At 41.2% G+C, this 72089-nt stretch overlaps 2 protein-coding genes across 3 annotated transcripts; one reads left to right on the top strand and one right to left on the bottom strand.

The window, feature by feature from the left end:
• Positions 1–18425: 18425 nt before the first annotated feature.
• LOC143282184 (UPF0235 protein C15orf40 homolog) lies at positions 18426–43103 on the bottom strand. 2 transcript variants are annotated; one of them, XM_076587761.1, is made up of 4 exons: positions 42967–43103; positions 41732–41858; positions 38116–38243; positions 18426–18563 (listed from the first exon to the last, which is right to left on the bottom strand). In XM_076587761.1, exons 1-4 carry the CDS (start codon positions 42988–42990, stop codon positions 18444–18446), a joined length of 399 nt encoding a protein of 132 aa, XP_076443876.1. In that variant the 5' UTR covers positions 42991–43103; the 3' UTR covers positions 18426–18443. The 2 variants fall into 2 exon arrangements, with proteins under 2 accessions (XP_076443876.1, XP_076443875.1); XM_076587760.1 differs by lacking the exons at positions 18426–18563; positions 42967–43103 and adding exons at positions 33684–34849; positions 42496–42781.
• Positions 43104–43203: 100 nt separating this feature from the next.
• On the top strand, positions 43204–63431 carry LOC143282534 (nuclear receptor 2C2-associated protein-like). Its single transcript, XM_076588211.1, has 4 exons — positions 43204–43340; positions 49484–49574; positions 60510–60699; positions 61400–63431. Exons 1-4 carry the CDS (start codon positions 43297–43299, stop codon positions 61516–61518), a joined length of 444 nt encoding a protein of 147 aa, XP_076444326.1. The 5' UTR covers positions 43204–43296; the 3' UTR covers positions 61519–63431.
• The last annotated feature ends 8658 nt before the right edge of the window (positions 63432–72089 follow it).

Raw genomic sequence — 72089 nt, 5'->3', positions numbered from 1 at the left:
TAAAACTTTCTTCTTTTTTTTTCTTCTACGCTGTGGTCGCCCAGAGGCATCGAGCTCAAAGTTGCAGCAGACGAGAGTGCCAGAAGGGAGGCAATCCCCAGAGTCTCTGCGCCCGCGCGCAGACGTCATGCGCAACGCAAGGCAAGTTCTTTCCGAGAGGTCGTTGACGGTTTCCTTCCAGCCCCGACGAAGACGCAGTCTACCACGACGACTGGGGACAACTTAGGTCAGTCAGGTGTGACTAACATTCCTCACTTCCTTCCGCTTATCTTTCGGCCGTTTGGGTACTGTTTGTGACTTCTGTTTCAGTTTCAGTGTCAAGGTGTCAGAACGTGCAGACAGATCCATATACGCTAGACCACACCTGCTGGGGAAATAGACAATTTGTGTTATCATTATAAAACGTGTGTGCGTGTGTGTGTGTGTGTGTTTGTGTGTGCGCGTTGTCATTGTGAAAATATGTATACGGTTCTTTTCTCACGATTTGTGTGTATGCGTGCATGGTGTATGTGTGTGTTTGTGGGTATAAGTGGGGGGGGGGGGGGGGGGGCAGGGGAGGGGGGGGTAGTGCGTGTATGTGTGAATCGTGTTCTTTTTTTGTTCTTTTTTATTATAAATTTTACCTTGCAGAACTCAAGTGTTGTTGTTTAAAGATTCCGCTATCTCAGCTGCTACTGCAACCACTACTACTCATACAACTAGTACTATTTCTACTACCATTGTTTCAACTACCACTGGTGCAACTACTGTGCAGCTACAAGTGTAACAGCTGCTGCTGATGCCGATACTTCACTGTGATCAAGTGCTGATGCTGCTAAATTACAACCGCTATTGCTACGCTACTACAGTTACTACTACAGCTGCTACTAATACTATTGTTTCTGCCTTTACTATTATTTTGAATGGTTCTGCTGCCACTGTTAATGCTAATGCTTCTGGGTACCTCTAGTAGGGTCACAGTTTATACTTCTATAGCTTTAGTAACTTTTGGTGATGATTTTGAGAACGGTTGCACACAAACACACGCACATGCACAAACAAACACACTCACTCACTCACTCACTCACTCACTCACTCACTCACTCACACACACACACACACACACACACACACACACACACACACACACACACACACACACACTCAGGTGGTGAGCACAAATGTGGAAACATTGCAGTTATAGACTACCTACCTACCTGCCTACCAACATATGTAAACGAATGACCTCATCATCTCCTCTCATCTGCAGGCATACCAAAGCACGGCACAGCCACAAAACAAGATGTCGCACCACAAAGCGATGAGCGGCAGCTATCTTTCAGAAACGACTACCCCGAATCACCACCTACCAGCCCTACCACGGAACGCACTTCCACAGCCAAAGCCACAACCAACAAACTTCGACATACAGCCTACCAGCTTTTGACTCCAGAAAACATAGGGGGAAAGAACACAGGAGAGAACCTGCACAGGTCTGAGCACAGCCAAACAGAAGCGAAAGTTCCACCACTCCAAAACAAAGACAGTGAAACAGAAACGAAAGCTGGACAGCAACTCATAAGCCGATACAGCGAAACACAAACGAAGGCTGGACAACAGCTCGTAAACCGAGGCAGCGAAACAAAAACGAAAGTTGAACAACAGCTCGTAAACCGAGACAGCGAAACGGAAACGAAGGCTGGACAACAACTCGTAAACCAAGACAGCGAAACAAAAACGAAAGTTGGACAACAACTTGTAAACCGAGACAGCGAAACAGAAACGAAGGCTGGACAACAACTCGTAAACCAAGGCAGCGAAACAAAAACGAAAGTTGGACAACAACTTGTAAACCGAGACAGCGAAACAGAAACGAAGGCTGGACAACAACTCGTAAACCGATACAGCGAAATAGAAACGAAGGCTGGACAACAGCTCATAAACCGAGACAGTGAAATAAAAACGAAAGTTGGACAACAACTCGTAAACCGATACAGCGAAACAGAAACGAAGGCTGGACAACAACTCATAAACCGAGACGACGAAAAAGAAACGAAAGTTGGACAACAACTCGTAAACCGATACAGCGAAACAGAAACGAAAGCTGGACAGCTCGTAAACAAAGATAGTGAAACAGAAACGAAGGCTGCTGGACAACTCGTAAACAAAGATAACGAATTAGAAACGAAGGCTGGGCAACAAATCAAAGACAAAGCCAACCGAACAGAAGCGAAGGCAGCACAACTCCTAAACAAAGGCAGCGGAACAGAGGAGAAGGAAGAACAACTAAACAGAGACAACCAAACAGGAGCGAAGAATGGACAACTCCCAAACAAAGACAGCAAAACAGAAGTGAGGGCTGGACAACTCCTAAACAAAGACAGCAAAACAGAAACGAAGGCTGGGCAACAAATCAAAGACAAAGACAACCGAACAAAAGCGAAGGCAGCACAACTAAACAAAGACAGCGGAACAGAGGAGAAGGGTGAACAGCTACACAGAGACAACCAAACAGGAGCGAAGAATGGACAACTCCCAAACAAAGGCAACCAAACAGAAGCGAGGGCTGGACAACTCCTACACAAAGACAGCGGAACAGAAGCCCAACGCCCCGGACACCCAAGAAGAAGAAGAAGCAGAACCAAGCGCAGCAACCCTGTGGTGGAAATCATTGAGGAAACTGGAGGAGACATAAATGATATGGATGAGTTCGACGACGACGACGACGATGACGACGACGACGACAATGGTGAAAATGAGGAGGACAACGATATGATGATGGACCAAAGGCTGGAGGAGTACGTCATCGACGAGGGCATTCGGGTCGGGCAAATGCAGCCCCACAAACGCGTGCAGTACGTGCCCGTGCCCGTGCCCATGGCCTCCATGATGAACAGTGGGCCGAGGAAGAAGAAGAAGAGGAAGAAAAAGAAGAAGCAGCACAAGACCCTGCATGTGGTGGAGGTGGAGAAGGAGGCCGGCCCCCCTGCCGCTGCCGCTGCCCCTCCACCCGCTGCCGCCCCCGCAGCCGCCCCCGCAGCCGCCCCCGCTGCTGCTGGCCCTGCTCCCCCTGCCCCTGGCGGTGCTCCGCCTGGCCCTCCTGGGGCTCCCCCACCTCCACCTCCTCCCCCACCAGGGTAGTAAACAAGCAAAACAACAACAACAACAAAAAAGAAACAGAAACGCAAAAAATGATAGTAGCACTAGTAGTGAAACAAGTCACCGAACTGCCCCTGTAAATGTATTAAGCGCAAATGGATGTCATAACAACAGGTCATATGCATTCTCTCGGACGAACGCGCCCTCTGTTTTTTTGTTTGTTTACTTTTTTAAGGGGGACTGGGGGGTGGCTGAAAAGGTTATGACAATCCTTCAGGCGCATTAAAAATTTATATTTTTTAAATATATATATATATATATATATATTTAACTTTTTCCTCTCTAAATGTCGCTGATGAATAGGCGATGACAGTATTTCATCTGAATGATAGATTAATTGTAACACACAGACGCACACGAAAAAAACCCATTAACCTAAATACCCTTCGCATTTATTTATTGAATAAACTGTGACAGTCGTTCAGGTGCATAACACATTATGATAATAATTATATATATATATTTATATATATGATTAACATAACGGTTTTCTAAATTTCATTGTTGATTAGTTGTCTGGAAAGAAAAAAGTTTTGAGATACATTGGCTGTGTGCAATCTCTTCGAACTTGTGACGAGAGAAACTTTATAGGGAGTTTTGTTTGCCTCAGTCGTTCAGATAACCAGCGTGTGCGTATTTTGATTTTGTGATCATTATTACTTTTCACCTACAAAATTCTTTAGATAACAACTTATTTTATCAACAGTGAATATTTATTGTCAAAATGGTATAGTTTACGTGTTTGATTTTTAGAGTGGTTGGCGAACATCTCTCTCTCTCTCTCTCTCTCTCTCTCTCTCTCTCTCTCTCTCTCTCTCTTTCTCTCTGTGCGCGCGCGCGCGCGATTGTGTGTATGTGTGTGTGTCTATATTTGCATGTTGATACATCCGACCATTACAAGCACTGTATCGGTAAAATTTGGGTTTGCTGCGAGTTTCAGTTTTGAGGAAGCGTCAAAGCGTGTTGACTTATCCATATAAGCTACATCACATCTGCTTAGAAAAAAAAGGGAATGAGAAGGAGAGAAAAATTTTCTGACCAATGCATAGACCCAACGCGATGGTCAGGCTTTGACAGCCTGTCACAGGTGTATATAAAACGGTAAAAGATGACGGCAACTATCTCGCACAGGAAAAAGACATCGTCAAAAGATGGACTAAGTACTACTCTGACCTATGCAGCAGATCAAATGAGGCCAAATTTTACTAACAGTGCAAGATTCATCAAATGGGGATGACGTCCCAATACTGCGAGAGTAGGTTGTAAAAGCGGTTAAGTCGCTAAACTGCGGCAGGGCTGCAGGCATCGACAGCATCCTTGAAAAGTTTTTAAACATGGTGGAGAAGCAGTAACTGACACCCTAACTGCCGTCTGCAACAAAATCTGGCACCCAGCCAAATGGCCCACGCCATGGACCCAATCACTCATCATCACTCTCTCCATAAAAGGAAACCTTCATTACTGCCGGAACTACCGTACTAACAGTAGGGTCAGCCATGCTAGCAAAGTAATTCTCGCCAACATTCTGGACACATTACTGAAGAACAGGCTGGTTTCAGCAAAGGCAGAAGTACCATCGAGGAGATCTTTAACCTGCGTTCCCTTTGCAAAAAACACCTCCAACGCCAAAGGAAATTCTACCACGTCAACACAGACTTCAGGAAGGCATTTGGCAAAGTCTGGTAGGGGGATTCGGTGAGCGACAGCCGCGCCGCGAGTGCGTGTTTTGTATGCGCTCTCTGACACGAAATGTGAGCGGAGTTCGCGTCAGCGCTGTATTTCCTTCTGCCTTCACAGCGTAACACAGCTGTTCAATGCGCCTCTGCAGAGAAGCGAGACAGATCGTTTTCGTTTCTATTTTGCTTCGTCATTTCGGAAATTTCATTTCGTTTCTACTACCGCCTTCCTTTTTGGCATTCGCTCGTTTTGCTTTGCTTTGTTTTCTTTTCTTTTCTTTTGTTTCTCCTCGTGTTTCATTGTAAAGCGAACGTTAAGTGGAGATGGCAGCAAGTGCCAAATCGGTCTTTATAAAAGCAAAAGACCTTCCCGCAACAGACAACCGTTCCGCTACAGTTCTAGAAGTGTGCCTGGCTGCAGAGCGGATCGCCGGACAGGGGTCAGTGGTCGGCGCCCAGCAGATTGGAGGACTGTGGTGGATCTACCCTGTCACCAGAGAGGCCAGGTCTCAACTGCTCATGCAGGGGCTACGTTTGAGAGGTACTGCGCTACAACTGGCAAATACAAACCCTTTTATTTTGCGAAGCGAGCCATGAGAAGAAAAGCTCTCGACAAAGGTGTTCATAGACAATATACCCATCTCTGTCACAGACAGTGAAATAGAACACACACTTCTAAAATCTGGATGTGAGCTCCGTTCCTCCGTCAAATGCGAGACAGCCAGGGATGTAGACCACAAACTGACACGTTTATTAACGGGACGACGATTCCTCTTCATAACAGTCTCGTCAGTCCCCCTGGAAAAGACCCTCAATGTAAACATTTTCACGGCAAAAGTATGCCACAGAGAACAAAAGATGCTTTTAAAAAACTGTCATATGCTCAAAATGCTTGGAGCAAAACCATCATGCATCTGAGTGTGTGAAAGACATTGTGTACAAGTTCTGCAGGAAGCCTGGTCATAAGCAGGGAGACTCGGTCTGTCAGCTTTCCCGTTCTGACCAGGCAAGGAGAGAAAGCAGGAGTGAGGCTGATGAGAAAGATGAGTCTGCAAGAAATGACTTTACAAAAAGACTTGAACTGCCAGACACATGGCGAATGTTCCACACTAATGAATGTGATTAATCTTGGAACAGGAATAATCCGTTTATAGCCCGTGGTCTTGATTTTTGTCTTTTGTCAGACAGCATGTTACGTCATAGTGTTTCTTGTGAACATTTAACTGTTCCCAACTCTGATCACAAAGCAGTGATGATCGAGCTTAGTGAAAGGGAATTTATGCGTGGTCCAGGTTACTGGAAATTTAATAAGTTATTTAAAGAATACGGATTTTGTAAATAGAATGAATGATTTGCTTGACAGACTTTTCAACAATTCTAATGATAACTTGACAGACATAGAAAAAAGGGGAAATATGCAAAGTTGAAATCAGATCTTTCTGTAGTGATTTTGGTAAGGAGTTGTCTTGTCGAAGAACAAAATACTCTCACAAAGTATACTTACAAATTTTAGAAACAGAAAAATAATCAGTGATCCAACAAACAAACACAAACCACTCTCCTGCATCTAAAGCAGAAATTAGAATTAGAACAGTTGAATGAAGCAAAAGGGGCACACGTAAAGTCCAGAATAAAATGGGTAGAAGATGGTGAACGTAATACTAAATATTTGTGTAATCTCGAAAAAGTTAGGGGGAAGAAAAGATCTATAACAAGGTTAAGGAAAGAAACGGGTGAACTTATAACGAATCAGGACGACATTTTACAAGAACTGACGTCTTTCTATAAGACTCTTTACAGTCAAACAACAATAGCAGACAATGCACATGAGGAAGCTAACACGTTTGTAGAGAATGAAACTTTTCCACGATTAAATGAAGAAGATGTAGCGTCATGTGAAGGGATGATTTAGATTGATGAAACAACATAAGCACTGAAAAAAAGAGAAATGGCACAGCTCCAGGCTACGATGGAATAACCATAGAATTTTTTTAAAATTCTTCTGGGGTAAAGTAGGTAACGTAGTCACGAATTCTTTTGTAGAGTCATTTCACAGAGGTGATCTATCTTATACACAGACGCAGGGAATAGTTACCTTATTACACAAAGGAAAAGATTTAGAAAGAGAAAGACTGACAAACTGGAGACCTATAACGTTAACCAATTCTGATTACAAGATATAAGCGAATGTTCTAGCCGAAAGACTTAGTAATGTAGTACACAAAGTAGTTAATGAAGACCAGGTTAAGTACATTAAAGGCAGAAACATATCCACAACTATAAGAACAATAGACGATATAATTAACTATTTAAATAAAAGCAATAAAGCTGGTTATGTACTCGCTACTGACTATTCTAAAACCTTTGATTCTATATCAAAACCTTTTTTGTTTCACGTATTTAAAGTTTTTGGTTTGGGGACGAACTTTAAAAGATGGGTGTGGGTATTAAACAATTGGATTTCAAGTAGTATTAACAATGAGGGTTGGCTTTCAGAACCATTTTAGGTATTATGTGGGATTCGACAGGGATGTCCCTTCTTTCCGCTTGCTTTCATATTAGCAGTAGAAGTCATCGCTATCAAAATCAGAAATGGTTATATGGAAGGTAATAAGTTACCCATAGCTGACTGTGCAGACTCAATCCATTTAAAAACAAAGCAGTTAGCTGACGACACGACACTATTTCTAAGAAATAATGAAGATATGCTTAAATCGAAATACTCGAAATGTTTGAACGATTTTCTGGTCTTAAGATGAATGCACATAAAACAAAAGCTCTTAGAATAGTTCAACATAACAATGCTGAACAGATTCAGTTCACTTTAGTAAGCAAAGTAAAAATCTTAGGCATATATTTTGAATCTAATAGAATGGCAAAAGAAACTGAAGACAATTGGATTCATAGAAAATAACAAATGAACTCTTTGATCAAGGAATGGAGTAAATATGACCTTAGCATCTTTGGAAAAGTTGTAGCAGTAAAAACGTTTCTTATCAGTCAGTTGACATATGTTATGCAAATTTGGTCTTCCACAGAATGTGCTTTGCAAAATAAACACACACACACACACACACACACACACACACACACACACACACACACATATATATATATATATATATATCTTTTCTTTTTTTTTCTTTTTTTTCTTTTTTTTTTTTTTTTTTGTGGCAGAAAAAGCAGGATAATAAGAAAGCATTCGAAAAGGTTAAAAGAAAAATAATGGAAGCTGATTTTGAAGCAGATGGGGTTACAATGATAGATATGGTAAATTTACAAAAATATATATACTTATAATGGGCTGGAAAATTTTTTGAGGCCTCTGAACAACAGAACTGGACATATATACCAAAATGGCATCTAGGAAAATTAGCTAACACGGTAATATCTTATAATAACTGTAAAGTAAGAGATATAAAAGGACTAGATAGAATAGATAGTTTTGGAAAGAAATGTGTCGTAATTATGTACAAAGCAAACATTTACTAACCCTTGAAGAAATTAACAGTAGCAACATGCAGAGTCAGCTGATTTTTAATAATGCATTGATCACATATAAAGGTAAAACGCTGTTCTTTCAAGCATGGCACGAGAAAGGGATTGAACAGATCAGACAAATAATACATCACAATGGAAATCGATTATTAACATTAGAGGAAATACAGAATTTACTAGGTACTAACAAAGCAAACACAGTGATTGAGTACAATATTTTAGTTGACTCGATCCCCAAATTGTGAGTCCAATGGATCTAAACAGGAGTAAAAGAAGAAGGTACCTGGGGATGCGATGCAAGTCGGTGCAATGCAAAACCGAAATGCATCAAGAAAAGATTACCCAAGCACACAATACCAGTGTGCCTCCCAATTTTGGCCCTGAAAATTTGGTGTGAATATTGACAGGTCAATGTGGTCCAGAGCGAAAGATGTTACAAAGAGACCTGATTATTAGTCCTTCACTGGAAGATTTCACACAATATTCACCCCACGAATATCATTCTAAATAATGGAAATTAAAGAAAACAAATGTTCTTACTGTAGGGACACAACAGATTTTATTGAACACTTTTTCTTTGAAACTTCATTTGTACAAAGCTTCTGTAGATTCATTGAAGGAAAGATTTACACAAAACAGACATGAAATTAAAACTAACAGCCACTGATATCTTGTTTGGAGTTCCAAAGTTGGAGCTACTGCAAGAACATTACAGATATATAAACTTTCTGATAATCACTGGTAAATTGTGTATAAGTATTTACAAAAAGACAGAATCTGCCGTCTCCTTACAGCGTATATTTGAAAAAGAACTTCACCTCAGGACTTTGACTGAATAAACCGAAGTACCAAACTACACTTCTGTTTTAGAATGCCTTAGTTTTTCAGTATCCAGGCATGCAATACAGCAGGCATACACGCAGATATATGGAATCATATACAACGGTGGAAAGGGTGTGAGTGAGTTGCACATGGACATTCACCAATATAGTACATACACTAGAGCACGAAAAATCCAGACAGTGTAAAAATTGTAAAACATTAAAGAGAGAAAAAAAAACGTGTACATCGGTATGAAAACACTCAGAGAATTGTGGGAGAATGGTTATGAACGTGAGAAAGTCGCCAGGAGACAAAAACCTCCATCCCCCAAAAATGGAAGAATAATGCACACTCTCTCCCATCCCTCTTCAGTGTCACATGAACATGCAAAACACTCAGACTGGTCTTCTGTCTGTTGTGTCTCTTTATTTTGAGTGCCACTGTTAATAGAAATGACCATTGAAAAAAGTCTGGCAGGGAGCTCTATGGGCCACATTGGAATAAGCAAAAAACCAGGCAACAATTTACCAACACCATCCCGCAGCTATACTCCAAGGCGAAGAGTGCAGTACTCACACAAGGTTCTATTATATAGTGGTTTCTTACTTCAGTTGGGGTCCCATTAGGCTGCTTCTGTCTCCCACACTGTTCAACATATCCCTGGAACGCATCATGACTGACGCGCCTGAAGATCATGTCAGCACAGTCCGCACTGGAGGAAGAACCATCACGAACCTCCGCTTCGCAGACGACAACAAAGGCTTGGCAGGTATTTGTATTTGTATTTCTTTTCATCACAACAGATTTCTCTGTGTGAAATTCGGGCTTCTCTCCCCAGGGAGAGCGCGTCGCTATACTACAGCGCCACCCCTTTTTTGTGTGTGTGTGTGTGTGTGTATTTTTTTTTCCTGCGTGCAGTTTTTTTGTTGTTGTTTTTTCCTTCGGAAATGGATTTTTCTACAGAATTTTGCCAGGAACAACCCTTTTGTTGCCGTGGGTTCTTTTAGTGCGCTAAGTAGATGCCGCACACGGGACCTCGGTTTATCGTCTCATCCGAATGACTAGCATCCAGACCACCACTCAAGGTCTAGTGGAGGGGGAGAAAATATCGGCGGCTGAGCCGTGATTCGAACCAGCGCGCTCAGATTCTCTCGCTTCCTAGGCGGACGCGTTACCTCTAAGCCATCACTCCACTTGTAATGAACAAGAACTTGCCCAGCTTATCAAAAAAACTGGACAAAACAAGATTTGCCATAGAAATCGGCCCTGAAAAGACCATCTTGATGACCAGCCACAGAACAGAAGCTAGGAACTGTTCAGCAATTAGCCTACCAGAATCCATCACTAGCAATGAAGGATCTATACCAGAAATCATCTCATGGGTACCAAATACATCATCAGCACTGTCCGGGCTGAAACCTACATGGAAGGACAGTAACAACTCCATGAAGCACAAGATCCTAAGTGTACTGGTATATGCCATCTTCTGAATGCGTGCGAGACATGGACCCTCGCGGCGAATCTGAATAGGAGATTTCAAGCCATGGAAATGAGGTGTTATCGCAAGATGTTTAAGATCAGATACACTGATCATAGCACAAATGATCCAATGCGCCAAACCACCAAGCAGAACATTCGACCTTATGAAGATCTGCTGATATCATTTAAGAACAATAATCTAAGCTGGTATGGCAACCAGTGACTTAGCTAAAACGATCCTCTAAGGAACTGTTGAGGGAGGGAGACGTAAGGGAAGACAGAAAAAACAATGGACTCACAACATTGCAAGACAGACCGGAAACCCATTTGCAGAGACCCAGGCTTTAACACACAACAGTCAAACCTGAAGGAATGTGGTAAACAGGTCTTCTCTCCTGTGTCCCAATGAGGAGTCTTCCAAGAAGAGTCGAGGGAGAAGAAGACGAAAAAAAGAAATGTATAAAACAAACAGATATGTAGATCGAATAAACAGACATGAAAGATACATAGAATACAAATAATTAGAGTGCAATGAATTCTCAACTGTTTCTGTTTTCTGCAGAGCAAGTGAAATATGATAGTGGAGAACATATTAAGCAATATCTCGCTGCTTTTTATTTTTAAGGGAAAGATCGTGTATCTGCATATCGACACATTTTAATAATACTGAGATTTTAGCGACATAGACATCCTCCGAGTGATCTGTGAGACACGCAAAGATCTATTACAAAATTAGTCACTCGTTTTTGTGTGTGTGTGTGTGTGTGTGTGTGTGTGTGTGTGTGTGTGTGTTGTTGTTGTTGTTGTTGTTTTGTGTCTTTGTTTGTTTGGTTTATTTTGTTTTCTTGGTTTATTTTGTTTTCTGTTTTTTTCTTCGGTGCTACAATTTTCTGTTCCCATAAACAGAAAGAAATAAACAAGAATGGATAAAGTCAATTCTGTTTGTTTTTAGATATTAAAAAAAAAAAAGTGGCATGGACTGTCACCAGAACTAGACAAAGTCCAACTGGAAATAAACTATTCAACTTGTCGAGACGGAATTTTCAGTAACTCTGAGATGCCAGCTTGAAGTTTTGGTTTTTCAGTCAAGCTGAAACATTATCCAAATTGTTTATTTGGCGTCATAGAGTGCGCATTATGTACTTTGTGATTCTTATTACCACACATCCGATGACCTGCAAGTGCGATTTTCATCTCGAGAAAGCGTTCTCCAACCCTTCTTCCAAACTCCCTTCATCCCTCCTTTTCCATTGCCTTTTTGATGTCTTTGAGAGTGATGAATAAACCAACCCTCAACTGCCCAACCCTAACCCTAAATTAGAACCGCAAGTCCCTTCTACAACCCTTCTTCGCAGTTCCTTTAAAGTGAGTCAAGCAGGTAGCTACCTGTTTGGTACTGTGATCTGAACAGATGTGGACTGGTCACTTTTGTTGGAACAATGTGCCAGCCAGTCATATGTCTGATCATGCAAGTATGTTGTTGGGTCAGTCGTTTTAACTCCAAATCAGTTAGTAGAGCACTGTTTGGAAGAAAGAAAAGGATCTTGGCTGATGAGTGAAAGCTGATTTACATGTTGCGAAAGTGTTGAGGTCTGTGAGTTAAACATTCTTTTTCATGTTTCTTAGTATCATAGCAAATACAGTTTGACATGAGGATAATTTTTGAATTATCTTATTGTATTTCATAAAATGTGAAATATACATGTTTCAGTAATTATAAAAAATATGTGTATACCCAGTTACCATGACCTAATTAAACACATTTCGTTCAGACATTAGAGATATCTTTCAGGCCTAATTATGGATTTGCTGGTTGTCATCGCATCATGCTGTGACCTTACTGTAGATTTAATTAATCTCCTGGCAAGCGGTTGATAGGCTTTAAACAACATGAATTCAGTTCGTTACCAGGTAATCTGAGTGTTTATGAATATAGATAACACATATCTAGTGCAGCACATTATTTGTGTGAATGGTCATTAACAGTGCGATAAACAAATGCAATGTTTCGAACTGCAGTCACTGTACTGTAGTCAATACGTGTACATTGACCTAATTACATGACTAAATTTAGCCAGTTGAGGAAAGTAATGATAGGTCTATGTGTCAAAAAAGTGATGATAGATCTATGTCATTAAAGATGTTCAGTACATGTATCTCTGGCCATATATTCTACATTTGTCTTCAAAACCTTTCAAGTTACGAGTTTACTGGTCAATGTCATCTGGTTTTATTAAGACCTAATTACAGATTTAATGTTTATTCCATTCATCAAATTATCTAAAACAAATTATATACATCATATAACAACATCATGATTGTTTGATCATCAAAGGTGATGCTCAAAAGAAAAGACAATGTTTAGATCTGTAGTTTCAGTGACGCGACCAGTGCATGAACGATGACTTAATTATCTAGCTATTTATAGCCGAACTACAAAAGTGTCAAGTTGTTTGCGTGCCTAAATATGTTCAGTTAATATTATTATTATTAGCATTTACGCCTAATCTTGAAACTTAGACCTAGGCGTTTGCAAATTGAACACATATGTAAATATCAAAAAGGAAAAATTGAACACAAGATACCAAACATCTATGAAAACTGTTCATCCACCACCCACACAATACACACAAGCACACGCGCACGCACACACACGTCATAGCACACAATCGTAAATACCACCAACAAATCCTGAAGCTATCAAAACACTCACTCACAAATAGTCATTTTAGTTCATACTGGAAACGGATGAGCTGTTGAGAATTAATCTGGAGGGGGAAAGGTGGGGTCGTCAGACTGGATTTGAAAGATTGCATCGAAGATGAGTGACGGAGAGGCTGAGGAAGTTAATTCCAAAGAAAGGGGGCTTGGTATGAAAAACTGCGTTAGCCATACGTTTTGGTTCGAGCAGGGGGGATCCTGAGCATACGGGTGTCAGAAGAAGAGCGGAGTTGGCATGAGGGTATGTAAGGATAAATGAGATCAGAAAGATACTGTGGACCAGAAGCCTCAATGGACTTGAAACAAAGAGAGACGACTTTGTAGAAAATTCATTATTGTACTGGGAGCCAGTGTAAAGTATGAAGGAGAGGAGAGACGTGATCAAATTTACAGGAACGAAAGACAAGACGAGCAGCACAGTTCTGGACTTTCCTAAGCCTAGCAGTGAGGTGAATCAGTCATTTGTATTAATTTTGTATTTCTTTTTATCACAACAGATTTCTCTGTGTGAAATTCGGGCTGCTCTCCCCAGGGAGAGCGCGTCGCTACACTACAGCGCCACCCCTTTTTTTGTATTTTTTCCTGCGTGCAGTTTTATTTGTTTTTCCTACCAAAGTGGATTTTTCTATAGAATTTTGCCAGGAACAACCCTTTTGTTGCCGTGGGTTCTTTTACGAGTGCTAAGTGCATGCTGCACACGGGACCTCGGTTTATCGTCTCATCCGAATGACTAGTACATGTCATGGTACATATATGTGGAACAGGTCATGCTTTCACTCCATGTTGCATTAATCGCCTGATGTTTGGGCTTTTGGCGCACCGCTATGAACGGTCAAACGTTTAATCAGGCCCTTCTAGGCCCTAGGCCTACACGTCTGTGTGTATGTGTGCGCGCCTGACAGTGATAGTCAAATAACGTCATTTAGTGATGACGTCATTTAACAGCACCAATCGTCTTTTCATTTCTGAAATGGAAATAAAAAGATGCCATTGCCCTTGCATCGTTTTCTACTGTCAACGGCGATAATATTGGCCTTGATAAAAGGGTTCGAATCAAGGTGAGTTTTACAGAAACGACATCACCGTTATTTTTCTGATGCTAGTGTTATGCTATGCATAAGTAGTAGGAGTAGAAGTATAAGGACTGGCAGTCATCTGCCTAGACCTATCGGCCTTTTTATGTCCCCACCGAATCTTCACTTCTTCCATTTTATTTTATCTATTTATTTTCATCTTTTGTTTGTTGTTGTCGGGCGGTATACGTAAGTACACTTCTGCAAGAAACTGTGTTTTATTCATCATAGTCAAAAAAAAATTCTTTTAAGATGGTGTTGGTGTCAAGGAGATTTTTGTAACATTTATGAATGGTCAGTTTGTATTCATTATCTGGCAGTTAAACTAAGTCAATAAACCGCAATCATTCATTATCTGGCAGTTAAACTAAGTCAATAAGCCACAATCTCTTAGCATCAGACGACATGATAGTTGTAGTAGGGACTTTATTTTTTTCTTTTTCTTTTTACCTCGGTCCTTTTATGCCCCTTCTTGTTACATAATTACAGGGTTGTCTCCCTCTCGAACAGTTTGCTCAACAACGTCGTAACTGCACCTTCCATCAACTATTTTAAGAATCGACTCGATTGCCACTGGAAAAATTCGCCCACCTTGTACTCACCAAATTGTTATTAGGTGGATTCAAACTTTAACTATTGCTCCATTCGGCAGTCACGCATACTGCAAAGTATATAGTTAATATCCACAGAACGACAAACAGGCCTTTTAACGGGGCCTCAGACTTAGTACAAGTCATGTCATAATTTCTTATTGGTTTGCTTTGCATACCTGCTCTGATTTCCTTTTATCGTTTTCCTGAGGGGCATCGAGCTGGGCGAAAACACATAAATGATCAGACACAGCGGCTTGAGATACCTCTGCAGACTAAGTACATTGTCACTGGGTCTACACACAAGCCAATCCAGTATATGGCAACGAACATGAGTGGGAGAGCACACAAACCACTGCATTTCAAACATGTCACATGCTTGGTGGTGAGATCGTCAGGACGATAATTAAGCTCCAAATCAAAGTTCCCGAGGTATTAAAGACTGGCCAGAGAGGATGTTGCACAGATCTGACAAGTCAGGAAACTGATCCAAGAAGAGATTGCCTGAAAGCTTTTCTTACGGTTGGACGGGAGGGGGTGAGGTGGGGGTATAGGCACATGAAGTGTAAGGTTTTCTGTGGCAGAGTGAGTTGTGTAGCATGAAGCAGTTCGAATGTTGTGTGGATGAAACCGAAACAGGTAGTCCGCGACATGTAGCGGGAGAGAGACTGTCTGAAAACCATAGCCAGTCCTCCGCCCCTGCTGGAGCGTGGAAACGATCGGAAACAGTACTAGTGGGGCTGACAGTTCAGCACACTTGGTTTCACCACCTGCTTGTTTAAAACCACGTTTCTGTAAGGAATGAAATGTCAACGAAGAACCAATGATAAAATTTGCAGTTTAAGTTTTCTTTTCTAGTGTGGAACACACGAACTGAGCATTGAACAGTGCAACATGCATTCTGCTTTGTTATTTACCTACATGGTCTTTTGGTGTATTTTTTTGTGGCTTTGACGTACTTTTGATCCTTTTTTTTATATATAGATTTGTGCGGTGTGTGTGTGTGTGTGTGTGTGTGTGTGTGTGTAATGTGGGAATAATACATCAACGCTTTTCTCTCTTTTTTGTATTTATTTGGGCAGTCCTGATATGACCCTATGCGGTCGACTGGACTAATGAGCAACGATGTCAGATATCAAACTAATTAATGTCCAGTAGACAGTTGCCAAGAGTTTCAAGAGACGGTCGGGGTCGTCTCGCAAGCCAAGCAACGCCCTCGGGGGCTAGGGGGGGTGGCAGGTCAGCACTGGCCACACCCATCCAAGGGCCACGTGGGGTGGTGACGACGAGCAACAACGGAGAGGACGACAGACAGAGACCGGACCTGCCACCAGCCCTTCCTCGCCCTGACGGTAACAACAACAATAACAACAGCAGCACCAGCACCACGCGGCATCGCCTGAAATGGCTGGCACGGGGTCACAGTGAGTCACCTGCTGCTGTTGCTGCTGCTGACTATTATTCCAGAGGTGATGATGATGGATGAGGTTGAGGGCTGAGGATTGTTTTGCCAGTAGAAATGATTGTAGAAAATACATGAGGCACACACAAAAAGAGAGAGAGAGGAGGTGGGAGGGTGTGTGTGGGGGGATTATTGGTGTTGAATAGTTTCTGGTGTCATAACAGCACAAAGACAGAAATAAGGTGAGTTTATGTCAGACATTATCGTGGCATCTTATCAACATCGTGTGCGTGCGTGTGTGTACATAATTTTTATGTCTGTGTGCGTGCATGCATGTTTAAATACACACACACACACACACACACATATATATATATATATATATATATATATATATATATGTGTGTGTGTGTGTGTGTGTGTGTACAGACATATACATGTATATTTACACATATATGTGTGTGTGTGTGTGTGTGCGCGCAATTAGCCATACAGGCATTCACTCACACACACACACACACACACACACACACACATATATATATATATATATATATATATATATATGTGTGTGTGTGTGTGTGTTTACAGACATATACATGTATATTTACACATATATGTGTGTGTGTGTGTGTGTGTGAGTGAATGCCTGTATGGCTAATTGCGCATATGTGTGGCCGCGTGTTGCATTCGTGAATACGCGTGAATGTACCAACACATTTTGTTTTCCCCCAACAAACAGAGACAAACAAGCACGCAGGCGGCAAACCAAACAAGGTCAAGATCCAGCCAATGATAGCAGACGACGCCCAAGCAACCCCGGTCTCAGAAGCGGACTCTTCACAGAACGAACAGAAAAAGACGACACCAAAACATGACAGCAAAATGCAGCATATCCCCAGTCCCTTCCCTCACATCCCTCGGCGAAACAGACCTCCCGACAAAACTCCATCAACTCTGAAAACAGAAATGTTTGATGACTCAGAAGATTCTCGAAAATCCAACGTCTTAAACGCCCAGAGACAACATGGAGACTTCAAAACAACGACAATATTTGTCAAGGGCGACACAGAAACTGACAAGTCTCCTGACACCGAAGTAGAAGAAGAGGAGGGGAGCTCTCGAAATGCTAACATGTACGCAGCACACATCAGTGATCCTGATGAGATACCAGCACGCGACGTTGGTCTCCACCGGTCTGCAGTGGAAAAGAAGCTGTCGAACGATCATAAACCAAAGGGTGGTCGTGCAACAGCATTCAACGTTACAGTTCCAGCCACATCTCTCAAAGAAGACTCCATCAACACGTCCAGTCAAGAACTGAAGAAAAAGTCCAACAAGCAACTCAGATGGAGAAAGAGGGGAAACTTGCACACAGAAATAAGGCCCAGTTGGTCCGTCTTCCAAACACTGCTGAGCGCGAGACCGAGGCGACAGTCTGACAACGATGACGACGACGATGATGAAGACGACAGCGGTGAGGAGAAGGAAGACAATGACGCTGATGACGTTAAGGGCAATGAAGACGACGATGGCGATTTTGATGATATATTTGTCAAACAGAAGTGACAAACGAGAACCTCTCTCTCTCTCTCTCTCTCTCTCTCTCTCTCTCTGTCCATGAATGTCTATCCGAGAGACGTCCATGAATGTCTATCCGAGAGACGTCCATGAATGTCTATCCGAGAGACCTCTGGACACACCATCCTTTTTTTTTCTTTTTTCTTTTTCTTTTTTTAATATCAAGGTTAAAGGTCCCATAACCTGTTGCAACTATCGGAGCAGCGAATTCATATTCACTGTGGATAGGGCTCGACATAGGAAAGCGGGGCCTAGTTCTCTCCTTCCACTGTTTAAACATTACCCAACCGAAGTCAAATACTCATTCATACCTGGCTGGAATAAGCAAAATCTGAATTTGAGTGCCTTTTCCAAGAACACAGCACCATGCCGAAACGGTGCCCTTGACCCTGATCACTAGTAACTGCCAGATGAGAAGTCCTACGCCTAACCAGTTCTGCTTAGTCGCCTCATTTTGATTAGCTTATTTCCATTGTGAAACAGGCAATCCACATTGAACTTGCGCACAACCGAGAAGACTGTGGAACTGCATGCCAGATAGGATCTTCTTGCTCGGATGTGGACTGTGGGGATTTGCGTCCCTCTGGATGACAGACAGACAAAAGCAATCCTATATCCGCCGTCGTATCAGGAACGCGTGAACACATGCACAAACATGCGAGCACACACACACACACACACACACACACACACACACACAAACGTGCGCTCGCTTATGCACACACGTACGCATGCACACACATACACACGCACGCATGCACACACACACAACACTCACATCATAAATACGCCAATCATCTGAAGATATTTACAAACGGCTCTGTTGTGAATAATAGAACTGGTGCTGCTTTCATTATTCCAGACCTTAAGTTTCAAAACTAGTTTTATCTGGAAGAGAATAAGTCCATCTTCATAGCTGAACTCAAAGAACACTTATAGCGTTAAATTTCATTACTCCCGAAAACTATATATCCGATTCTATTTTGTGTTGATTCTAAATCTTTTCTTTTTCTCGCTATTAGATTTTTAAAAGAAACGGTCAGGTCTGAACTCATTGAAATTAGAATAATAATTCACGAATTCTTACTAAGTGGCTCACACTTAAAACCTTTTGTTGGATTCCTTCTCATTGCTGTTTTTACTATAATGAAATGGTTGACATTCTGGCTGTTTAAAAAAAAAAAGGGGGGGGGGGAGCTAAAGGTTCCATGAAGGAGTTAGATCTAAATATTCCGCATCCACAGCAGAATGTTACACGATGGTAGAAAACGTTCAATGGTCAAAATTTAAGCTTGAAAAAAAGGAAGACAAAACAAAAGGACTCAGAGTTACATAAAGAAATAAAGAAAATGTCAGTTTCATTGGAAACCATTGCCAAAATAACGTCCATAAATGGCAAATTATTTCTTTGATCTGAAGATGATTTGCTTTCAGACAGAAGACCCAAATTTCTCTACTTAAGGCTATTCTACGTTCACTAGTTTCAGTAACAAACAAAGAATATAAATTGACTGGGTACGGTAGGAATTATCAGGAAAAAACAACAACTTAGTTTCATATATCAACCTTATTTTTTGCATTCTTACCTAAAATAGCAAAAGCATGCCATAAACAACCCCGATCATTTTGTTTTATTTCCCCCAAAACAGCCAATGCACGCCACCAGAAGACGACCAGGCGGAAGGTACCGGCCGTGCCCACGTTGAAGGAAGTCGCGGACCTGAATTCCCAAGGGCAGGGGCTCAGGGAGACAGAGTCAGTGGCCAAGCTTCTGGCCCAGCTGCTCATGGACGACAATCGCGACGAGCTCCAGCAAGGGTGGGGGCTGGCCATAGTCCCCAGCAGACCCGATCCCGAGAAGCAGGAGGAAAAAGAACTAGACCGCGACCCCAGCAAGCTTCAAGCACAAAGCACAAACGATAGTGAAACTCAACTGCCTATGTCTGATGAGGGGGATCCTACAGATGTAGAAGTCAAAACCTTGGATATAACGAAAGATGTCAGAAGAAGAAGAAACGCGGTGTTCTATCAGGGCATTTCCTCTAAAAGGGGAAAACCGACCCAGAATATCTTGCACCTGAACTCAGAGCACATAACTCACAGAGACAGAACACAACCATTCCAATATGTAGTGGACGATGATACTGTTGGTCACGGTCGACGTGACGGCAAACATCAAACAAAAGAACATTCATTCCAAGCAGACGAAGACAGATCGAACGGGGGTCGGCCAGAAAACTTTATGACTGAGGGCCCTGGTGACGTCAAGAGAAAGTCAGAGAATCATGGCCCAAACACGAAGGAACTGCAAGCAACAACCACAAAGGCTGACCCGGGAAGGGAAACAAAACACGGCGACTCTCTGCTCAGTCTGTGGACGTTTCAGCTCATCCCTATCACTATCTCTGTTCACAAGAAACAGAGTAACACAACGCTTGATCGAGATAAAAATGCTGATAAAGGAACGACTGTAGAGCGCGAAATAATGGAAGTGTTGAGAAAATGGAAAACGAGTGGCATGGTGCGCGTGGTACCAACGAAAACTGTACGCACCAAACAACTTCAAGGAAAAGACTCGGGTGAGTCCGAGTCAATTAATCCAGCACGTATCATTCCCATGGTACCACATAATAGTAGAAATAATGTTGTGTCGAACAAAGGAAACGAAACCGTTGAAAACCAAGACGCTAACATAAGCGATCACGAAAACGATGACATTAATCGATTCCATACGCAGCTCCTCACTGGCCAAATACCAGGAACCTCTGAACACGATAAGCACGTGGAAACGATCGAATCCATCAGTGATTTCAAATTCACGGAAGCGCTTGACACTGACGACAACACTGGCAAGTGGAGGGGTAATGACAAAGAAACTAGCCAGGCCAAGAAAACAGCCCCCAGAGACGGAGTACAATACAAACAGCGAAAGACCAAAGCTAGAGACGGGAAACGCAACATGAACAGCGAAACAGTCACAAAGCTTGCTCATCAGCATGAACCCAAAGCTCTCACTCCAGTGATTACGAGAGATCGACATGATTATGGGGTTATGGATAATGACGACACAAATCTTCAAAGTCTTCTCCCAGGCAAAGAAGAAATTGCTGCAGTCCCCAGCAATTATCGAAACACAAATACTGTGAAAGAAAACAGCATCATCAATGGACTTAAAGACAATTTAATAAACGGCGATGCAGCAGGTCAAGACAAAGAAGACGTTGCAAGAAAATACATCAACACCATTGGACCGAACAATGAAAAGGGTCGTCTCATAAAGTATGGGGTGGATGACGATGATCACTCTAACAAAGAAGCAGCCAGTTACGGTCAAAATACACCAAATAACACAAATATCGATACTGACGAAATCATCTTGGAAACACAGGAACCTCAGCATTATCAGACGATACCGAAATTGCGAACTAAACGTATGTCTGCCAAAAACCTGTGGGACATCATACCTGACCAACATAAGGACATTGAGAAACTGGAGATAGAATCACCTAACGCAGCAAACAATACCAGGACAGGCCAGCAAAACATAAACACTGCAAGTGAGAAAGATGAAAGCAATAAAAGAAATGAATTCGAAATAAAAACATCAACTTTCAGACAAAACCCGGGTCCAGCATCACCAGGTTCTGGCCTCACAAACAATGATGACAGCGAATCCAGACCTAACTCAAAACAAAAAACAACCTCCAAATCAACACCAAATGGTAAACAAGGAAAACCTTATGCTGATCAAAAAACGAGTGAGATACCGAAAAGCGATGACTTTTTCCAACGCATGCCCGAGCAAAGCACAAACACCATCCCCGCTTCACAAGAAAGCAGAAACTCCGAGGTGGAGATTTGGAACATCAGCGTGAACAACACAACACATGAAAAACAGAACCACCACAAGCTGAAACGCTCCGCTAAACTCAGATTTTATATGCCAAATCAAGAAACCGAGGAAGTCAAAAATGAAAGTCAAGCAGACAAAAAACCGGATCAAAAGCCTGACGAAACACAAGGAGAACGAAAAGACAAACGCCAACGTGTCGGAAAAAGCGAAAAACGACGGGCACAAAAGGGGAAACGGAAGGAAAGCAAAGATAACGACACACGACTGCTTCTCGCTTTGGACGATAACGACAAACGTTTGCTCCTCACTTTGAACGACATTCGAGAACAGCTGACAGCTTTCGAAAAATCCCTATTATTTCGGAATAGAATTGCAGCCAAGCTGCAAGCCAAAGCTGACACCGGCAACATCAACAACGACCAATCAGAAGAAGGAAAACAAGCTGTCGAAGCCAAAGCTGACACCGACAACATCGACGGAGATGAAGAGGATGTCATGGAATCAGAGCTGAAACAAAACACCAATGGTTCTAACAAATCCAGACGAAGACCACGTAAAGGTCGCACTGCCGAAAAAACAACAGTAAAAAAAAAGAAAACGAACAAGAAAAAGAGCATTTCCAAACATTCCACAATCAAAAAAAAGAAAAGGCTGAACTTAAGGAACGAGTTACGACAGATAGAAGAAAGTGCTAACAGACCAAAGAAAGGCAGCACAGAAAAAGATGACTGGGGAGATGTTTCTATCAAGTCAAAGAAAGCAAACACAGATGACATAGAAAATGACAGCAACTGGGAAGAAGATGTTAACACGTCAAAGAAAGCAAAGAAAAAGGGCATAGAAAAAGATGATGGCATGGAAGACTATTCTAACAAGTCAAAGAAAGCAAAGAAAGAGGGCAAAAGCAATAAAAGCAAACTTCGCCAAACTCAGGACAAAGCAAAACACCAGAAAGGGAAAGACACCAACGTCAGCACAAGTATATCCAAACATAAGGGAACAGTGAAAAAAACTGTGATGACCGAGAAACAGAATCCGCATGGTATGACAGTGGAGAAACACAGCGTCAGCAAAGACCCCAGCAGCGGAAAATTTGTCAAAAAGGACGAAAAAATCGAAACTGTCGAGGAAGATGACGAAGCAGATGCTGGTGGAAGTAAACAACAAAGTGAGAACGAGGACGACAAGATGGGTTACAAGGAGAGCGAAAGAGGAACTGTTTCTGGCTTTCCAAGTGACGATGACAGTGTTGAAGAAGTCAAGATGGAGGAGAACAAAATAGAAGAAGAAGAAGTCAGAGAAGGTCGATAATAAGATGGAGATTATCACGAAATACGGAAACTATCCGCAAAATAAGAAAGAAAAGATATTGGGATCGGACAGGAGGGCTAGGAAAGGAGACTGGAAGGGCAATAAAAAAATTTTTAAATTTAAGCACACACACACACACACACACAGAGAGAGAGAGGGGGGGGGGAGGAGTTAGCCTATTTTGCAAGGGAGATCTTGAAAGCGTGCCAGTCTAGGTAATCAGCAAACAAAAATGACATCTGTTTTAGAAACAAAAACCAACTTTTTACAGTATTACATCGAAACAACACCAAGTTTTAAAACGACGTTTTATCCTAGACAGTTAACTACATAAAAACGACACCTGAATTTTAAATAAAACGCAGTTCTAGATAGCCACTACATCCTAACAGCATTTGTGTTTTAAGTAAAACGCAGTTTTTGACATTTTCCACATCTAAACAACATTAATGTTTTAAGCAAAATGTAATTCTTGACAGTCGCCCCATCCAAACAATATTAATGTTTCAAGCAAAATGCAATCATTGACATTAACCACATCCAAACATTCCTGTTACAAGCAAACGGCAATTCTTGACAGTCACCACATCCAAACAACATTAGTGTTTCAAGCAAAACGCTATTACTGACATTCAGCATATTCAAACAGCAACCGTGTTTCAAGCAAAACGCAAATCTTGATATTCACCACATCCAAACAACAGTGTTTTAAGCAAAACAAAATTCTTGACATCACCACTTCCAAACAACAGTACTGTTCTAAGCAAAAGGCAATTCTTGACAGTCACCACATCCAAACACAACAGTGTTTCAAGCAAAAGGCAGTTCTTAACATTCACCACATCCAAACAACATCAGTGTTTTTAAACAAAACGCATTTCTTGGCATCACCACATCCAAAACAACGTTAGTTTGGGGGGTTGTTTTTTCTTTGTTTTTGGTGTGTGTGTGTTGTTTTTTTTCACCACATCCAAACAACAGTAGTATTAAAAAAGCGCAATTCTTGACATTCGCCACATCCAAACAGCAACAGTGTTTAAAGCAAAACGCAATTCTTGACATTCACCACATCTAAACAACATCCGGGCGGTGCATTACCGACGAATCCAATCTAAAGGACCTCCTGTGTTTGAAAAAGGCGCAGTTCTTTACATCGTTTGGAAGTGCAAGACAAGGACGAGGAGTGGAACTACAGGGTCCTCAAACAGTTAAGGGCCACTTGGCATCTTGCGCAGCTTTCTTTGTGAGGGCATGGTGAAATGATGCTGAATTTTCGGCAAACGGTGGTGTATATCCCCAAAGAGCATTCTTGCAGTTATTCTTCAAGGAAATTGCACAGCTGTCGGTTTATAAACCTTTGGATAACTTTATATACATTGGTTTTTCAAACGCATTTCTCAGGCTGGTGCTTGTGTGCCTTATACATCCGTTTATGTATTCGATGAGAATCCAATTGGTAGACAATAAACGGCCTTCATTTTTTAAATCATTTTTTGATTTTTTTCAAAAAATTTTATGAAAAGAAAGCTAGTGTTTCCTGGTTTTTTAATCTTTATTTTCGTTTTATAAAGTGGTCATTTACTTTTTGGAAATTCTGTAAATCATACTGCGCCCGCCTTCTGCAACTGGGGAGAGGAATGGGGGATCTGATTTTCTTTTACAGGCTCCTAAAAATAATTAATCAAGCGAACATATCAAACGTGTTAAATGTGCACGTTTCGTTTCAAAACTTTTCTGATCAATGCAATTAAAAGAAGTATTTTATGGGTTATATGTACATGGGGCGAAAACAAATGAAAATAAAAGACGCTTTAGTTGTTGGGTTGTTGCTAATATTTTGCGCTTCGTTGTCTCTGTGTGTCTGTCTGCCTCTCTCTCTCTCTCTCTCCTTTTTCTTCTCCTCCTTCTTCTTCTTCGCAATAATGTGGTCAGCCCATCACATAACTGTGCAGTAATCCCACATCATGGACTTGAGTGGTGACTTAGTAAAAACTGAATAAATATGTTGTTGTTGTTGTTTTAGTCTCTTTTTTTTGTATGTTTGTTGTTTTTTCTGAGGTGCGGGAGGGGGGGAGTCAAAGAATAAGGAATGAGGGGTGTATATAAAGGGTATATGTACACAGCTCAAGCTAAACCAATATAGCTTTCGTTGTGGTCCACAGAAACACATCCGACCAACACAATCCCAATTGACGATTATAGACCGACAGTCGCCAATGAGATGGGAAGATAACATATAAAGTGGAGATGATCCGTAAAGAAAGAAGGAAAAGACTTGGGGATGGGACAGGGAGCCTCTTTATACTGCCTGAAATTGTCTACTGGGTTTGGAGTTTGCCAACTGACCCGTATGCTAACGTTGTATATTTACATATCAGTGGGTTTTGACCAGCCCCCCACCCCTTCCTCCCCTCCTCCCCTCTCTCTCTCTTATTTGTATTTGTATTTTCTTTTTATCACAACAGATTTTTCTGTGTGAAATTCGGGCTGCTCTTCCCAGGGAGAGCGCGTCGCTAAACTACAGCGCCACCCATTTTTTTGTATTTTTTTTCCTGCGTGCAGTTTTTTTGTGTCTCATCCGAGTGACTAGCGTCCAGACCACCACTCAAGGTCTAGTGGAGGGGAAGAAAATATCGGCGGCTGAGCCGTGATTCGAACCAGCGCGCTCAGATTCTCTCGCTTCCTATGCGGACGCGTTACCTCTGGGCCATCATTCCATCACTGTTTGTACCTGCTACAAAGAGTAACGGTATCAGTATGTTGGATCAAACACAATTAATGACAAGCTGTTCAGTGATTTAATGCAGTGCTCTGATGTAATACCAATGCATAATGTATCCTAATTCGTATTTTACGCTCAGAAAAAGCGTGAAATATTGATTGAGTTAATTAGCTGATTGTTCTCCCTGTCCTGGTTTATCCATACACGCAGAGCAGGTGTGAGTTGCCTGCCACAAGTCAGTTCAAATTACGGATGCGTCCGCGCGCGCGCGCGCTCGTTTGTGTGTGTGTGTGTGTGTGTGTGTGAGGGAATCTTTCTGCAAGAATGTCAGCATTGCCTTGAGAGACAGTTTTCAAAATCTATGGAGACATGCTCTAGAGGCGAGTAGTAAATGTTTGTTTTATCGAAATTTCAAAAGTGGATTTGATAGAGAAAAATATATGTCAAATGCCTGATAATTACGTTATCAGCTTCTTCAGATTTCGAAGTAGTAATCATAAGCTGGAAATAGAAACAGGGAGACACAAAGGCATACCACGGGAGTTACGGCTTTGTAAAGTCTGTAACATGTCTGTGATTGGGGATGAGTTTTGTTTTATAATGGAATGTCCCAGTTATTAAATAGATACGTTCCTAAAAAATTTTAAAAAATTGTCTCCAAAATCGGTTTTGATTTTTTGTAATATGCTCAAAGGCGACAAAAAAGTCATTTTAGCTGTAAGTAAGATGATCAGATTTGCAAATGTTGCCTAGCTACACTTTTGGAGTTAAAAGACACTTGTGTTTTCTCAACTTTTTTGTGACATTGTTCTATTTGGAAATGTTTGTTCTGGGCATGAAAACATTATTCTGCAGTAATCCTCCATACCCCAATAGGAGTGAAAGGATAACTAAAACTTGAAACTTGTGTGCGTGCGTGCGTGCGTGTGTGTGTGTGTGTGTGTGTGTGTGTGTGTGCGTGCGTGTGTGTGTGTGTGTGACTTAACTATATGTCAGCTTAAAAAAATGTTGGGTTATGTAATTCAGAGTCCAAGCAAAACGGTAATGTACTGTTATAGTTGACATTGTTTGGGGTCTGATGACTAATGAACATTAAACCATCTGGAATCTCGCTCTCTCTCTCTCTCTCCCTTCTTCCTCCTCCTCCACTCTTCTCCTCCTCTTTCCGTTGCTGCTTCATCCCTGTGCTCCTCCTTCCCGAGCACACGCACACTTTCGTTTCAAAGGAACGGACTATTGGAATACCCCCTTCACCCGGCACGCAATCACACCTTTCCGTCACCCTTCTCCCCCACTCTTCAGTTCAACCTCTATACCCACCACCACCACTTCCCACCTCCATTCTTCCACTCTGGTTTCGGAATCGAGTCAGTCAAACTTGTGACGTATCGTATTCATGACGCAAATTGCTTAGGCTATATGACGCGCTGGGCTGGCTGTCTTTTACTCTTTACAATGGCAATAACAATGGACACTTCGTGCGTTTGAAAAAGGGATCATGTCTTTTAATGATCGTCTTCTTGTTCTTTGCGCAGTCGTTGTGTCCATAACTCATGCTGAACGGTAAGTGACATGCCGAAGAATAATTCGGGTCTTCAAGATCACTAACAAAAATTGATGACATTGACCTTAACACTTTTTCTCAGCTAACAAGTGTGATATAACCAGAAACTCAAATAGTAACCTTTTTACCCAGTTCTGCAAGACTAGCCTAATATACGCAAATCATCATTCAGCATCAGAGTTGTTAAAGGTTGGAATGCACTGTTAAATGTAACGAGCGAAATCAGATAAAATATTAAACAATTCAAAAATCTTGATCCTAGATCACTAGTGCAGAAATATGACTTTGATGAATAACTATTAGACAAACTAGCATGCAAATGCAAACCCCCAAAACCAAACCACTGTACCAAGAAGAAAGTGGAAAGACCGCAAGGCTTAATTTTTGCCCCAATGCTGTACCTGTACTACTTGTGACAACTCAGCCTGCTACTATTGTAGAGGGAAACTGGACTTGGAAATCAGTTCCTCATAAAACGCAATTCATTGGCCTGAAAATCGATGCACAAAATTTTGAACGAATGAAGGCGTTTTGTCCAAAATTGAAAACGGAGATTTGATCAGCAATGGATCCGGAGGTGGGTGATGGGGGCTGGACAAACAAATAAATAAAATAATAACATCCTGCTCTCGTAGACAAACTGGTAAGAAATATGTAACCAGGTTAAATTGTAATCTTTGGGGAGAGAGACATGGCGTGCATAGGTTAGTGTATTTGAATGTGAACAGCTGTTGCGTCTGTGCTTTGCGTCTTGCTGTACGTCTGTCTGGAATGATACGTTGCATGAACCTTTGCAGATTATCGTCGCAACGGGTAATGGGAGCGGATGGCTCGATCAGTCTATGAATTTATTTTTGTTTTAAGCTCAAATTATCCCCATCTATATTTACTTAAGTATATGTAAGTTCACCAAACTATAATTTAATTTAATTTAACTAAGTTGAAGAAATCTTTATATTCTGCTCCAACAGACTCGGTTCTTTTCGAGTTGTTCTCCAAGATGTCCTGGTTCAGCACTGTGTCTCCCTAGCAGGGTGGGCTGGGGGTGGGGGTGGGGGTCTACTGCTCCAATGGACACCCCGAATTGAGCTCAAAGATGCCCTGTTGCAGCGCTACATCTCCCAGCTAAGGCCGTTCTGCCCAATGCTGCAGAAAATGCGGCGACGGAGTGTGCTTGTACAACCTCCTCATCCAGTTTGTTCCAGTCTGCTACTGTCCTGACAAAGAATGAGCATTTATACTGCTCTGAACTTGTCTGGGGGACTTTGTAGCCACGGCTGTTGTTTTGCACATACTTGGCGATGATGTTGGTTGCCATGTGGTCTCTGTAAGTCTTCATTTTGATCTTCTTGGTTTTGTCTGCAGGGGTCAGGAATTCCCCAGGTGATAGAGCTGGAACCTGGCCTTCTATCACTTAAAAGAGCGACAAGCCTTTGTTGCTTCTTTCGCTCTTGTAGTGTGGGCAAACCTAGCTCCTGGAGCATCCCGGTGACACATCCTGGGTCTTGTGACTTATAATCCCTCCTTGTGAAGCGTGCTGCCCGTCTCTGCACTCGCGGAAGTGTTTTTGTTGCACTGCTTCACACCAGTTTCACAAATCCGGAGTTTTTCTTCTTCTTTACTTATGCAAGTTCTTAAGTTTTTCCTTGCAGAACCAGTCATATTTTCGTCAGTTCTTCTATCAATATGATATGGGATTATTTTGTAGGATTCAGTTTAGTTGTACAGATCCCTTAGAATTCATTACAGCCCAGTCTACTTTCCCATCCACCAATTTTCTGTTCCTTTCCCTATCCATCTGACCTGATGTTTGTTATTAACCTGGTTCGTGAAGCTCGTCTAATTCAAATAAAAATCATGCACACAGCAGGGAATAAACGGAAAACAGTGATGAACGTTTTAGTTTCCTCCAGCGTAACACTTAAAAATTCTGGAATAATAAAATGCGGTGCAGTTCACGTCTTTGCTCAAAAGGTTCGAAAAATCGTCATACCCAGTGGTACACAAAACACTTTTACACATCTTTATCCATCGACACACATGAAATTATCCATCAACACACATTTACCACACTTACAATGTTCAGCAACGCGATCATCCGCCGAACTAGTATCACCGCGTTATGGAAATTCTAGGCCAGAAACATCTTTTTACCTTTTGTTTTTTTCCAACTCCCATGGTGTTGCCTTGTTAATGGAAGTAGAACGAGAATAACGGCCCGGATAGAGGCTTGTTAATGTTTAAGCGCTGCATGAGTCCTCGCCATCTTCACTGTGGCCAGGCCGTCTCACCCCCCTCCAGCCCCTTCCTTGATGCGCGCGCGTGTGTGTGGAGGATGAGAGGTTCCAACTTCCTTTTTTTAACCCCTTTTTTCCAACAATATACTCATCAGGAGCCAAATGCCCTTGGCAGCTGACAAAGAATTCCAAGGTGCAGCAGCAACAGCACAAGATGCTCAACCTGACCCGTCCTTCAATCAGCGACAAGACAAGAAACTGAACATCCTCCTGCGTGTCACCACGACCAGCGACACAGTCCAGCACAACACTGGCCAAAATGACTGGACTGGTGAAAAGGGGAGCGATAGCACTGTTGAAAACAAGAAGACGAAGAATGGTGATGAAGGAGACAGAACGCTTCGCTATCTCGGTGACTTTGTTTTTTCTTTTTTTCTTTTTTCAAAGTTGATCAAAAATATGTTGCAGTATTCTATTTCTAATCGCTTCCTGCTCCTTACGCTTTGTTACTTCTTTTTTCCTTTTTTTTTTTCTTTTCTTTTTTGCTGTTTCTTCTTCTTTTTCTTCTTCTGCTCCCGCTTCTTTCTTTATTTCTTTTATTATTCAGTTTTTAATTTCAGACATCGGTTCCTTCCTTTCCTTCTGCTTTCAAGGGCCCCAGTTCCCATGTTCACTCATATACCTACAACTCATATAACATACAAGTTGGCTTTTACGTATATGACCGGTTATTACCCAGCAAGGTAGACAGCCACATTCTGTTTTCGGGGGTGTTTTCAGGAGCATGCGCGCACGACATGGCTCCGTTTATCGCAGTCAGTTTCCAGCTTAAAAAAAAATAAACAATAACAATTTAAAAAACTATAGATAATCACACTATAAATAATTAACTAATCACAAAGTAAGATGTAACTAAATTTATTCTTAACCTTCGCTGGCTGTCGCTTTCGACTGCACATGGAAGCTCATGTGGGTCGTCCACGACCCATACCGCTGTCGCTTTTGACTACACACGGAAGCTCATGTGGGTCGTCCACGACCCATACCTTTTTGAGACAAAAACCTGTATATTCCTCCAAAGCTTGTGTGGGTCGTGCATGACCCATACTTTGTAAAGAGACAAAAACCTGTATATTCCTCCAAAGCTTATAACAAAATATAGAAAAGGAAAACATATCGTAACAACTGATTGCACACACATGCGCTCGCACACGCACACACAGACTCACACAAACACATACACTCAGAAGAAACACATGCTCACGCATTCACACACACGTGCAAACACACATACACACACACACGCACACACTACTGATCACACACACAAATGCATAACGCCACATGCACATACATACAAACCCTACTTATGCAAAGAGAGAGAGAGACTGAGACAGAGAGAGAGACTGAGACAGAGAGCGAGAAACAGAGAGAGAGAGATGACTCATAGCATCCTATACAAGGACAATCAAAGATATGCAGTCACACAGGTACCTGCTGTTAGAGAAAGGGATGGAAGGGGGTTATAGCTGAAGACAGGCGAAATGGAGGGGGGGGCGGTAGTGGGAGAGTAGTGGGGTAGTGAGGCTATTGAAAGTAAAACTTCTTTATTTTCCTTCACTAATTGCAAATTAAACCTTCTGAAATCACTATTAAAAAGGTGTGGGTCGTACATGACCCACACGAGCTTTCGAGGGGTGACCACGTTTTTTCCTCTTTAAAAAGCATGGGTCATACACGACCCACAAAAGCGTCCGTGTGTAGTTAAAATGCCACCTTTAATTACTCATTAACTAATTAATGAATTTTTTGGCACAAGTTGACCTTTTAGGTGTAGGAAGCACTTCTGAAATTTCGTAGAAAAATATTAAGAATTGGCTGAGATATTTGCGTTTTTGTACCCTTCTGGGTCGTGTACGACCCACGATAGCCAGCAAAGGTTAACAATACAGCAAAACTTTGCAAGTTAGTAAGCTTTTGTTGTGGACTAATGACAATGGATGAGTGAGAAAAAAAGGGTGGGAGGCTGATGATGATGACGACAGCTGGACAATTAAGATGACAATTCCGATGGTTAATGAATCCTTTCAGCTGGACAATCACTGAAGATGGCTGCTCTGATGAGTAATGGTTCCTTTCAGGCGTGGACGAAGAAAAAAAGCTGCAGAAGCTACGCAACACTGAAGAACACAAGACCGAAAACATGCTGGCATGGCTGTTGACCAATGCCTTAGCAGCCATGAATGAAAACGCAGAAAAAAAACAAGCCGGGAAACCTAAACCCTTTGACGGGGGAGCAAAAAGTGACCAGCTAATCAGCATTAAAACGAAGATACTAGGAATCCAGCAAAGGCTGGTGAAACGAAGACAGAAACGCCACAATAATGATGTTGAAACTGAAGAAGATATAATCAGCCTTGAACTTGAAGAAGATGATGATGATGAAGGGGGTGATGAAATGTCCTTTGAGGTTGGATTCAAGCATGACTCCAAGGAAGACAAAAAACGTAAGCACTCAAATGTAAAGAAACAGAAAAGCGACAAAGACAAGAAGAAACGCAAGACCATCAGAATCATGCAGAAAGATGCCAGAGCAGACAAAGACAAAATGAAGGAGGAGGAGGATGAAGAGGTGGATACAGTCTTTTACATTCCCATGAACGCACCATCAGGACCAAGTCCTTCCTCGTCGGTGCCCAAAGCAGGCGCAGCGGCTTCAGGTGGGTGGCCACAGAGCCAGGCCAACAACACTGGTGACGGGTCAGCTGAGGCTGAATCTGATCAGGCTAAAGGTGGTGGGGCTCCGGAAAGAGGTGTTGCAGGAGGCAAAGTTCCAGGCCAGCCTAGGGTACCTATCAGTTCTGTCGTTCCTGGTGCCGCTGTTGGATGAGAAGGAAGGGGCACTACCAGGCGACATGCACCCTATTAGAGGGTCAACTTCCATCCAAAAGAAACGAAAGAAGAAAGAGTGCAACGTCTCAGCACATTTGTGTGAGGCCCTTGTCTGTCCAACCATATCTGCCTCAGCCCCAAGCTTTTCACATGTTTGTGTGTGTGTGTGTGTCCATGTCCAACAATATCTGCTGCAGCCTGTTTGAATGCCAACTCATAAGCAGATTTTTTTTTTTTTTTTTTAAAGATTATAATGTTTCAGTACATTTGTCTGATGTCCATGTCTGTCCAGTCTTCTATGCTTCAGTCCCAAGTTTTTTACATGTTTGTCTGCCCATGTCAAACATTCTCTGCTGCACCATGTTTGAAGGTCAATTCATAAACAGAAGAGAGAAAATAAATTACATCAAATGTCTCAGCTCATTGCCAATGACCACAGTTTCTCTTTGTTTTTGTCAAAGCTTTTCACAAGTTTGTGTGCCTTTATCTCTGCTGCACCCTGTTTGAAGGTCAGCTTATTGGATGAAGGTAAAAAAAAAAGATTAAAAAAAAGATTAATGTCTCAGCTTATGTGTGTGCTTCCCATGTTCAACACTCTCTGCTTCAGTCCCAAGCTTTTCACATGTTTGTGTGCCCTTGTCCAACCTTCTCTGCTTATAATGTCTCAGCTCATTTGTGTGATGCCCATGTATGTAGAGTTAACCTTCCAGGCTTCAGTCCCAAGCTTTCCACACACTTGTGTGTGTGTGTGTCTGTGTGTGCCCATGTCCAAAATTAACTGCTTTGTCTTCATCCAGTCTCTCTGTGCTGGATTCCACATCAATCCAGTCTTAAAATCAACATCAGGTACATACTCTGGGCCATAATGTATGTCTTTCTCTATCTGCTTCATCTTATTTGTCTTAGTTTCAATCTCTCAGCTTTCCATCCGTCTCATTTCAAAGCAGCTTCAACATTTTGTACCAAAGGTGAGATTCCTATGCTGCTGATGCTTGCCAGCGCCAACAGATTTCCAGATAAATTAGCATACACTCATGCATGCACTCACATATGTGTGTGTGTGCGCGCACACACACACACACACACACACACACACACACACACACACACTGAGGAAACATTTTCATCCATTTATTTTACATCTAATGACAGCCACAGGTCAGACAGTTCAAAAAGAAGTTGAAAGTCTGACAGACTACAATCCACTTTCAAAGCCACAGGTCAGACAGTTCAAAAGGAAGTTGAAAGTCTGACAGACTACAATCCACTTTCAAAGTTTGAAACAAACCTGGTCTCCCTAAAAAACAACAACAAAGAACACAACACTGACAACATTCACATCCAGTCATGAACAACACGTTAATACTGTTTTTGAAATGCTGAGATCTCTAACATAGGTTGTGAAATGTGACAGCAATAACCTGTGATTTTCTTTCTCACACCCTTGTCTATAGTATAAGGGAGAAAATTAGCATCAGGTCACAAAGGGAAGAACGTAATGCCGTACAAAGTAATAAATAAAATTACCAGATGGAAAAACATAATGCTGTGCAAATTGTAAATAAAATAACCAGAATGAATAGAAGCTGAACATTTTCATAAACACTAACAAAACTACAGTTTTGGGTTGTGTTTTTTGTTGTTGTTTTCTGGGGAGGAGGGGGTGGGGGGGTGTCATGAGGAGGATACATCAGCCCTCATAAAACTGAACAGTTTGGGTGACAGAAATAATTTTCTGACATTAACAGTGGTTGCTGGTCACTTTATCATTTAATGTTATACATAACAAATTGTTGTGGATGGACTTCCCATCACAAAAGGAATATTCAGACTGATTTCAGGCCAAAAAATATACATCCTTCCCAGAGATACATAAAAACAAAACTGTAGGTAAAACAACACAGGAATTTTCTGCTTCAACTCCAGAATAGTTTATTAATACATACAGCTCATACAGGGCATCAAAATTAGAGCATCTTACCTTTTTTTCCATTCAATAATATTGTCCTATTCTGAACAAGAACAGACACTGTCAAACTCGGCACAAAACTGCCAACACTGCAAAGAATAAATGAGAAAAGTTTGATAAAAGGCAACAAATGCCCTACAGAAGACCACTGCAATTCTGACACAATGGAATACTACTGATCAGTAGGTCTACTGCACACCTTGTAAAACCAGCCAATGATACCACTTTTCACTTCTGCACCTCTGACTGCAAGCGACTCCGGACAACCTCTGAAGAAAGCCCTCCAGACACCACAACTGACTTGTTACGAGACCGCGAACCCTGAAGCAAAGCAAGAACCAAGAACACTGCTGAGATCATGCACAGAAAAACCAAGAATGCTTTATTTCACTTTTGAGGCAACTCTGTAAAAACAGTAATCTGAATGTTAAAATAACTAGGTTGTATGAAAGCAGTTTCCAAGTTGTTGGGTTTTTTTTTTTTTTTATCTTCAACACTGGATACACGCTATATCCTTTATTTTTTGTATGAGAATATATTGTGAATATTATACAGACTTAAACAACAGAATGCAACACACAAAACAAAAAACGAAGCCTTAAAAATGAAACTTGCTTGTTTAAACATACTCAACCACAATACCTTATTAAGGTTGCAACTCAAAATCAGAGCAAATTGCAGAAGCATCATTCATTCATTGACACTTTTATATCCACAGTTTCAGAGGGTATCTAACTATCTTTGTTGATTTCTTCATACATTCCCAAACCTCCAATTAATCCATACTGAATCAGACAAAACAGACAAGGCGAACAACGCAGTGCATAGCTCAGTGCTCCAGGAACAAACAGTTGCAATACAGCTAGTAGATTCCCATGACTTCTTTCGCTGAGCTATTGTCTGCATCCAGATACCATTCAGATCAAACAAAATGATTTTTTTTTTTTTTAAGGTAAAGTCTACAGTCCTTTGACTGAGTTAAACATATCCACCATAATATTGTTCAAGCAAAATATGACAGCTGGAAACTTCCACAATCCCAGTAACCGAGCCATCTGTTGTGCTTTTTTTTTATGATTTTTTGTTATCTGGGATGATAAATTAAACAGAAAGGCTGATGTCCTCAGCACAACCTAGTCTTATTTGCCTTAATGAGCTTAAAGTTTAAGATTATATGTCATGAACTGTGTTGTTTGGCAGGTTTCGTTTATGGGGGAATTTAGATGTGACAGAGTTTTGTGTTTATCATGGCTGAATTCTTCATTTAGTTGGGCAGTCTTGAAATGGTCCTCTGTGGTCAGCTAGACTATTTGCGACAATGTCAAATGATATGCTCTTGTCTGCTAAAAGCAACAATGTCAAATGCTATGATATAATTTGTACCAAACACAATGAAAGCACTGCTGGTAAATTCTACCACCTCAGAGACCCCTCTCACCTGCACAACTGTGATATCATGTCTGTGAATATGCTGTGTGCGTTGGTGTTGATGCGATGTGCTGTGTGCAAGTGAACACCACAGGTTCATGTGAGTGAATGTGTTGCCAGAGTTACATCGTTCTGCCACTCAGCTTTGATATGCGTGCATTCAGAATGGTGATGTAGGAAGTGGTGGCCTGTATGAAGGTGAAAGTTGGTGGTTTATGTGAGAGTGTGCATGTTGCATCAGTTTACAATGCTTTGAGCCTAAAGGGGAAACGTTCAGGATACAACACTTGAAATCTCTCTCTCTCTCTCTCTCTCTCTCTCTCTCTCATAAACACACCCTTCAAAGTGTACGCAAATGTAACTATGGTGCATCACACCACATTGTGTCAAAGTAGTACTGAGTCTGATGCAAGGCAGCACACTCACAGAGCATGGTGCAAGTATACACCTAATCAAGATGGACACGCATGCTTACACTCTCGAGGAGACAAATGATATACAGACTGAAAAAAATGAATAGGTAGACAGAAAGAATAATAAGGTAATAGATGGACTGACATTAGGCAGGCAGATGGACAGACATACAAACAGATAGAGAAAGAGACATATACATGGATAGAACTGCAGATCGACTGACATATAGATGGAATGATGTACATTTATTAACCTTTCCCGTACGTCGCCTAAAATTTTGCGCGCCGTACGTCGTGGGTGTGCAGAAACCCATGGTTTCTAAGAAGGAATGACCCCTCGCTGTACGTCGTGGGTGTGCAGGCACCCATGGTTTCTGTGTACGAACTAACCCTTCGCTGTACGTCGTGGGTGTGCAGGCACCCATGGTTTCTGTGTACGAACTAACCCTTCGCTGTACGTCGTGGGTGTGTAGGCACCCATGGTTTCACTGAAGAAATAAGACTTTGCCGTACGTCGTGGGTGCACAGTAACCCACACCTGTCCGTAAAGCAAATTTGACTTTTCTTCAGCAGACTTGCATGCGCAGTTTCCACTTGTGCGTGTAGGCTATTTACTCCAGTGCTTGACCAGGCGCATTGTGAATAAGTTTTGCCCGTGAGAAGAGAGTGTTGTTACTTACAAAAAACGTTTTTTTTTGTTTTTTTGTTTGTTTGTTTTTTGGGTTTTTTTGTGTGTGTGTGTGTGTTGTTTTTGTTGTTGGTTTTGTTTTGTTTTTAGCGGCTACACGCCCATCCTCTTTCGGTCAAGGCAGATGCCCTAACATAGCAGCAACAGCCTGGTATCAGTCCCCCCTTCCCTTGGCCTAGATCTCGGCATTCCTGGCTGGCTGGCTGGCATTTTTTTTTCTTTCTTTTTTTTAGCCATAGTCGGGTTTTCTCTACTTTGAACAGATTAGGATAAGAATAAAATTTCTATATCAACTATCTTTCTTTTTTTAGCCATAGTCGGGTTTTCTCTACTTTGAACAGATTAGGATAAGAATAAAATTTCTATATCAACTAGATTTTAGATCAATTGATTTCAGACTTACAAAAATATCCAGTTCTTAGAAAGGCACTTTAATTCCAACTAGATAAAAAGCTATCAATCAGTTGCTCCCGATCATTCTCTACAAGAAAAACAGTTCATTCAATATTGTTGAAGATATCTAGTGCAATAAATATTGTTTTCTGAAATTAGTTACAACTTTAGAGTAAAACTTGCCGCAGACTTGAACCGGGATACGATCAACAAAAGACAAGGTCACTCTCATCTCTCTCTGTAGCGAGCCCAAGTGACGTCATGTCGACAACGCGTGGCGCGCAAGCTTTGCATGGGTGGCTCCACACCCACGACGTACGGCGTGCAAGGTTTATTCTTTGGGAGTATGGGTGTCGTCACACCCACGACGTACTGGGACATTAATTGATTAATAACTTCTTTGTTTATGTATAAAAGAAAATAATGTTCAGTGGATATGTAGTAAACTATATTATGGACAAAGTCATGAAATTATGTGGAAGTGGCTTCAATATTACTTGAGTTACAGAGCAAAAACACTTGTCTGGGTGATTTCACACCCACGACGTACAGGAAAGGTTAACTGACAGGCAGATGGATTCATCAAAACAGAAACCAACACTGAAATATGATGCAAGCTTCCTTTCATCCAAACTATCACTGAAAGAAGATGCAAGCTTCCTTACCTTTTCCAATGACAGATCTGATTTGCGGAGTCCAAGAACACTGGCCAGAAAGCGGACAAGTTCTACGTTCGCTTCTCCATCCACTGGAGGAGCTGCTATCTGAACACCCACACCTTCACTGCTCAAGTCTGTAACCAAGTCAATATCTTCACAAATACTGAGCACAAAATAGAAACCATAAACACAAAAAGAGGGAGGTTGTGAATGCTAAAATGACTCATTTCACTTTGATTTCATAACTTTGCTTTTCCCAATATTAATGGTACATGTTCATGTTGTCTTGTGGAATCCAAATAAAAAAGCAGGTTTGTATGTTCAGCAAGAAAAAAAAGATTTATATAGTAATAATAATAACAGTATTTATATGGTGCAAACTACCCATATAATGGGCTCTGAGCACCTCATATTAAACAATAGGTATACGATGTTCAGCAATGATTGGCAATTTATTGTAAACTTTCTTACTTTTAATCCCCTTCTCTTCAAAGTCTCAGAACATGATCTGGAGATAAACGTTTTAAAGTTTTAGAACTCTGAGGTTACATTTGAATGAAATGTGTAAGCCTGAAATTTAGTGAAGTTGATCATACACAGCTATAATTTTTATGTGCAAACTCTACACTCATTATCAAACATGTCACATATAAAGAAAAACAATATCACATATCAAATAAGAAAACCAACAAACTGCGAGTCACTGTGCTGCATGGTTATCAGCCAGTTCACACTGGGGACTACATCTTGTCACAACAAGACACGGCAGGCTTGGGAGTTTCTGGATGGACAATTACTGAACGGAAATTAACATTTCTCAAGCAGCTGATGAAAGAGACAGAAGGAAAATCTTCCAAAAAGATCATTCTTGAGAAACTGATATCACTAGTCTAGGCTGTACAGTTTGTGTTTAGGCTGCATAGTTTTTGTTTGCATCGATCTGAAAAGTTTCGAACTGTGATTTATTTAATAACTATGTAAAAAAAAATGACAACTTTGAAACAATACTACGTTTTAATCTCTATCTTAAGACTCAAATAATTACTGGTCAAGCACATTTGTAAGTAAATGACGGGACGTCATTTCATTGGCCAGGGGAGGATGTAACAGGGTGAAATTGTTCTCTTTGCCCCGCAGAGAGAGAGAGAGAGAGAGTGCACGTTCATGACCCGTGTTAGCTTTAGCATCATTACTTCACGTGCAAAATAATACTGATGTAGGGTGGATGTGCTGCATCTTGATATGTTTTTACGAAGTGAGTTTTCCTACCCTTTCCTTGTAGAACCAATAATTTCATCAGTTCTCAGTTAGCTTCAAAAGAGAACAAGCAACAGCAGTGTGTGTGCGGGCCTCTGTCAACCTGATAGGGTGAGTAAAATATATCATACTATACAGTAAGCATTTCTAGCATTGAGAAATTGATACCAAAATGTAAATGCTATTTGTATTTCCTTATTAATATTATTCTATCAGTTTACTTTGAGTTTAGATGTTATGCATTTGAACGTATTTGCAATTATTTTGAATAACCGAGTTAATCTTAACTGAAATGTAACCTCAACTTACGTTTTGAAGTTTCTAGGATATATATAAATATCTTTAAAAAATTAGACAATTTCAAATTGGGAAGCAATTGCTCATTTCAATTAATGGGACAGTTTAGTCTGATCACACGTTTGTAACAATTGTAGATTCATGTGAAATATTTGGTAAAGTGATGTTTGGAGTGAGTGAGTGAATGAATGTAGATAGACATTACTGTACGCTTGCTTATGAGGACTTTGTTGTTTTGTCCACAGGGTAATCATTTACTTATTTATTTATTCCCCGCCTTGTACGAGGACAGTCCCTTGCCCTTTAACCCCCCGCTCTCCTGTTCCCTTTACCCAAGTCCCAATACGTTCCCCATCACGTCCTCAATAAAGCCTTGAAGAAAACTGGTGCTGATGTGGTGAGAGAACCCTGCCCAACCGGCTACACACACATGCACACACACAAGCACGCTTAAACACACACACATGCATGCCTAAACACACAAACATACACACACACGCATGCACAAACATAGACACAAACACTCAACACTCAAACATTGCAGTATCTAAGCAAATGTGCAAGAAGTACATTCAAATATGAATTAATGATCGGATGAGGTATCACTGCAAAGAATCCAAAGTCTGTTGAAGGAAGCTTTACAGACTGGAGAAAATGTTTCATGAACACAGCAAGGAAAATGACATGACTGAAAATCAAGACAACTCATCACTTCATAATATCAGCAATGAATCTCTGTAAATTACCTTCATTTTATAGGATAACACTTAATGCCTTTGACTTTTACCATGTTGATTCTCCTACTAAGTCCAAGCGGAAAAAAGATGTTGACACAGCATATATATATATATATATATATATGTGTGTGTGTGTGTGTGTGTTTCAATGTCCCCCCATGGAACAGCATTTACAATACAGATTCGAAGGCAATCATTGCTAATAAGTCACTTATCAACGCAGCAAACTCTATGTTTAAGCACTTACTGAAAGTATTTGTACAGACTTAATTCTGACTTTTTTCTTATTGCATGTGAATTCTTTAATATTGCGAATCAAAGATTATGCATCATCATGTAAACTTTTCTAATGTGACTGCTCTTCTGTTTCATTTAATGCTCTCTGTGTATCTTTGTCTTTCTGTGCCTGGCCTTTTTTTTCTCTCTAGAGCTCTCTTCAGTACTTTTTTTGCTCTTTGGATGTTATGCTACATGTTTATTCTTCTTTGTTTTTCTTTTTTTTAATTGGCTATTGAATTTTTTAATAATCTATTTCATGAAGCCCCACCAAAAGAAACACTTCTGGAGCCATTCTTTAATATAGTTTAGATTAAAAAAAAAATTAAAAAAATAAAAAGAAGACACAAAGGGAAGAAACCTTTTTCATCGTATTATTACAAAACATTCATAGTGTTTGAAGACCCTATTTGGTATAGTTTATGACCAGAAGAGAAATGGAAAAAACAAAATCATTAATGAATTGAATGACCCAGTTTATTATCATAATAATATGTTCATAATGTAGATGTGACAATTACAAATCATTCCAAGATCCATCAAACAAGAGATATGTGAAAAGATGTTGAAAAAAAAATAAAAGGAAAGAAAAGCACACACTCAAACACACATAAACATAGATGGCCTAAGGGAGTGGTGACCTAGAGCAGCAGAGGTAATGAGTCTGCTAAGGAAGTGAGAGAATCTGAGCACAAAGGATTGAATCCCACAGTCGCCTGTCTTTTCTCCCCTTCTGACCTTAAGTGGTGGTATGAATGCCAGACATTCAGATGAAATGATAAACTGAGGTCTTGTGTGTAGCATGCAAGAATCTGACCCATGGCAACAAAAAGATTGTCGCTGGCAAATTTCTGTTGAAAAATCCACTTTGATAGGAAAACAAATACACTTGTGGGCAGAAAAAAATTCAAAAAAAGGGTGCTGCTGCACTGTAGTGACAGGCTCTCCCTGAAGAGAGCAGCCTGAATTTCACACAAAGAAATATATCTGTTGTGACAGAGGAAAAATACAATAATTTGGAAACAGAATCATGACAAATGATTGACACTCCTGACCTGTGACTGAGTTATGTTTGGCTCCAGGCTTAGCCAGAATCTTGATGGTGACTGTGTTGTTGGAGTTCTGCACTACAGGGCTTTCTGCTGCTACTGCTGCTCCCTCTGCTACTGGTACTGCTGCTGCCTGTCCAATCACATGTCAGTTTTCAATGGTATTTCTGGCAGTAGTAAAAGTTGTAGCAATTTAGTAATAATAGCAGAATACTGCAATAATAACAGTGTTCTTATATTGTACTTGAACCATGAATTGTCTGGTCTGACATACATGTGTGTTTATGTATGTATTACTGTATGTAAGTTGGATAACAGAAACCACATACCTTTTTTTCAAATAAAAACATGTTCATACAATAAACACAGTTCATGCTACACATCTTAATGAATGAATGAAAAGTATACAAAATGTCATACACGATGATGACTTCAATCCCTAAACCCTGTAATGTATATGAACCAGATCACACCACATAATCTCACCACATAAAAATTGTAATGTGTTGTTCACTGATACTGTGATATTCATGTCATCCTATCATTAACATATTATATATCATTTTGTATGTCAGTGTCTCTCCAGTATTGAGAACACACACACACACACACACACACACACACACACAGAGTAATTCTAAGTTAAACAAAGGATGAGTTGTCATTAATTACGCGTCTGATACAAGTATATCCCAAATGCGTAATGAGAATGTGATGAGTAAGTAAAATCCAAATAAAATATTACACGTACTTTATTTGATTACACGTACTTTATTTAATTTTTGTTTCTTTGGCATCCTAGAGACTGGCTGCACCCAGAAGTTCGACGTTGTCATAAAATACGCTTTTCCTGGAAAATGAGGTATAAAATAATTTCTGCGAATATCAGTTATGAGAAGCTGGGAATATAATCTTATCATCATGCGATCAAAACTCAGCAACTTTCCATTTGCATCTACATCCTGGATCCCCAAGTTTCATTTCTGCTCTGGGTTTCGGTGAGTGATGTCCCTTCTCTTATAAAGTTAATTACTGGAATATAGCAAAATATTAGAATAACTTGTTCAGTAGTTTTAATTACAGACACTAGATATGAATGTCTATGTTTCACAAAAACAAACGAATACTGATATTTTCGGGTTTGTGGCATCGTTATGTCTCCCCAGTCCTTGATGTTGTCGGACACACACACACACACACACACACAGAGGTAATCTGTTAACATTCTTAAATCTCCCCACCCTCTCCTGGAATAAACTTTCCATGGAAGTAATATGTGCTGCTTCAATGAGATGAACTTTGAAAAGGCAGATTCAGTTGTAAGAAGTGTCTTTTCACGGTACCAAAGTGATCCATCTCACAAGGTTTTGGTAATAAGAAAGATTAAAAATGAGATCGGGGTGTCGTAAGGTCTGTGTGCAAATTTGATACCATGCACAGTCAAGAATTCAATGGCTTTTTTTATAGAATTTTTGTATCTTTTCCCAGTCGTTGACTTATAAACTGTATATTGCTTGTCCTTGTTTCTGATTTCATAAACAGTTCTATTACGACAAATAGATTACAACTTGATGAACATGGCGGCCTCCGTGATCAAGCATGTGTCAAAAATACGGTAAGTTATTGTTTGATGACGACATGAAAGAGTGAACTTGGGTGATACGGCTTGTCACAGAGATAGGTATTTTACAGAACTTATATCAGTAGACAAGAATTAAACTGTCTGTGTAATTAATATGATGCAACATAGATGCGAACAGTAGACCAGGGTATACTTGGTGTTTTTTGTGGGGGGGTTTTTGTTACGAAGTAACACAGGAAACACAGGCGCCTACGTGTACTGAACATCAACGACCAGTCTTGTGTGGGAAAGAAGGCAGAGACACTCCATCTCATCGACAGCACTAAGCCTGACATCATCTTGGCTACAGAAACATGGCTAGACACTAGACAGTGACATCATTGACAGTGAAATTCTACCTGACCTCTGTATATAGGACCTTTGTATAGGAAGGACCGTAACAGAAACAGTGGTGATGTCAACGTTACTGTCCACTCCAACCTAAAGAGCTTCATTGTGCCAGAGCTGTCTACTGCCTTTGAGATAGTGTCGGTGGGGGTGAAGCTGCTTGGCAGAAGAACCCATTACCTGTGCGCCTTCTACCATCCCAACGGTGCAGATGAGGTCAGCTTGATTTGACTTGGCGAATCACTCGACAGAGCAGCAAGAATCCCCAATGCCTACTTCCTGATTGGTAGGGATTTCAACTTCCCAAGCTGGGACTGGCCTACCATGACCATTAAGCCCAGACCTGTCCAGGCTCGCTTGCACAGGGACTTTATGGAAATGCTAAACGACCGTGGTCTAGAGCAGATTGTGCTGGAGCCTTTGAGACTGGACAATACACTTGATCTGCTATTCACCAACTGCCCACACCTGGTAGTGGTACCCAGAGTGGAAGTCATACCTGGACTATCAGACCATAACATCCCATACTGTGAATTTTCCATCAGCGCACCTCGTTCCAAGCAAGCTCCTCATCTGATCCCACTGTATGACAAGGTGGACTGGGAAAGCATCAAGACAGTGATGAAGAACCTATACCCAGTGTTAGTGAGTGAGAAAGACCAGCTCACTACAGATCAGCTATGGATGAGGTTCAAGGATACCCTTGTAGAAGCAGTTGAGTCCTACATCCCGCACAAGAAAGCTCACACCAAGACCAGCAAGCTCATTAAGAGACGAGATAGAGTCTACAAAAGCATGAAGAAATGAGGCACTGAAGAGCTGAGAAAAGAATCACAGCACCTGCGCCATCTGATCCAACGCAAGATCCATCGATCGTACTGGGAGTACATCAGCAAGGCCATCGCTGAGGACCCTGAGTAACCAGAAGGATCCCACTCTCTCAAGCAATTCTGGACCTTCGTCAAGCACCGGCGCTTCTCCCAATCCGGCATCTCCCCACTGAAGGTCAATGGACAGCTCGTTACAGACCCAAAAGCCCAAGCGCAAGCCCTGAACAACCAGTTCCAATCTGTCTTCAGTGACGGTAGAGACTACAGAGATGAAGAGTTTGGAACCAAGTGCCACATGTCTGATGTTACTCTCGCCCCTACTCTGACAGATCTTCACATCACAGAATATGATAAGGCATCAAGAAGATACTGTTTGGGTTAACTCACTCGGGACGACAAGTTTTCTCCCTTGCTTTTCCCTACAGACGGCCCATTTGTAAGGGTTTGGAAAAAAAAATTTTTAAATACAAAATATAGAGTAAGAAAATAAAACTTTCAGAACTGGTTTATTACGTGTTGAGCTATTACATAAAAAATTAAAAAAATCAAATTTCTCATCTTATTTTTACAGTTTTGCCATATGTAGAAAATACTGCCAATTTTTCACCCCGAATCACCATACCCATGCTCGCTTTCTGCATTAAATTTGCTTTCTTCTTCATCATCATCCACCTCTTGAATGTCCGACCCTTCAGTTTGTAGCATTTCAAGTACTTCGGCAACCCTAAAACTTTCCCGTCGCTGCCTTGTTCGCTTCACAACATTTTGAGAAGAGCCCGCTTTGCTAACAGGCTGGCACGCGAGCAGACGACCGGTAAGTGACTTTGTCAGCATGTGTGCGAGACGGGCCACACATGGCAGGCTGACCAATACCATTTGATTGTGGAGTGACCCAGAATAGCGCACTCTGCTTGGCTAATCACAAAATCACGTGTACAGTGTGTAATGGATTTTTATTTCTTGAAAATGCTATTCCATTCTGTCGTCTGAAACCAAATACATTTTATGTAGGAATGCTCATGCATTCCTTCGTCCGGAGAGAGTTAAACCCATACAAGGCAGCCGGACCTAACAACATCAGTCCACAAGTGCTGCGAGCGAGAGCTCGCTCCGGACATCACACCAATCTTGACCATCATCTACCAGTCATCTCTTGACACAGGCAATGTACCATCTGACTGGAGAGTTGCTTATGTAGCACCCATCTTCAAGGAGGGAGAGCACTACAACCCAGCTAACTACAGGCCAGTATCTCTGACAAGCATTCCTTGTAAAATTCTTGAGCGTGTTATCATCAGCAGCCTCATGAACCATCTCAAGAGCAATAAAATCCTGTGTCCTGAACAGCCTGGTTTTTGCAAAGCAAGATCTTGTGAGACCCAACTGTTGGACTTTACTGAAGAGCTATTCACCACCATGGAACAGGGAAACCAAGCCAAAGTGATCAGAATGGATTTTGCCAAGGTGTTCGACCGTGTTAACCAGTCTCCTCCTCCATAAACACCACTATGGAGTGCAAGGCAAGATCAACAAATGGATCAGGGCTTTCCTGCACGAGTGACAACAAACAGTCGTAGTCAATGGAGCCTCCTCAGAGCATGCCAAGGTGAGATCAGGTGTCCTGCAAGGGTCGGTTTTAGGCCCAGCGCTGTTTTAGCATATATCAATGATCTCCCAGAGCAGCTCACCTCCTTGACATGTCTCTTTGCTGACGATACTGCTGTTTATCACCTCTCTGCTAGTGACCATGACCAACACCAGCTGCAAGATCTCCACTGTCTTGAGCAGTGGGAGCAGAGCTGGGACATGGCCTTCCACCCAGGAAAGTGTACCACCCTCCCTGTTACCCGCAAGAGAACCATCACCAAGAATCAATTTCAGCTCCATGGTCACACTTTGGCAACTGTCATCTCTGTCACATACCTTGGCGTCACCATCTGCCAAGACCTCAGCTGGGACCTACATATCAACAACATCTGCGCCAAAGCCAACAAGACCCTGGGCTTCTTGCGACGCAGTTTGAAAGTGAGCACCACCCATCTGAAGGAGACTGCATACAAGACCTTTGTGCCCATATTTGAGTACACCTGCTCAGTATGGGATCCACATAGCCAACAGAACATTGACAAGATTGAGGCAGTCCAGAGGAGAGCAGCCCGGTTTGTGACCAACAGGTACCACAACACATCCAACGTGTCTGCCATCATTGACAGACTCCAGTGGCCCTTCCTCCAGCACCACAGAAAGGTCGCTAGGCTAGCTATGCTGCGTAAAATCCTCATCATTGAGGCAATTGTGAATAGAAGCAAACTGGTCCCTGCCCCCGCCAGACTGAGAAGAGGACACCTACAGCAGCTGAGCCACATCCAGTGTAGACCCAATACAGAGGATCCTCCTTTCTGCCTAAAACCATCGCAGACTGGAATGCGCTGCCCGAAACACCAATGGCAGCCGACACCCTTGACACCTTCAAGTCAAGAGTGCCCCAAGAAAACTGAAAACTGCAAAAGTAGTAGTTAGATAGAGTAGGTTGGATTAGGCATCCCCCTCCCAAATACCCCCTCACTCTCTAGAACATTTTGATTTTTTAATTTATTTTAGGGCCCAGCCCTCCCTTCTGGAGGACTGGGATCAGCTAGCCCCTGAGTGGGTGAAGAACGAAAAGTACTAATCTGCTGATAAAACCCACATAGAGTAGGTGTAATGTTCACTTTTTTTTTTCTTCTTTTTTTCTCATCTGTCTAGTTCTTTATCTTTTCTATACGATAGCATCTCTATCTCCACACAACCCAGTAGTTGCGGCAGAGTAATCGACATGACGATCGTGGCCATCAACTGGATGATGATGATGATGATGGAGTAGCTGGGCGTCGATCCTGATCGGAGATCCTGATGAAAATGTCATTGAATGACATCGGTAATCGTTACATATGATAATTTTGGTGGGAGTTCGTTGGTTAATAAAAAGTTAGAAAAAAAGAGTGGGAGTTCATTGGTAATTTTAGTGGGGGATTTGGCAAATACAGAGTCAGGAGGAGGTGTTGAGGGTCATGTGACGAATCTGTGGATCAAGAATTTGATTCCTAGTTGAACTTTTATGTACGCGGTTCTATCACTATCAGCCATTATAGTGAAAAGTTCATTCAGGACAGCAGCGAAAGCAAACTCAAGAATCAAGGAAGATCCGCATAGACTTTCACTGACCAAGAATTGAACACTACATCTGTTAATTATTCAGGACTGATGTCGATCAAGCGCCTGCCATAATGTTATGTGCATGTTTTATACATGTGTATCTTATCTGCACGTGTGTTATTTTATTCACACAAATAAATGATATGGATTATGCAGTGTTGAATACTTTGCATTTTAAGAGGTTTTAGCTTAACAGAAATTTTTATGAAAGTGGGACAACTGTAAATGTGATCATCATATTTTGAAAATTGAAATAAATTCTACTCCAAGTTCCAAAAACAGTTTGAAACAGAACAGTTGTAAATTATTTGATGGTCAGACGTTTGTCTACCACAGTTATATAGATGAAAAATACAGAAAATTTGTCAGAATTTTGTCTGCCACAGTTATATAGATGAAAAATACAGAAAATTTGTCAGAATTTTGTCTGCCACAGTTATATAGATGAAAAATACAGAAAATTTGTCAGAATTTTGTCTGCCACAGTTATATAGATGAAAAATACAGAAAATGTGAAGTTAGCCTTATTAAAAGGTGGAGGAATGCTGAGAGCTGCTGGAGAGCCTCCAACAAGTCCCGGCTGGCTGTGCACAGGCAGAGTTTTGCTGCACAGCATACTGTTGCTGTTTCAACTGTCAGTGCTGCAAAGATAGATTACTTTGAAAAAAAATCTCTGCTTGTGCTTATTGCAGTCAGCTTTTTTCTGCTTCAAATGAACTTCTAGGTAAAAAAAACAACAACAACAAACAAACAAAAAAAGGGCCACTCCCATCCCCAATAACATCCTCAAATGTGATCTGCCTGATTCTTTCTGTGACTGTTTCTTGAACATGATTCGTAATAATCTGGACTCAAGCGTTTGTCCTGTACCCACCTTCTCTTGCTATGATGTTCCTAGACTGTTCCAGTTCCAGCCTGTGACCAAGGAAGAACTCCATAAACTCATTACAGAATCACCTACCCAGTCTTGTTGTCTTGACCCCATCCCAATATGGCTTCTAAGCCATGTCTAGATCAGATGGCCTTATGCCTCTAATCACCAAAATTGCCAACCAGTGAACCACTTTCTTGCCACTGGTAGTGGTACAGTTCCTCATCCCTTCAAGCAGCCATTGTCACACCACTCCTTTAAGAAAGAAGAAGAAGACCCCAATGAGCTGAAGAATGTCCATCCTGTTGTGAACCTTCCTTTCATATCTAAAATTCTTGAGAAAGTTGTTCTGACTCAGCTGCAAAACAGCAAAACCATCTGTGTCATATAGACTCTTGATAATCTTCTGGAAACATTTCAGTCCACCTACAGAAATTTCCACAGTACAGAGACTGCTGTCTTCTGTGTTCTCAAGTCAATGGCCAGTTGTTTTTTAACTGGTCTGCTTGCCAGAGCTGATGAGAGGCCTGTTTCAGTACTTGCTCTGCTCAACCTGAATGCAGCTTTTCGAACTCTGGAGCATGTCATCCTGTTGGAGAGACTCTGAGTATCCATTGGAGTTTATGTTACTGCCCTTGACTGGTATCAATCAGCTTGTGACGATTAATAATTATTATTACTATTTTATTATTTGTTATGATGGTCAAGATAAATCTTATGATTTATTATTTCTTCTTCTTTTTTTGTGTGTGAGTGTGTGTTGGGGTTTGGTTATCATTCTTTAATTTTGTAATCTAATACTGTTTTACAAATATACTAGTATTATGAGTATGATGTGTGTGTGTGTGCGTCTGTGCTTATATCGTAACAGCATACATTTCTGTCTTCTGCAGCGTGAGTTCTGTGCTGAACCGTGATACAAAACAGTTCGGCAAGCAATTTTTGTTGGACAGTCAGGATGAAACATGCTGGAACTCAGACCAGGTCAGTTCCAAACTTTGTAAATCAAATGCAAAAGTGAACTTTTACACAAGTATATATATATATAGACAAGTATTACACACACACACACACACACACACACACACACACACACACACACACACACATATATATATATATATATATCTTGTGTCTCCAAAAAAGTGAACTGCTTTTTGACAAGTATCTCCTCAGTGATAGAAAAACTGGTTTCATTGAAAATTTTCACACAGTAACCTTAGGGGTACAAGTCTGCAAAATATCTACAAGTTCAGATGCAAATTATGTGAGTATTGTCAAATTCAAAACAACATGTCAAAAAAATCCGATATCAGAGGAAAACTCACATATTTCAGTTTATGCTCAATGTGGCCTCCATCTTCCTCCACGACTAAACGAAGCTGTTTCTTCCAAGCAGAAATGCTTTTATGTATTTCTTCCACCAATATCTCCTCCCATGACATAATTATCCTGTCCTTTAACGCCTGCTCAGTCAATTTGTCTCTCTCTCTCCCCGGTAAACTTTCTTCTTCAGAGAGTCCCATATGGGATAATCCATTGGGTTGCAGTCAGGACTTTGTGGAGGCCATTCATCCTTCTTGATGAATTCTGGTGTCGCCTCCTCCACATGGGCCTGGGTTACCCTGCTTGTGTGTGAAGGAGCCCCATCTTGCTGAAACACGTAATTGTTTTTGGGATAAAGACGCCTACAATCCAGGAGAAGATTGTCATCCAATAACTGAATGTAGCTTTCACTATTAACCCTTTGAGCCCTGACCACCGCTTTACTGGTGGTGGGGAGGGGTGGCATAATGCCTGGCCACCGGTTGAGCGGTGCGTAAACACTTGTGTCGTGTTTTGCTATTGGTTGACTTATATTGAAGAGCCATTCAGAAAAACCGTAATATTCTGACGTCAGCAAACATAGTACCAACATTGTGGCATCTTTTCACTGTGTTTTGTGCATGTGCTTTGGATAAAATAGATCGAATTCTACCATGAAGCATGCAGAGTCGAAACCTGACACGCCTCCTTTGATCAACTGATTCTGCATGCTCAGATTCATTTTCAATATCACTATGTGTAGCAAAATCATCCAATTCGAATTCCACCTCACTATCAGAGTAATCATTGTCATACTCTACGTCCGATAAATCATCAAGCATATCAGTTACTTGCTGCGTTGTGTACAGTTTTTTTCTCGCACATTTTGTCCCTGATTTCCGCCCTGATGGGCCAGGTTGAGACTGCACGCTTCAGGTGTTTACGCACCGCACAACCAGTGGCTGGGCATCATGTCATTTTTCTCCTGCCACCGGTAAAGCGGTGGTCAAGGCTCAAAGGGTTTGATACCAATTATTTGCAAATTTTTGCTCAGAAGCTCAGGCAGAAGGGTTACAATTGCTCAGGAACTCAGGGCTCAAAGGGTTAACCTTGGCTCTATCATTGTCAATAAAATGAATGTTTGTTTTTTCCTTTCCAGGATACTCCAGCTTAAACCATTATCTTTTTTAAAAATCTAGAAGTCCCATGATAAAGGGGAGATGGCTGAATCTCTTGTTTCTGTTTCCTGTAAACACGATCATTTCAGCTATTTTTAGCTATCTCTGACTTAAATCTCATCTGTGAAAATGAACCTTTTCACATCAGTGGCCAAGTAGTGGTCATTCAAGTTATGGCAGCGAGTTTTTCTTTTCCCTCTAAAATTTTGGTCCCTCCTTAATATCCGTATCCTCATGAAGGGCCATTCGCCATTCTTTGCACAGAAGACTTGCTTACTTGTAAATCATGTGGGTCCCTGGGTTCTCCTCCTGGGTTCTCCTCCTGGGATTGATTCATTTCCTGAACACAGTCCTTGTTGTCCTCCGAACATACAGTCTCGGGTCTCCCGCTGCCAATTTTATGTGCTACTGACCCTGTAGTGCGTATTTTAGCAATAAGTCTATTTACAGTGACATGACTCCACCCCTTGCCTGGAAATTCCATTACTATCCTTCTTCCACCCCAGCCTTTCTCCTTGAAACAGTTTTCAATAGTAACCTTATCACTTTCACTGAAAGGCATGGTTGATCCTTCCAAACTGAAACTTTGGACAGAACTGATTTTGGATACAGACGACAATAAAAAATCAATAGACTTGACACCCAGACAGGCTATTTTTAGACTGACACTGACTGACAGATGCCAACACCTGGCAGCTGGCATGAACATGATGAAGGTCACATTGCACAGCTCTGATACTGGATTTTTTTTACATGCTGTTTTGAATTTGCCAGTACTCACATAATTTGCATCTGAACTTTTAGATATTTTGCACACTTGTTGATGATACCCTAAGGTTACTGTGTGAAAATTTTCAATGAATTCGGTTTCTCTATCACTGAGAAAATATTTGTCAAAAAGCGGTTCACTTTTTTCAAGACACCCAATATATATATATATGTGTGTGTGTGTGTGTGTGTGTGTGTGTGTGTGTGTGTGTGTGTGTTCATACAAATAGTACCAGATGCACAGTGACACACATTTTTTTTTTTATTCATAATGTCATTCTTAATTGATATTTAAATGATTTGTGGATCACAATAAATTGAAGTAGACAAACTCAGTGTTACTCTCTTTTCTTTTCTTTTTTAATATGTTTTTTCAAATACATTCGAAAAAGAGGGAGGTTAATTTTATTCTTAGAATCTTAGCATATTTTATCAATAACATAACAACTTCTCATTATTAATTGAAAAGAGAAATGGTACTTACTGCTCTCAATATGATTAAGAATTTATGTACGAGTTTTGTTTCATGTCCTGGTCATGATGATAATTGTCCCTTTGTCTTAGATACAGTAGTCTTCTTCTTCTTCTGCGTTCGTGGGCTGCAGCTCCCACGTTCACTCGTATATACGCTAGTGGGCTTTTACGTGTATGACTGTTTTTATCCCTCCATGTAGGCAGCCATACTCCGTTTTCGGGGATGTGCATGCTGGATATGTTCTTGTTTCTATAACCCACCGAACGCTGACATGGATTACAGGATCTTTAACGTGCGTATTTGATCTTCTGCTTGCATATACACACAAAGGGGGTTCAGGCACTGGCAGGTCTGCACATATGTTGACCTGGGAGATCGTAAAAATCTCCACCCTTTACCCACCAGGCGCCGTCACCGTGATTCGAACCTAGGACCCTCAGATTGAAAGTCCAACGCTTTAACCGTTCGGCTATTGCGCCCGGATACAGTAGTGACTCTCGGGTTTTGTCTATAAGTGGAGTTTTACAGCTTGTTGGCTGCTGCCCTTAATGTCGAGCGGTTCCAAAACATTTTCTCTGCTGCAGTTTGTTGTTGCCAGAGAAGTAAGTTGAGTGCATTATTAGGTGGTGTTTCACTGCTGAGGTTTGATTGATTGATATGGAGGATTGTCCTCGGTCAGAGACCAAGCTCTAAGCGCTTTACAAACACACGGTCATTTGCACAACAGGCTGCCTACCTGGGTAGAGCCGACTGACAGCTGCCACTAGGCGCTCATCATTCATTTCCAGTGTCATTCAATCAGATTTCAGGCACACACACATATATACTCAAACAGACATGTAACATTTTTTTTACATGTATGACCATTTTTGTTTATTTACCCTGCCATTTAGGCAGCCATACTCCGTTTTCGGGGATGTTCATGCTGGGTATGTTCTTGTTTCCATAAACCACCGAACGCTGACATGGATTACATGATCTTTAACGTGCATATTTGATCTTCTGCATGCGTATACACACGAAGGGGTCGGGGTTCAGGCACTAGCAGGTCTGCACATATGTCAACCTGGCAGATTGGAAAAATCTCTACCCTTTACCCACCCGGCAAGATTCGAACCCGGGACCCTTATATGGAAAGTCCAATGTTTTAACCATTCAGTCCTGTGGTCATCAAGGCAAGGGTCCATCTGTTAAAGGCCAAGTAGTCATCCCATAGGAGCAATATTCTCATGGTCAAGTTGTTCAGGCTGAGGTCTTGAATTCTCTTAAGTGTTGAGTTTGATGACTTCAGGCGAAACTCTCTGTAATGATGAAAATCTATTGAAAATCTCCATTAAGGTGAAGTCATTCATGGCTGTGGTCATTAAAAAAATAAGTAAATAAAATATGAAATTTAAAAAAAAAAAACAGACAATATCTTTTTTGTGATCTTTAGCTGTATCCTTACACTTATATCCTGAAGGTGCAAGGGAGAGATTTTTAAAAAATGTGTACAGTGCATGACTTGTGCATGGGAGTGTGCATGTGTGGGGATGCATGTGTGTGAAGCACAACAGTCCCTCTAAACAGACTGACACGAAGATGTCGACTTGTTCATCAGCCTTGTTGCCCACATGTTTCTTCAAAGGGTACAAGGAAACTTTGCACAGTTTAGAAATAACCCATGTGAATGTGAAGCTAACCTCACATCTCCCTTTTTCCTTTCGTAAATTTAAAATGATCAGTGGCCATTTACTTTACTATGAACCTAAATAACTTTAATATTTAACACATAAATAACTAAGCTTTAAGTCTTGTTTGTATTTCTTCAAAGCACATTTTCTTTTCTAACAGTTGTTCATTCAGCACCGTTTATGGTGTCTTTTCACTTCGCTGTTGATATCTTGAACACAATTTATAGCACAGCATTTTCTTTTCAAAACTGTTTATAGTGCAGAGCAGCTTGTAGTATCATGTATGTCCAGAGACACAGTTCATAATTGTAAACTGTAGCACATTCACTGGCACTGTCTTTCTTCTGTTGTGTAAATTTAGAAATTGTCTTTCTTTCTTTCTCTATCACCCTAATCTTTAAAAAAAATAATTTGGGCCACTGTTAATTTTACCTTTAAACTATATTTAAACTATCAATAACTCACTCAGTACGGCCAGTCCTCTCTTCTCCTCTACACATACCCCTCGGATGTCCTGTGGGTGTCTGAATGACCCAACCTTTAGCTTCCGTTCTCAGAATTGTGGTATTCTTCGTCAACATTCAACTCTTCAGTATAAGAGCCATCCGCTTGCAATATTTTGATGATGGTAGTTGGGGTGAAACGCTGTTAACGTCGTCTCTTTCACCGTTCGTATGGAGAGAGTTAATGTCTCTTCAATTCAACAGTTCAAAGGTCTAATCTATATGGCTTCTTTATTTTCCTGCCAAATGTGGTGCAGGCAGTTGGCTTGGGGTCATGTGTTGGCTTCAGGTGCTGCACAAGGGTTGCTGGCAGCTGGTGTTGAGCTGGGGCTGTTGGCTTCCATGCTGGCAGCTGGTGTTGAGCTGGGGCTGTTGGCTTCCATAATGGCAGCTGGTGTTGAGCTGGGGCTGTTGGCTTCCATGCTGGCAGCTCTGGTTTCAGTGACTGCTGGTTGTCATTGGTGAACACCCGATTCACAGTTGGTGGTGGTTTTGATGGCTGACAGCCATCGTTGTTTGGTACCCGCTTCCAGGGTGATGGCAGGTTCAGCACTGGCAGCTTCGGCGAAGAAGGCTTCAGCAATGGCAGCTTCGGTGAAGAGGGCTTTTTGATGGTATGGAAGGGATCATAGGAGGCAGGAGGAATGGATGGATTTTGGACACGTGGTGGTTTGGAAGGACTTTGGACTTGGGGATGGTCAAGGGAATCAGCATCAGGGGCGTTTTTGGGAAAGAGGGCCTTTCCTTAGGATGAGGGATGGACAGCTTTTTGTTGAGCTGTCTGGGGATCAGGGATAGGCGGTTTCGGTGCTGTCTCCCGAATGATGTGGAAACCTCATAGGAACGGTTCCCAAGAGGTTGCACAACAGTTCCTGGCACATTTTGCAGTTTTACCCACACTGGCTGGTTTGGTACAAGGGGTGTAGCGTCTTTGGCACGATGCTTTTTATCAAAGTTCACTTTCAGTTTGTTTTTCTGTTGCTCGTTTCTGGCAAGAAAGTTTGTTAGCTGGGCTGGCTGAAATTTGGATTTCAACATGGGAACTGTGGTTCGTAGCGTCCTTCCCATCAGGAGTTCTGCTGGGCTGCTCCCTATCTGAAGAGGTGTTGCACGATATATTAGCATGGCCATGTAAGGGTCATCAGTCTTCTTCATCATTTGTTTGACTGTTTCTACGGCTTTCTCAGCTTTACCGTTTGACTGGGGGTAGTATGGACTACTGGTTGTGTGGCAGAAGCCATAGTGTTGTGCAGAGTTGCTAAAATGATGATTGCTAAATTGGGGACCATTGTCTGAAACAACTTCTTCTGGGATACCATTTCTGGAAAATATGCTTTTCATGTGGTTTAATACATGGCTTGCTGTGGTGTCTTTGAGATGTGCAATTTCAGTTAACCTTGAGTAGTAGTCTATGAATAGTAAGTACTGTTCTTTGTTCAATTTGAACAAGTCTGTCCCCACTTTTTTGCCATGGGTGTTCTGGTGTAGGTGTAGGTATGAGTGGTTCAGGTGTGATGTGTCTCTTGAATACAGAGATGGCAGTTTTCTACAAGTGTTTCCATTTGAGTGCTGAGACCTGGCCATCAGATGCTTTCACGAGCAAGGGCACGGCACTTTACAATGCCCTGGTGTCCCTGGTGAATTCGTTGAAGCATTTCTTGCTTTAACTTGTCTAGTATGACCAGTCTTGTGCAGTAGAGAAGTAGATCTTGTATGCTGAGGTCATGGCGTACTGTCCAATAAGGCTTCAGTCGACTATCATTTGGCCAAGAGTTTGGCCATCCTGACTTGCAGTAGTACAACAGTTTCTGGCAAACTTCATCTGAGTTCTGGCAGCGCTTGATCTCTTCCAATTTTCTGTATGTGGCTGGGAGATTTTGTATCACCTGGTTAACATGGAGCTCGACTTCTTCTGCTAGTTCCTTTTCTTCTTCTTTGGGTGAAGGCTGGAAAGGGGCACGAGAGAGTACGTCTGCTGAGGTCAAATTCTTTCCCCTGGTGTAGATGATGTTGTAGCTGAACCTCATCATTTTCATTCGGAGTCTTTGCAGTCTTGCAGTCAGTCTCTTGGGTCAAGTCTTTCAGTCCCAAGATGTAACTGGAAAATTTTTCACATGCCCAGGTTAGGGATAGGGCCTCCTTCTCCACTTGTGCCCATATTGATTCCGTGGAGGTCAGTGACCTACTTATGTTGAACACCGGTTTGTACTTTCCATCATCATGCTTCTGAGACATCACTGCTTCCAGGCCATACAACGAGGCATCTGTTGAGATTTTTGTTGAACGATTGGGGTCATGGTGCACCAGAATCGGGGCAGAAATCAACTTTCCTTTATTTTCTTGAAAGCTTCCTGTCGCTGGCTTCCCCAGTTCCACTTGTCTTGTTTCAAAAGCTCTCTCAGAGGCTTGGTGTCATCCGCAAAAGTACATCCTGCGAATCTGGGTACATGGTTGGCCATCCCGAGAAATCTCTTGAGTTCTGTTAGATCTGTCAGCAGCTGGAAGTTTGTTATGTTTTGCACCTTCTCTGGGTCAATGGCGATTCCTTCCACTGAGATGACGTGTCCGAGGAATTTCACGCTTGACTTGTTAAACTGGCACTTGTCTTCATTGAGGGTGACACCTGCCTCTTCTAGTTTGTGCAGAACAGCACTGAGACGTTTATCATGCTCATCTTGTGACTTCCCGTGGATCAGAAGATCATCAGTGTCACAAATTGTTCCTTCTTGATCTGCTTACAGCTGCATCATGTTGCGTTGAACATTTTCTGCACCCAAACTAATACCAAAGGGCAACCTTGTGTAGCAGTATCTGCCGAAGGGTGTTACAAATGTTGTCAAAAGTTGGCTTCCTTTGTCCAAGGGGATTTGATGAAACCCACTATTGGAGTCCAATTTTGTAAAGAACTTGGAACCTGACAACTGTACAAGGAGTTCGTCTGTGTTTGGGAGAGGGAAATTTTCTCTCCTGACCGATTCATTGAGCTTAGTGAGGTCCACGCATACCCTCATTTGGTTGTTGGGCTGGACAACTGTGACATTTGGAGTGCACCAGTCTGTAGGTTCTGTTTCTGTTACTTCTAATTCCTCCAATCTGTCGATTTCTTTTCTTGACCTTGTCTCGCAAAGGGAGCGCTAGTCATTGTCGTGTGGCGACTGCATATGGTCTGGCATCTTCCTTCAGTGAAATCTTGTATGTTGCATTCAGTCTTCCAAGACCTGTGAAGAGTTTTGGAAAGTCCTGACTTGCTTTCACTTGGTCGATTTTCTCTGCCAAATTCAGTGCATTGATGTCTGGTCTGCCAAGCAAGGGCTCCTCCAATCCTTTTATCACATAGATTTCTTGATTGGTTTCTTTCCCTTTGTATTTCATCTTGGCAGTGAATTTTCCCTGGATTGGAATTTCTATCTTTCCTGGTCCATACTGACCATAGAGCTTCTTCTTTGCTTTCTGAAGCGGTTGTTTGTTTGTGGGAATCAGTCTCGCTGGAATGACAGTCACGCCTTCACCTGTATCAACTTTAAACTCGAGATGCGTCTGTTCCATTTCCACGCTGATCATGCAAAGGTAGACATCCTCAAACTCTTCGTCATATTCGGCTTCATCTTCTTGTTCCTCTAAGAGATGAACACTGAAGAACGGCAGACAACAGCAAAATCTCCTTGCTTTCGACAATTTCGGCATTGTGCATTTCTCACTGGACACATGTCTCTACTGTGCATTGCCTTCCCACATCTGGGACATTTTGATGAAGGGTGCTGCTGATATTGTTTGGCATACGGTATGAATGACCTGTTTAAATGAGTTGTAACCAAGCATATAATGTTGATCAACCCACTCAGTACGGCCAGTCCTCTCTTCTCCTCTACACAGACCCCTCGTATGTCCAGTGGGTGTCTGAATGACCCAACCTTTAGCTTCCATCGTCAGAACTGTGGTATTCTTTGTCAACATTCACCTCTTCAGTATAAGAGCATTCCGCTTGCAATATTTTGATGATGGTAATTGGGATGAAACGCTGTTAACGTCGTCTCTTTCGCCGTTCGTATGGAGAGAGTTAAGCAAATAAGCACTGACACAGCAGGAATGTTTTCTACAGTGTCCTTTACTTCAAATCTGCAAGAGATGATATTCCTTAAAGTTTAAATGTTATACATTCCTTGTTGAAGCCAGAAAACTTTTAGTAAAATGTATTGAATTGCAACCTATTACATGCTGCTACATCCCATAGATAAGAAACAAAATTGACACTGAAACAATGGAAAACAACTTTTTCCCCTTACAGCAAATATTATAGTATACCACATAAGTTACTTTTACAGTTTTATTCTGTAGTACATGACCACAGCTCAGTCACTTGTGTTTTGTTCATTTATCAAACTCCACTAACAGAATGCATGACTTCAATTTTGGCTCAACATGTTCTGCTTCGAAATGTTTTCGCTGAGTTGCTGGGCCATTGTTTCACAGATTGTTTCAATAAATGCTGAAAGTATGCAAGTAGTACGTGTCTTCAAAGTTTTGATTGTTGTCAAGCCTATTTTTTCTTTTCTTTTCTTACAATACAAGTTCGAACAGAAAGTATTTGAGACATACAATTCATTTTCTCAGTTAACTTTGTCATAAAACACAATGCTGAATTGCTTGTTCTGTGTTGATTCTTTGTACTCTACCTATTTTCTTTCTTTCTTTCTTTCTTTTAAAAATTTTTTTGGGGTAAGATATTAACAGTGATCTATGTGATAGTGATTTAAAAGTGTGCATGCAAGCAACTGCTGAAATTACACCATCCACTGTATATGACCTTTCTCTTCACCTTTTTTTTCTTATTTTTAAGGTTTCCAAATATTTTTTTTTTATTCATTCAATTTTTTACAATGTAAGAAATATGATTGATACAGATACAATGCATCTAGTTAGAATAACGCATTAACTCATTAAAGGAAACTGAAGATGAAAAATATGCGACATACATACATGTTGCAGAATTGACCTTTCTCATAATCACAGCATAATCTTTTATGCTTTGGATTTAGGATCCCGTGGTCACCAGTGATCGTGCTTTGAAGACCCATTTTGGCCTGATATTTGTGTCCTTTGGACAACGGGCGCTATAGGTGAATGGTTAAAGCGTTGGACTTTCAATCTGAGGGTCCCGGGTTCGAATCACGGTGACGGCGCCTGGTGGGTAAAGGGTGGAGATTTTTACGATCTCCCAGGTCAACATATGTGCAGACCTGCTAGTGCCTGAACCCCCTTCGTGTGTATATGCAAGCAGAAGATCAAATACGCACGTTAAAGATCCTGTAATCCATGTCAGCATTCGGTGGATTATGGAAACAAGAACATACCCAGCATGCACACCCCCGAAAACGGAGTATGGCTGCCTACATGGCTGGGTAAAAACGGTCATTCACGTAAAATCCCACTCGTGTGCATACGAGTGAACGCAGAAGAAGAAGAAGAAGAATGTCCTTTGGACCGGCACTTTACTCAGATTTCCTCATTCCACCCAGGTGTGAATGGGTACCTGACTTCAATTAGGGAAGGTTAAAGCGGTGAAAGGATAGGATCAGGCCCTGCTGTCCTATGTTGAGCCCTAGAAACAATGGATATTAATCCACTGTGGTAGGCAGCCTGTTTCGCAATTGACTCTGTGTTTGTAAAGCCCTTAGAGCTTGGTCTCCAACTGAGGATGAGCGCTTGTGTCCATATCATCACTGCCCTGATGACTGTAACAGGCTGTGGGACCTTTAACTCTCTCCATACGAACGGCGAAAGAGACGACATTAACAGCGTTTCACCCCAATTACCATCATCAAAATATTGCAAGCGGAAGGCTCTTATACTGAAGAGGTGAATGTTGACAAAGAAAAAAAATACCACAATTCTGGTGACAGAAGCTAAAGGTTGGGTCATTCAGACACCCACTGGACATCCGAGGGGTCTGTGTTGAGGAGAAGAGAGGACTGGCCGTACTAAGTGAGTTAACCTTAAGCTGATCTTCTGTCCACCAGGGATGTCCACAGTTCATCCACCTGGAGTTTGACGCAGCAGTGAAGGTGAGCGAGGTTCACATCCAGTTTCAGGGCGGCTTTGTGGGCAAAGAATGCTGGGTAGAGTGCAAGGATTGTGGGTCCTCCGGCGACAAGAGGTCCTTGGTCAAGGTGACAGATATTTACCCGGAGGACGTCAACTCTGTGCAGATATCCTTTTTTTGTTTTTGAGCAGACGGGTGTTGTTTGGTGTGGACCTGATATACATAATGTGTGTGTTACTATTTGTGTGTGTGTGTGTGTGTAACTGTGTATGTGTGTGTGTGTATGTGTGTGTGTGTGTGTGTGTACCTGTGTGAGCCATTTTGTCTGCCTGCATGTATGCATGCAGTTGTTTTGTATATCTTTATGTGTGTTGGGGTGTTTCCTGCAGAAAAGGAGTATGGAAGGACCAGATTTGTAAATGCATCAATATTGACATATATCACTCTTATAATATATTCCTATATTTTCCCTAGTGCTCAGGCCTCAAGACCTTTTTCCCCCATCATATTCAAACCTCACCATTTTCTGAAGTACTGTTTGTTTTGCTAAAGCATTTTGAATTTTACCTTGCCATTTGCTATGCCCTGTTAAACCTGTTAGGCAGCCATGCTTGTTTTAGAGGTTGTGCATGCTGTGTGTTTATGTGCATGTTTCTATAGTCCACCAAACATTGACATGGATCAAAAGATATTGAACATGCGTGGTTGATGTTGTGCATGTGCAAGAAGGAGGTTCAGACAGCAGACACATCCAGAATTCCAAGCCAAGATTCTAGGACTGGCAGTCCAGTGCTCAGCCTATTTACCTGGCTATCACATAACAGGCCTTAATTTCTGTACTTTTTTTTTTCCTTAATACAGTGCACAGATTTCCCATGGAGTGTCCGGAGCCAACGACTGCCTTGCGTATCATCTTCAACACTAGCACAGACTTCTTCGGACGCATCATTATTTACAAGTTAGATATTCTTGGTCAGACAACATGACTGACAAGAGAATGACAAATCACTCTCTCTCTCTCTCTCTCTCTCTCTCTCTCTCTCTCACACACACACACATGCACACGCACGCGCACGCGAGGGTCGATTCTGTTCCAACGGAAGTTATGAATAGCTAAAAGAAATGTGTCTACTCGTTCCCCTCTCCCCCCTCCCCACAGCCCTCCCTCTTCCCACAGATGTGCAACATATCCCTGCTTTATGAAAAATGGGGCAAGGGTAAGGGTAGGAAGGAAGGATGGGAGATAAAAAAATAAAAATTAAAAAAAGATAAAAGGGGGTGGGGAAGAGGAAGAAAGAAAAGAGAAGGGTGTGAGGGGAAGTAAAGGAATAAAGCACACGTCTTAGCTTGTCCATTAATTGACTGGTTCATATTTTGCTGGCTGATTCACTGCTGACGTGATTGATTGATTGATCTATTTGTTATTTATAAATACTTGTTTCTTACCCTTTCTGTTGACTTGAGCTGACAAAGCATCCAATGCCATGGTGTACTACCAGGCAAGTGAGAAACAGTAACTATTGACCCCACCTAATAGACGGGCGCAATAGCCGAGTGGTTAAAGCGTTGGACTTTCAATCTGAAGGTCCCGGGTTCGAATCACGGTGACGGCGCCTGGTGGGTAAAGGGTGGAGATTTTTACGATCTCCCAGGTCAGCATATGTGCAGACCTGCTAGTGCCTGAACCCCCTTCGTGTGTATATGCAAGCAGAAGATCAAATACGCACGTTAAAGATCCTGTAATCCATGTCAGCGTTCGGTGGGTTATGGAAACAGGAACATACCCAGCATGCACACCCCCGAAAGCGGAGTATGGCTGCCTACATGGCTGGGTAAAAACGGTCATACACGTAAAATTCCACTCGTGTGCATACGAGTGAACGTGGGAGTTGCAGCCCACGAACGCAGAAGAAGAAGAAGAAGACCCCACCTAACAGAACGATATTGTCAATCTTATTTGGATGTGTCAGTTCCGGAGCTGTTTGTCCCACAGTACAAATGCTGGCTTTTTGCAGTGGAGGTTAAAAAAAAGACCATAGTCTTGAGCTGGCCCTTGATGATCAGCTGGGCTAAACTAAAATCAGTAGTGATAATACTAATGTGAAATCTGCAATAAATAAATGATACAGTTGTATTGTCGAAGTTATTGAATCACAGTTTTGGATATGTTCGCTTGGCACACTATTTTGAGGAGGAGTACACCATTTTGTGACAAGAATACACCATACACAAATATAAGGTAAACAGGTCTGTTTTATTAATGATGTAGTGAAAAAATACACCATTTTGTGACAAGAATACACCATACACAAATATAAGGTAAACAGGTCTGTTTTATTAATGATGTAGTGAAAAAATACACCATTTTGTGACAAGAATACACCATACACAAATATAAGGTAAACAGGTCTGTTTTATTAATGATGTAGTGAAAAAAATACACCATTTTGTGACAAGAATACACCATACACAAACATAAGGTAAACAGGTCTGTTTTATTAATGATGTAGTGAAAAAAATACACCATTTTGTGACAAGAATACACCATACACAAACATAAGGTAAACAGGTCTGTTTTATTAATGATGTAGTGAAAAAAATACACCATTTTGTGACAAGAATACACCATACACAAATATAAGGTAAAGAGGTCTGTTTTATTAATGATGTAGTGAAAAAAGAGTGATCGAAATGGTGAACGCTCAGTTTGTATGTGCATGCATGGGTATGAGCATGTGTATTGAGAGTTGATATGTGGTGTGTGTGCTGTATATGCATGTGCATGTGTACATTCTTGTGCATGTGTGTGCGCATGCGTATATTAACTTATTCTGCGTTCACTTTCCATTGTATTATTATTTTATTTGTGAAGCTGAATAAAACACTCCTGACGTTATAATGACATCCAAAGACTGGAGTTTGGCTACTGATGTGTGAGTAGGTGATTATTGCATGCAGGCATTGGCAGACCATAATGACATTTAAATGTATTTTGTGTAATATATAAACTGAATGTTTGAGATTATATTGGTGCAGAAAAGAACTTTTTTTTTATATCATTCAAAGTTGTCAGAATCGAACAACAGTCAGTTAACTGTAAATTACAACACTGTGAACATATTCATATACAAAATGTGAATGGAAAATAATGATAAGCTTGTTTACTTCACACACACACACGCACACACACACACACACACACACACACACACACACAACAACAACAACAACAACAACAACAACAACAAAAAATCCCCCTCCCCTTCCCCCAAGAAGTGACAGAATCTGAGCACACAGGATCAACCCCCTCAGTTGTTCCATGTGTAACATGTATTTAACACACGTAAAAGAACCCACAGCAAAAAGAAAAAAGAAGTTTGTTCCTGGTCAAATTCTGCAGAAAAATGCATTTTGGTAGAAAGAACAAATACACTTGCAGACAAAAGAACAAATACACTTGCAGACAAAAAAAATGGCTGGCACTGTGCAGTAGAGATGCACTCAACCTAGATTGAACAGCCCAAATTTCACACAGAGATTTGTGTTGTGACATTGTAAATACAATACAATACGAAGTCTCTCTCTCTCTCTCTCTCTCTCTCTCTCACACACACACACACACACACACACACACACACACACCGCCCCGAAAATTAGTTGCTTGTTATTTTCCAGGCGTGTGTGTAAGCATGGACGCCGATCAGCTTGAAAGCTAGCGGTTTGGCCTTGGCAAGACCTATAGAACTGATATTGAATCACAGCTGGTGAGCTATTACAATCTTCTTCCCAACTCAATGACATTGCTATCTGTGTGTGTGTGCGCGCGCGCGCTTTTATTTGTTAGACCTTCGGCCCATGCAAATGGAGGTCTTTTGAAGCATGTTGAAATGACAGTCAAGTCTTTGGAATAATGCCAAGGTATTTAAACATATTGACAGTTGTAAACACATCACTGCCATTCGATATCCAGAAGACGACCTTTGTTTAAAAACAACTTGAATTGACATTATGATTCACAATCAGGTCCAGTCGCTTTGCAGTAGGTATCGTATAAGATGCTGAGCCGAGTCTGGTGTCCAACGACACTATCAGAAAGACTGATAGGCATAGCCTATTTGATTACCAGTTAAAACAAGACTGAGCAGTATATTTGTCCTACGAACTGCGAATCAAAGAAAAGCTTATGATAATCATCGTCAGTTTGTGCAAGGACTTTAACATCTATTTTTCACATGCTAGGTTCGTCATCTGAAGTCTCTCTCTCTCTCTCTCTCTACAAGAAACATCAAACTCCTGAGTATGCGTGTTGTCTACGTAAGATATGACACATGGGAGCTGACGACACTTACAGGAAGCCGAAGGCAAAGAGGCTTTTGTGTTTTGGATGGAAGGGAATGGCTTGGCATTTGATCAAAAAGCACATGGCCTAAGAGTATGGTCCAATGAAGTTGCCAAAAATATGAAATTTTGTAAATGGGGTCGCTACACACTTTGGACCCAGGCAAATGATTAGTATAAGTGCGCCGTGTGTGTGTCTGTGTGTGTGTCTGTGTGTGTGTGTGGTTGGGGGATGGGGATGTGCTGGGACCGATTGTGAGTGTGTGTGTTTGTGTGCGTATGTGTGTGAATATGTGTGTGTATGACTGAGAAAGGGCAAACACTGAAATGAAAGTCAAAGTTATGTGCCGATTAATAATGAAATGTTTTGCAAACATTATTTTGTTAGTATCATCCTGACAGATAAAGTATAAGCGTTTGATTTTTTTTTTTTTTTTTTTTTTGTTTTTTTTTTTTGTAATGCTTCGAATAGTTCAACGCCAGTGATTTTTTAAGGTTTGAAACACTTCTGCGTCTCACTGGGACCATCGTGATCTTTAGACAAAATCAATAAGTACATCGCCTTCCCTTTTTCCCCTCAAGGTTTACAAGAAAACAAAAAGAAAAAAGCAGGATTAGGGGGGTGAGGGGGCAGGGGTGTGCCCCTATTAAAAGTCTCTCACACACACACACACACACACACACACACACACACTGCAGAAATACTTCGTGAAAATGGAAACACTGATAAATAACTTAAACCCCCACACCCCTCCTTTAAAAAAAAAAAATAATAATAATTCGCCTAAATGAAACTAGAGTGAAAACGGCAAATGAAAAAAATAAAATTATTACTATTATTTCCAAACTCGTCTGTCACGGAAATTTACCATCGATCACGCAAGTCCGCCGGTAAGGTTAAGCCTATACAGATATATGGCAGCACATCAAACGAGATAATTAGTGTAACACACGCCCACTCCGTCGACACGACACCGGGCGAAAATATAGCTCTTAAAAGTTGTGGGCAGAACTTTTACAACTGCGTGTGATGTCTTTTTTTTTTGTTTTTGTCTTTTTTTGTCTTTTTTTCTTTCTTTCTTTCTTTCTTTCTTTCCTTTTTCTTTTTGTTTTTCTTTCTTTTTTTTTATCATGGCATCGTGTGTCTGTCTATCTGTCTGTCTGCTACAAAGCTCGTGGAATCATCCAACTAGTTCGTCTTATTTTCTGAGGGGGTGGATGATATCAGTTCTGAACAGTGAGGGTGAGGGGGGGGGGGGGGGGGGGCGGCGGATGTACGTGGGTGTTTCATGAACAATTCTGCGCAAAACAGTAACACTGCGGATGAACGTATATAACGAGAAAAATAAAATAAAAATGACAGTAAAGAAGAAGAAAACGGTCATGAAGTAAAATATGAACAGCGGCAGCAGCAGCAACAACAACAACAACAGCAAATGTACTGCGACAAAGAATGATAATTTTAGAACGGTGATGTCATTGATTTGGAAAGTTTTTTTGTTTGTTTTTTTATATGTTATTTGAGACTATTTGTGTGCCGCTGGAGGATTGAATTGGATATACCTTTCACGGAGTGTGAGAAAAACTAAATGTCATGAACTCATCATCACCATCTCTCTCTCTCTCTCTCTCTCTCTCTCTCTCTGTATATATATATATATATATATATATATATATATATATATATCAGCGTTTCACTTATTTTCTACGACCACTCCAATAACGTGGTTTTAAATGACACTTTATTTATCATCATCGTCATCACCATCATCATTATTATTATCATTATTATTATTATCACGAAACGTACCGATGTTCCGATGTAGGACCTGTTTGTTTCGACTTTTCACACTATATGTGTGCAACAAATTGTCGTCAGAAGGATATCTTTCCTCTCGATCCATTGAATGAAATAAATGGTGACGTATATTGTTGTGATGTGAAAACATGTCAAAGTCTTTATATGAACGGACTTGAAAAATGTCTTTCTTGAGGAAGTGTCTGTGTTAATTATCTCTGTACCTCTTTTGTTTTGTGGGTTTTTTTGTTTGTTTGTTTGTTGTTGTTGTTTTTTTTTGTTTGTTTGTTTGTTTTTTGGGGGGGAGTTGTTTGTTTGTTTTTTGTTGTTGTTTTTGTTGTTGTTTTTATTGATCTGTATGCGAGCTGTTTCGATTTAGCGCCATGTGGCGATGGCTCAAAGCAATTTGTGGCCACTCCTTGTCCCTGCAAAGAAAAAAACTGAAATTGTTGTTAGATTTTTTTCTTATAATTTCTTTATCTTTCTTTTTTCTGTTCTTTTCCCACTTTTCTCTTACAAAACACATTTTAGAACACTTTTTTTTAGCCACCACCCTCCCCTTTCACCAAACTTGAGTGGTGGCACGGGTTTGAGTGCTAGTCTTTTGGATGAGATGTGACAAATAATAAGGTATAAACCGAGGTTTCGTGGAACAGCTTGCGCTCAGCGCATGTAAAATGATCGTCACCGTTGCCAAATTTCTGTAGAAAAACCGACATTGACAGTGAAATAAAATGAATGTGCAGGCGAAAGGACCCTGTTGACACGATGACGGAAGAAAAAGGCCGGTTTTGGAGAACAGAACAAATTAAGCGTATTGCAGGCGACTCAGAAACGCGCAGTACCCCAGAGACAGGCTGGTGTTGTGACCACATCTTCAGTACATCACATGAATAATACATGATAATCTGGATCAGTCTATAGGTTACAGATTGGAGGAGAATGATGTGTGTGTGCGTGTGCGTGTGTGTGTGTGTGTGTGTGTGTGTGTGTGCGTGCGTGCATGTGTGTGGTGTGTGTGTTATATTCTAAGGCACATGTGCTTTCTCATCTAACTCTCAACTTACTGAGTTTTCGATCATTTGTTTCAGTTTATTGTTTGCACACATCGAACAGACGAAAAAAAAATGTTTTTTTTTTCTTCTGTAGGCCGCCTAACTTTATACACAATACACTTGTCTTGAGTTTTTAGAAAGAAATATCTAGGCTACAGGTATGTGTAATGAGCAAGGTACAAAGAGCTAACGATATCTTGGGTGAAAAAAGCAAAAAGTATTAACAAGGTGGATCTGACCGGCTCAGAACGTCTTTCCATCCGTAATGACTGTATTCATACGGACAAATCCGTAGTAGTTTGCGTGCATTCAGAAGCGCGGCAGCGTGCAAGTGACACGTCTGCTATCGATCTGGCCAACAAAGAACATTAGAATTAAAACTCACGTGATACATGTTTACTTCAAAATATTCTACAATAACTGTGCGCGAGAAATCTGACGTTAAAATTATGACGTCATAGATAACACACGTCTAGTATAGTATAGTATAGTATAGTATAGTATAGTATAGTATAGTATTTCAGCGTAAAAACTTAGGCCGCAAGGCCTTTTGCTGATCTTTTGATCAGAGCTAAGACCTAACTGTGGAGCTAATTCTAAAACGATCTTTTGACCGAATCTAAGCTTCAGCCGAGTCTGTGACTGAGTGGTGGGTGGAAGCGGGCACGATTTGGGTGGTTCGGAGCGGATGGCGAAGGTCTCTGCAGAACATGTGGTCTTTGAAGACATGGTCTGTCATATTTTTGAAGCTGTTGAGTGTTTTTGCATTTACCACATTGTCGTCCTAGTTGTTCCAGGTTTCCACTGTTCTGATCGTGAAAAAGTTTTGTAGGAGACTCGTGCTGCAGAACAGTTTCTTGAGTTTGTAACTGTGACCCCTGGCGGGTCCATTTGGATTTAGTACGAAAGGAGAGGCACACTTATGCAGTCCATGGGTATACTGGTATATCTCAATTAAATCGCCTCTTATTCTTCTATAGCTCATGCTGGGGATACCAGTGATTTTCAGCCTCTTCTCATAGTCCACGTTGTGTTGTCCAGGAATACACTTTGTAGCCCTTCGTAGTACATTTTCAATTTGGTTCTTGTCTTTTTCATAATATGGCCCCCAAACACAGTTCGCGAATTCAAGGTGCGGTCTAACTAATGTGATGAATAAGGATCTCATTTAGTCCTTGTCCAAGCGAACATATGATCTGCGTATGAGGCCAAGTATTCTGTTCGCTTTGTTGACTTGTGTTTCCGTGTGTTTCGTGAATTGTAGTTGGCTGTCGATTTAGACTCCAGGGTCTCTCTCTACTTTAGATGAGCTTAATTTTACACGTTCTTCCTTTCCATGTAGTCTCATGCTGTATTCATGTCTTTTGGTTTTGTTTCCCAAGTGTAGCACACTACATTTTCCTGTGTTGAAATTCATCTGCCATTTATCGGCCCAGTCCATTAGACGATCCAAGTCTATCTGTAAATCCTCATGTTCTTCTGCTGGTCCATAGAGCTTTGTGTCGTTCGCATACATGCTACAACATTTGTTGACTTCATTTGGTAGGCCATTGATAAATAATACAAAGAGAACGGGCCCTAATACACTGCCTTGAGGTACGCCACTGGTCACGTCTTTCCAGTCTGATAAAGAGCCGTTGACTTTTACCCTCAGTTTTCTGTCTAGTAGGAAACTCTTGATCCAGTTTAGCACATTGCCACAGATACCATAGCCCTCTAGCGTCTTTATTAAACGCTGATGTGGTACTGAGTCAAAAGCTTTTGAAAAATCCAGGTAGATGGCATCCACAGGTGTTCCCTTGTCCAAAATCTCCCGCTGAAATGGAGAAGAAATAAAAATCCTACTACATGGATGCTACATGTAACTGAACGGCAAAGCGATAAAGAGAATCAGGTCAACCAACACATGTCTACCCTTCATTCTTCTTGCTCAGATAAGTTGAGTGGGTCGCTGACTTCAGCTTGACTGGCAAAAATTACAGAACCGAATCGCGCACGGTGACCACTGATAAGGACAAATGGATCCAGTTGTTGGTGAGATACATGTTAACTCCTTTCTTCTTCGTTGTGGGCTGCAACTCCCACGTTAACTCGTATATACACGAATGGGCTTTTGCGTGTATCACTGTATGACCGTTTTTACCCCCACCATGTAGGCAGCCATACTCCGTTTTCGAGGGGTGTGAATGCTGGGTATGTTCTTGTTTCCATAATACGCTGAACGCAGACATGGATCTCAGGATCTTTGTATTTGATCTTCTGCGTGATCTACACACGAAAGGGGTTCAGGCACTAGCAGGTCTGCACATATATTAACCTGGGATATCGGAATAATCTCCACCCTTTACCCACCAGGCGCCGTTTCCGAGATTCGAACCCGAGACCCTCAGATTGAAAGTCCAACGCTTTAACCCTTCGGCTGTTACGCCCGTAAATAACCCCTTGACTGCTGAATCTTGGTAAACTTAATTGGATCAGTGTGGCATGAACCCTGCGAGCAGTTACTACTCGTCACTGCGGCATGTAGTCTTCAATAGTGACAAGAGCGGCAAGGCCTTCAAGACTCACTTGTGATACACTTTAAAAAAAAAATAAAATAAATAAAATAAAAATAAAAATCCAAGCTTTTTATGTATTGAGTATAATTTCAAAATGTAATGTTTAAGATGAGAAAGATCAGTTTAAAGCAAATTAAGTCCCCTAGCATTAATTACAGAGTAATTTCCCTTTTTTACTATCTGAACAAAAACGTTTGCAAAATAAATAAAACTTCCATGCTTAGCAAAAGAAGTTCCTGTTTGAACAAAAAATGATAATAATGACTGCTCTTGTTGTTGGGTCAGAATATCAGATCAAAGTGCCAAGTTTAGAGAATACAAAAAATATAAATATAACAGTAAATGCAGTTTGCATATAATTAGGCTTCATTTTTTATGTTTTTGTGCCCATCCCAGGGGTGCAATATTGTTTTAAACAAGATGATGGAAAGAACTGAATTTTTCCTATTTTTATGCCAAATTTGGTGTCAACTGACAAAGTATTTGCAGAGAAAATGTCAATGTTAAAGTTTACCACGGACACACACACACACACACACACACACACACACACACACAACCGAACACCGGGTTAAAACATAGACTCACTTTGTTTACACAAGTGAGTCAAAAACTGAGTTTGCTGAACAAACACAAGCTTGATCCCAATAGGAGGAAGCCTGGATAAAAGACTGGTAACTGACATCCTGACCAGTCAGCATTGTCCTATCTCAGCGAGGTGACAGCCCTTCATACACTGAATGACGAGCATACTTGTCAGCTACAGTCAAGGGTTTAACAGTGAAAAACTGTTGTCGCGGGATCTGACCGAGTGGGCCAACAATACTTTCAGTTAAACCGCTCGGTTGATTAAAATTGCTGCATATTAGTTATCCGATGCATACGCATTTTTTTTGTTGTTGTTACCGGCTACCGTACATGCACATATGTAAGCACACACACACTTTGTTTCCTAAAGTTGATCATGTTTCTCCTCTCCTTCAGTCTCTCCACTGGTTGCCTGTTTCTGATCGAATAGACTATAAACATCCACTCTGCACTCTGCACACTTTTCTGCAGTCAACGGATCTGGCCCCAAGTATCTTTCTGAACTCCTCCATATCTATACCCCGTCTCGCCAGCTCCGTTCTTCCTCTGATACTAGACTTCTCAGGATACCTCACGTCAGAAGTAAGACCTATGGACACAGATCGTTTTCTTTTCAATCGCCAAAGACGTGGAACAAGCTCCCTGATAACCTCCGTCATTCTGATTCCCTCGCATCTTTTAAATCTCGTCTAAAAACTCACCTTTTCCCTCAGCAGTAAGTTCAGTTGTGGCAGGTCCACTTCCTTTGCGTTAGCTGTGCTTGACTGTGTGTGTATACATATGTATGTGTACATAACTACATGCATGTATATGAATGTGTATTGTGTGTGCGTGTGTTTATGTAAGTTTGTGCCTGCCTGTGTGTGCGTATGTGTTAGGGTAGCTGTTAGATACACATGTATGTTAAAATGTATGTATGCAGTGTGTGTGTGTGTGTGTGTGTGTGTGTGTGTGTGTGTGTGTGTGTGTGGTCACATTTTGGTGTGTGTATGTAACATATATGTAATGTTTTATGTTAACAAAAGCGTTTTTGTAAAGCACCTACAGCAGATTTCTGGATAGTGTGCTATATAAGTATCCATTATTATTATTATTATTATTATGTAGGATATTGTTCGGTGTATGATTTGTTGCTGTTATATGCAACGTTTAGTGCGACATACAACTGCTTGTTGTTAAGTTCAAGTTACTTGCAACACATATTCATACTGCAGTTCGAT

Source organism: Babylonia areolata, chromosome 5, assembly GCF_041734735.1.
Source record: "Babylonia areolata isolate BAREFJ2019XMU chromosome 5, ASM4173473v1, whole genome shotgun sequence".
In the NCBI taxonomy this organism is placed as follows: Eukaryota; Metazoa; Mollusca; class Gastropoda; order Neogastropoda; family Buccinidae; genus Babylonia; species Babylonia areolata.
The sequence above is the reverse complement of the archived record's forward strand: the minus strand, read 5'-3'. Positions and strand labels throughout refer to the sequence as shown.

Bases quoted from the DNA above. Each gene is read 5' to 3' on its own strand.
- LOC143282184 (XM_076587760.1), bottom strand. From the start codon at position 42,648: ATGATGATAAGATTATATTCCCAGCTTCTCATAACTGATATTCGCAGA. The intron at 41,859-42,495 runs GTACGTGTAATC...GTGATTGGACAG, and splicing joins AGAAACAAAAATTAAATAAA to GCAGCAGCAGTACCAGTAGC. The intron at 34,850-38,115 runs GTAAGGAAGCTT...GCTTTGCTTCAG, and splicing joins CAGATCTGTCATTGGAAAAG to GGTTCGCGGTCTCGTAACAA.
- LOC143282534 (XM_076588211.1), top strand. From the start codon at position 43,297: ATGAACATGGCGGCCTCCGTGATCAAGCATGTGTCAAAAATACG. The intron at 43,341-49,483 runs GTAAGTTATTGT...TGTCTTCTGCAG, and splicing joins AAGCATGTGTCAAAAATACG to CGTGAGTTCTGTGCTGAACC. The intron at 60,700-61,399 runs TATCCTTTTTTT...ATACAGTGCACA, and splicing joins GGACGTCAACTCTGTGCAGA to GATTTCCCATGGAGTGTCCG.